Source organism: Anastrepha obliqua, chromosome 6, assembly GCF_027943255.1.
Source record: "Anastrepha obliqua isolate idAnaObli1 chromosome 6, idAnaObli1_1.0, whole genome shotgun sequence".
Taxonomy (NCBI): Eukaryota; Metazoa; Arthropoda; class Insecta; order Diptera; family Tephritidae; genus Anastrepha; species Anastrepha obliqua.
The window spans coordinates 18038198-18110286 of NC_072897.1; the positions used below are offsets into that span (position 1 = coordinate 18038198).

General features: G+C 36.0%; 1 protein-coding gene across 1 annotated transcript; it reads right to left on the reverse strand.

Annotated features, from left to right (window-relative positions):
• Positions 1-24094: 24094 nt before the first annotated feature.
• Positions 24095-24733, reverse strand: LOC129250191 (uncharacterized). The gene has a single exon (XM_054889826.1). The coding sequence runs from the start codon at positions 24731-24733 to the stop codon at positions 24095-24097; it is 639 nt and encodes a 212-aa protein (XP_054745801.1).
• Between the last annotated feature and the right edge of the window lie 47356 nt (positions 24734-72089).

Below are 72089 nucleotides of genomic sequence, written 5' to 3' on the forward strand. Positions count from 1 at the left end.
TTTCGCTAAGCATACATGAATTTTGCACCTCCAAATCCCTTGTGCGTGCTGCCGAATAGGGGGACTCCTTACAACTTGAGAACTTCTTGGAGACAATTTTTCCGTAACGTTTTGTTTCATGCTTGCTACACTAGTATTCATTGGCAATTTCCGTGCGATGGTTATAAGCGCAAAGCAGAAGCTAATAGGATGTACCAACCCTTTCTGAACTAGCAGAGATTTCAAGGCTTAGACGAGCGGCTTGCAGCCGCACCTAAAATAGTGAATAGACGCTGCAATCCTGATAAGCCCTTAAATCGGATATGTGGGCGTGGCCTCATCAGGATTCCCTTCTTACGCCTTCTCACATTACCTCGCTCTCGAACGGATGTTCGGAAGCTACCCAGAGGATACTTGGGAGAAGCCCGGAAGTTGTGAGCTGCATGGACCATAAGCAGAAAAATTGTCCTGGACACTCCTAAGTGAATGGCGATCAGGGACTTTCCCCAAAGTAAAGTAGCTTATCGGAAATTCCTCTGTCTGGCGTTGGAAATTGTTTCGCTTGTCGCTGACCGATAGATTTTCACCAGTGTTCAACGAACTTCTTCACTTCCTGAGAGAAGTGGCATCACAGCCCAGCTCCTGAGAATTTCCTTGATGTGCCCCTTTGTAGGTCCACAGAAAGGCTCAGGACCAATTAGGGGTATGTTTGCCATCTTTTTTGCTAGTTGGTCCGCTATTTTTTCCCCCTCATGTCCTTCGTGTCCAGGAACCCAACCCAACCCAATAATATTGTGTTGAAGCTCCCTAGCATATGAAGCATTAGGTTCAGGCAGTAAATCCACAAAATTAATCTACGCGTTCACATATGGCAGATTACCTGCAAAATTGGCAATCAGCTGTCAATACTGTTGTGAAAGGTTTTTTTTTCATAGAAATTATTTCGGTGTTTTTGGTTAGTTTAATTATTATTAACGATATGAAGGAAAGACAAGCAGAAGGAATAGCTATTTTAATTGCGCAATTGGCTGTTAATAATAAACAGTTGGAGGAAATCCGTAAGCGACGTTTACTGAGGTTTCAAAAAATTATGCCAGCAAATACGCATTCGAAATACGATATCACATTTTATAATAAGTAACTAGCGGACCCTCTGCCTGCTTCGCTAGGCATATCAAAATTAGAAATGAATAATGAACACTCGATTTAGATTCACTCTATGTGTATTTATTCTTTTTTTACAATATAAAATTAATGTTAATTTTAAACTTAAGCTAACACAAAGCCTTTTCGTAAACTACATTTTTTGTTTTGCCCTTAGTTGTGGTATAAATAAACAGAACTGATGGCTTTCCTACACGTGAACATGATACATATAATTGTCCGTGGGAGAAGCATGGATATTCTAAGTCAATTCCGCATAATTCCAGCGATTGTCCTTGTGCTTTGTTTATTGTCATTGCACGTGCAAGACGTATTGGAAATTGCAATCTTTTGAAGTCAAAAGCTAAATCTGGTGGAATCGGCGGAATACGCGGAATCAATACGCCTTCACCTTTGAATTTTCCTTTTAAAATTGTTGCTTCAATAAGATTATTAGTGACCTTTTTGACTGCTAATCTGCTAAGTAAAATAATTGGTGCACCAACTTTCAATTGTAAGCGATGAGCCGGCAGTCCAGGTAAATCCAAGGAATTTAAAAATTCTGTTGAATAATTTACAGCGTCATCTTGATTTATAACTGTATCAATTGATTTAAATGTTACAATCTCACCAGGCATATTCGCATTCAATTGACCAACATCCTTATTTTTCGCAGCCAGTATTGCTCTTTCAGCTAACCAATTGTGATTTTGATAATTTTGCGCAATATTTGGAAAAACACTTGAAACTAATTCTTGTTTTGTGTGGGCGAAATTACAAAAATTATCTGGCAAAGTGATTAAGCCAATAGCAGCATCAATAGAAATTTGTCCATTTCCTATCTTCAGAAGTTGTCTTGAAAATTCGTCAGCCGATGCATAATTTTGCAAATAAACTCGCAGATTTGTTTTCAAAGTCAAAGTTTTTACGTGCCTCCATAAATGGGATGTCTTTAAACATGCTTTTAATTCACCTGCTGGTGTTGAACGGGGAATTACTGGCAAAGTTTGACGAAAATCACCAGACAATAATATTAAAGCACCACCAAATATTTCTTGATTATTACGTAAATCTTTCAAAGTTCTATCCAATGCTTCCACTGATTTTTTATGTGCCATTGCACATTCATCCCACACATTTAATTTGCATTGTTGCAAAACTCTTCCCATTCCAGTAAGTAATATAATTTTCTTTTTTCTATTGTTGAAATTAAATTTCTAATTCTTTTGGCCGCATAAGTTGATTTCCAATAAGTTAAAACAAAATAATTGAAAAGTAATGAATTTAATCAAAAAAACATGAAAAACTTACAATGTGCATTACAATCGCTAACAACAACAACGAAACCACCGTTTTTTTTATTTTCACTGATTATTAAAATTTTACGCACAATATATTTTATTTTTATAAATTTTTTCCCAAAAAAAAAAAAACAACAATGAAAAACACACTCATATTTGCTATTTTAGTTGTTAAATGAAAATGTGTTTCAGGTACTTTTTAATGTTGCAACTACTCTTTGACTTTGAAACTGGTTACACTCACAAAGTAATCCAACTCTTTTAAACACACATACAAATATAATTATTTATTTTGGGTTTTCCACTCGTCAAAGCTGCACATAAGGTTGCATTATTTAATTACATATTACCTAATACAAACTTGTTCTCTTTTAACAATGATAATATTACTATGTGAAATCAAGTAAATATGCATTTTTGTATTATATCCTGAGCATTTGTCTTCAGCGCTATACCAATGCTCGAACACTTGGAGCATGAAATTTACAGAAGTATTGTAACGGAAATGCCTGAGAGCGCTATTTTAGTTATACCTGCTTTTAGGCATTTATCTCGTAAACGTACGTTTGCCCATATAAAATTGTCTACGTAAATGCATGAAAAAAGTGTTAGCATAACTTTTTCGAGTATATGTGTATACATGCAGGAGGATTTATTTTTTACATTTTGCTCGTCGGCTTTCGCGTTTTCTTTTCTTGGTTTTAGACTTTCACCACAAAAAAATTACGCAAGCCCATGAACAAAGTTATACTAATAGAAACCTGATCTTAATACTCGAGCTACCATCAAATTAACACATTTTATTTTTTAAAAGAACATTTATGGCAACTGTCGATCCATATGATGGATTTCAAAAAATGTATGGATTCAACCGCTGAATAATTTCGTATATTTTAAATCCATCTAAACTTTTACATCTGCGCATTTATATATTATATATGTATTTAACATTTAATTTAAGTAAACGTTTGAATATTTGTCCAAAAACTTTGAGCTTCGAAAAATACAGGCTTATGGTTATTAATGGAATCAAATATATTTAACGAATTTTTATTTTATCTAAATCATAAAACGTTCAAATGAAGCTCAAAATATATTAAAAAAAAGCAATGTGCTTTGATGCCGTGTCACGCATGCATAAAAAGGAAAGAAAAGAGAGGACAACTATTGCGTTACGAATAATACAGTCGCATACGTCACCCGACATCGAAACAATGTTATTCGTGACTGTGTATATTCTATTCATTTGCGTGTATTCTCATTCCGTGTACGTAATGTCCGTATAAGGGAAACACGGAAATATTGTATTTTTCACACTTACACAACGCACGCATACTTTTACCGATTTCTTTAAAACTTCACATAAACCATCTATGGACCAATACCAATGATCTGTGAAAGTTTGATTGAAATCAGTGAATGCGTTTAGGCGTGAATCGGCGACTAACGAACATAAAAAACGTCTCCATTTTTATATATAAGATACAATAATATTTATTTATTTTTTTTTTTTTTTTATTATTATTTACACTGTAACTAGTTAATAAATTATAAACTAACGAACAATTTGGATTTAATTTTGTACAATACAACTAAATTTAAAGATACTCTGCATCAGGCTTGCAGGGAAATGGGCTACTGCGTGAGTTGGTGCGGTTTTTTTCGTTTCAGCCTTTCTTTCCATTTAACGGGGTCAATTAGGGCTGAGGCTTCGCTATTTACATGGTGGCGTAGTCTTTCCATATGAGACTTAGCGTTGATGTTGATCGAAGTGGCAACTGATTCGATGCCAAGGTCGCGTTCGATATCGGTGTTACGGACGTACCAAGGTGCATTAACAGCGCATCGTAGTACCTTATTTTGGAATCTTTGTATGGATTTTATGTTGGTTGAGCTTGAGCAGCCCCATAACTGGATCCCATATGTCCAAATTGGTTTAAGCACCTGCTTATATAAAAGAATTTTATTGTATAGGTATAAGGCTGATTGGTTGCCCATAAGCCAGTACATATTTCTAAATCTGATATCTAACTCTTCTCTTTTCTTTTTAACGTGAGCATTCCATCTAAGCTTGGTATCTAGTGTCATACCTAAGTATTTGGCGGTGTTGTGATGCGGGATTTGTACGCCGTTTATATGTAGTGGCAGATATTTGATTTTCTTCTGTGTGAAGTCTAAATGAACCGATTTTGTTTCGTTTAGTTTTATGCGCCATTGAGTGGTCCACTCGGAGATTTTATTTAAATAAATTTGAAGGTTTTTGATTGAGTCAATCTGAGTTTCTCCTACCGATAAGATGGCTGTGTCGTCAGCAAAAGTTGCTGTGGAGCAATTTATGTCAATAGGTAGATCACACGTAAAAAGAATATAAAGAATGGGCCCCAGCACGCTGCCCTGGGGGACGCCAGCTTTAATTTCCTTAAGTTCGGAATATGTGTCTTCGTATTTTATTCGGAAAAAACGATCGGATAAGTACGATTTTAGAACATTAAAATATTGTATTGGTAGAAGCGCATTTATTTTGTTGAGGAGCCCAATGTGGCAAACTTTGTCAAAGGCTTTAGACACGTCGAGAAAGACAGCAGAGCACACCTTTTTTTCCTCAAAGGCGTTTTCAATGATGCGAGTAATTCTGTGCACTTGATCGATGGTAGAATGTTTTGTGCGAAAACCATATTGATGCACTAGTATTATATTTCTTTGCTTAATAATTATGTTGAGACGTTTGGCTAAAAGCTTTTCCATCAGTTTTGATATAATTGGTAGGAGCGAGATAGGCCGATAAGATGTGACATCATGCGCTGGCTTCCCTGGTTTATTAAACATAATTATTTCAGCAGTTTTCCAATATATTGAGATATGGTGCAATTTGAATGTGGCGTTCATTATTTCAGTAAACCTAGATACCGTGCATTGAGGAAGTTGTTTTAAAATTTCAGCAGTTATAAGATCATACCCAGGCGCTTTTTTTGATTTTAGTTTATTTATTTCACCAAGCAATTCGGAATCCGTAGCAAGGGGAATTTCGGCATCAGTTTCATAGGTAAGTGGCTGCATTCCGGCTATCCTCGACGTGTCATATGGCTTAAAGATGCCCTCGAGGTACTCAGCAAAAACTTTAGCTTTTTCTTTACTGCTTTTGGCCCAAGAACTGTCTTCTTTTTTGATTGGTGGGTACTGTGTTACTGGCTGTGAAAAGTTTTTTGTACATTTCCAGAGCGAGTAATCAGTGCTGCGTTCGTTCGATAAGCTCTTTAGATACGTACTCAGAGATCTGTTTTTAAAATCTTTTATTTTCCTGGAAATTTCTTTCGTAATTTTATTTAGTCGTTTTTTGTCGGAGGGAGATCTTGTTTGCTGCCATCGTCTTCGTATTTTGCGTTTTTCTGCGACCATATCTTTAATATCTTTGGTATATTTATGACCTGATGTGACAAACTTTTTTTCCGAAGTGCTCCAGGCTGCCAGTTGTATAAGGTTAGATAATCTTAATATTTCATCATCTAAATCGGAAGTGTTGGTAATTTCTGCATTGTGATTATCCGCGGTTAAAACGTTCCTAAAATATTCCCAATCCGTATATTTATTTGTTAGCGTAAATGGAAATTTCTTAATAAGCGCATTTTCATATAATGTTAATAAAATTGGAGAATGATCCGAGTTCATATCCAACCCGCTTTCTATGCTGATATAATTAGCTGATATTTTTTTGGCAATGAAAAAATCGATTAGGTCGGGTATTTTTTGTGAATCCGTTGGCCAGTATGTTGGAGTCCCAGTAGAAAATGTTATACATCCAGTCTGTTGAAGAGCTTTGCATAATTCTCTACCTTTTGTAGTGGTTAATCTCGAGCCCCAGTGTGTGTGCTTCGCATTGAAGTCACCGCCCATTAAAAATCGGTTGTCGTGACTATTAATTAGCTCTATGTATTGGTCGCATTTGATCTGATGTTTTGGGGGACTATAGACTGCAGTGACTGATAAATTCCTATCACTCTCCACTGTTACGGTTATTGCTTGAAATTCAGGTATAGAGATGCTGCCTTCTTCGTAATGCTTTATATTGTTTCTTATAATAATAGCAGCGCCTCCTCGTGCGGCGTTGTTTGGGTGAATTGAATGGTATGTATTGTAGTTTTTGAATTTGATATATGACTGCTTGGTAAAGTGCGTCTCAGATATTAGGCAGATGTCGATTTTTTCGGTTTCTAAAATCATTTCCAGCTCGCTTTGATGTTTAAACAAGCCGTTTGCAGAGTGAACTTCAATGAACTTGAAAAATAGTGCACTGCCGTGCACGACAGAGCTGTAATACTTGATATTGAAGTACATTGGCACATAACATTTAATTATAAATTCAACCAGAATTCTTAAATTTGCATCTGGATTTTCCGTTGTTACATATAATCGCAATAATCAAGCGGCCTTGGTGAGCCACCGAGAATGTACAATTTTTCCTGGTTTGATGTTAGCCAGATCCACCGGAACCTCGCCGCTAGAAATTGCATGGGCCATGTCGTATAAATACTTCGAATCGGTGGAAAATTCAATTTTTTCTGGAGCAGGGGGCATATTTTGCAACTCAATTTTCTGGAAGTCGTCCACCGCCTGAAAATATATAATAATAAAATAATTAAAAATGGTTGACAATTATAATAAATGAGTGATAGCAATAACTTACCGGAAGAGTTTCACAAGTTTCGATTTGACGGCTCAGTTTTCCGGTTGCCGATCTTGGTCCAGTGCTGGTTGATTTATCCAAAGCTTCAAACAATGCTGAAACGGAAGTTCGTTGAACTGTAGAAGGCAAACGAACCAATGCAATGGTCTTTTTAACAGCAATTCGAATCGTCGTATAATTCCACCGTGTGGGCCAGTGTTTGTTGGCTCACCGTCAGTGCATATTCCAATTAATGCATCCAGTAATATATTTTTATCGTTGAAAAAACCATTTAATTTGGTTGTTTTGTATTCAGCAGTTTCATGTTCCAGTCATACGTAACCAATCAATTCAGAATTGGGTTCTCTCAAAATAACAAGATGAGGTTCTTTTACCATCCTAGTATGATACTTCTCATCAATTTTATCTATCGTTAAAGTATCATCTTTTCTGCCATCGAATGAAAACGCTAACAAATTGGTATCATCTAACCGTTTGCGAAGCACTTCTTGTCTGCATTTCTCTTTTTCTCTATGAACTTTCGATTTATCCATGATGATCCATGTTACTCGTGGATGATGTAGCTTTCGAATGGTGAAAGAATTTTTAAAATCGGTCCAGTAGTTTTTGAGCCTATTCGTAACAAACAAACAAACAAAGTTTTCCTCTTTATAATATTAGTATAGATGAGAGGTTTCCTATGCTTATCTTTAATTTTAAAATCTTGCAAAAGAGCGGTTCCCAATGCTGATGCTACTCTGCCAGGCCAGGAAAGTATTTTTGTTCAGAAATATAATAGTGGTTTAAGATATTTCAACACTTATTTTATGTTGTATTTCAATTTATAGTTTATGTATTCGACAGCATATTACATATGTATGTAGGTATGTACATTTGTATATGAAAAACAATAATGCACAAGGGCAAAAACATATTCTTTTCATATGTATCATACATATGCATGCATACCTAATTATCCTTGACTTATTTATTCACATGTCACAGCACATCACATTCCTACAAGAAATCAAATAAACATACGCACGAGTGAACGAGCTTCTTCCTAACAATTGCAAAAACATTTCTGCTCTAAAGCCTATGCAGGTGTGTATGTATATATACTAGGCGGGTCGATTTAAAAATCGCTCATTGCTCTGTGAAAATCGTATTCTAGGGATCAAAATAAGAAACTTTGCCGAAGGAACCATACCTCTAAAACGATTTCTGATGTCCCCCAATTTGGGTCGAACTTTTGTGTAGGGACAAATTTTGAAAAATCCCACTTTGACCCATTTAGAGTGCTCCAATCGAGTGCAAATGTATGACCGACCCCCACTAACTTTGGACGGCCGAGCCACCCATGCCAGTGGCACACCCCCTGGAACTCCCCTGTGGGGTTCCCCATACAATCATTTCAAAATATCACCATTTTTGGCCTTTACATGAAAAAATCAGCTAAATCGCTATGTTTTTTCTTTATTTTTATTTATAATAAAATAATATTTATTATTTATTTATAATAATATATATTTTTTCTCTTAAGAAATTTATTTAGTCAGAACATATGTAAATGAAAAAATTAATTTAAGTGAGTTATAGAAAAGAAACTAAAAAAAATTATTGTTTGAAGTTTTTTTTACTTTCAAGTCTGGGCAATTTCGCACGGCTCTCTAATGTCGTCGCCATAACAGCCTCTACATTTTCCGGTATAACCCGTTTGGAAACGCTAGCTAGCAATTGAACATGTCGTTCCGTTCCTTGTATGTGTGATGGAATTTTTGGATCATTAAACGGTGGATCATCTTGATTTAAATATTCTTTCAATGTATCGTACGGAATGCTTCGCGTGAATGGTGGTTCAAATACGATATTTATATCATTCAAATTGATCATTTCCGTATAACTTGTGCAATTAAAGTTTATGTCTGGTTTTTTATAAACTTTAAGTTCCATTGGCTCGTCAACATCGGTTCGATAGCGTAGAATTTTCTTGATGGCACAGTCGCGCTTTTCTTTGCTATCATCAAACACCATTGATAACAAGATATTTTCCGAATGTGCATAATATGAATTATCTTTAATTACTTGATTGACAATTTTGCGTAAACGAGGTTCTAGAAATGGTGACCAACCAATGAACTTGAAAAATAATGCACTGTCGTACACGACAGAGCTGTAATACTTGATATTGAAGTACATTGGCACATAACATTTAATTATAAATTCAACCAGAATTCTTAAATTTGCATCTGGATTTTCCGTTGTTACATATAATCGCAATAATCTAGCGGCCTTGGTGAGCCACCGAGAATGTACAATTTTTCCTGGTTTGATGTTAGCCAGATCTACCGGAACCACGCCGCTAGAAATTGCATGGGCCATGTCGTATAAATACTTCGAATCGGTGGAAAATTCAATTTTTTCTGGAGCAGGGGGCATATTTTGCAACTCAATTTTCTGGAAGTCGTCCACCGCCTGAAAATATATAATAATAAAATAATTAAAAATGGTTGACAATTATAATAAATGAGTGATAGCATTAACTTACCGGAAGAGTTTCACAAGTTTCGATTTGACGGCTCAGTTTTCCGGTTGCCGATCTTGGTCCAGTGCTGGTTGATTTATCCAAAGCTTCAAACAATGCTGAAACGGAAGTTCGTTGAACTGTAGAAGGCAAACGAACCAATGCAATGGTCTTTTTAACAGCAATTCGAATCGTCGTATAATTCCACCGTGTGGGCCAGTGTTTGTTGGCTCACCGTCAGTGCATATTCCAATTAATGCATCCAGTAATATATTTTTATCGTTGAAAAAACCATTTAATTTGGTTGTTTTGTATTCAGCAGTTTCATGTTCCAGTCATACGTAACCAATCAATTCAGAATTGGGTTCTCTCAAAATAACAAGATGAGGTTCTTTTACCATCCTAGTATGATACTTCTCATCAATTTTATCTATCGTTAAAGTATCATCTTTTCTGCCATCGAATGAAAACGTTAACAAATTGGTATCATCTAACCGTTTGCGAAGCACTTCTTGTCTGCATTTCTCTTTTTCTCTATGAACTTTCGATTTATCCATGATGAGAGGTTTCCTATGCTTATCTTTAATTTTAAAATCTTGCAAAAGAGCGGTTCCCAATGCTGATGCTACTCTGCCAGGCACACCAAATCTGTCACATACCAAGGCAAAGTTAAAACAATCGTATCTCTCTGTGTATTGTGAACTTGTGCTTCTATCCATATCTTCTTGAACCCGTGGCGGTGCGTATGTTGAATCATCGTGATCTTGGTATGTTGGAATTGATGACATAGACGTTACTCCTTGCTCTTCAGTTTCCATCACAAATGCATCTATTGTTAGTCTTCTCTGACTACGTTGATCGTGCATGAACTCTTTGAGGCGTGCGGGAACCCAGCCGCATGCACATGGAGCTGCCTTCAAATCGCATTTACATATTCCAATGTAAAAAATTGTTTCCAGAGATTTTACATACTCTGTAAATTGTTGGGTGTTGTTTCTTCTCTTGATTTGCTCTTGATACTTGTCAAGCAATTTATTCAATTTATTAAATACAATTTTTTTTAGCATTATTTCCATACCAAGTTTTTCCCAAATTCCAATCAACTTATCTTGTACTTGAATAGTGAATGATTTATGGGAAAACTTTTTTTGTTCTGTTTTAGCACGTTCGCTTAAGTAAAAATAATATCTCAAGATATCCAGATGGGTTGGTAAATTAAGATCAGTCAAATCACTAGACACACCGAAAACAGTAACATCATGCTTGGATATAAGACTCATTGGGTTTTCGATAGTTGTTGATGTAGTTTCTTCATCTTGCGGTGTAGAGGATTCATTGTAAACTTTTTGATTTGGAATGGTCACTTCACTTATTATTTTTTTTAAAATATTTTTTTTATCTGAAATTAGCACTTCACACTTTGAGTTCTTCACAACGACTAAATGCATTCCCAAAAACTGTTGCGTTATACGAGTACATATATGGTATACGAGACGAGGTAATAAGAAGGGAATGGTAATTTCAATTCTACCTGCTGTGTCTTGTGGTTGCTTAAAAAAAACAACACAAGCAATTTTACGATCTGCAATTGTGTCACAGTGATACCTTCATTGTTTAAAAGGGTTGCGGTGCATTCCAGTGATACCTTAATTGTTGAAATGGTTGCAAAAAACGCGCATTTCTTAAGAAGGCCCCTACCCAAAAGTTCGAACCAAATTGGGGGACATCAGAATTCGTTTTAGAGGTATGGTTCCTTCGGCAAAGTTTCTTATTTTGATCCCTAGAATATGATTTTCACAGAGCAATGGGCAAACATACATATACATACAGTTAGTAACAGAAGTAAGTATACACCGGACACGTTTTCAATTTTCCCCCAATCGACTCATTCAAACAACGTAAGTTATAACAAAATTGTGTCTTATTTACATGCATGAAATACAAAAATCAAATTTAATCCAAATACTGTAACTGTATAAATAACTGTGTACCTACTTACCTTCTAAACTTCCCACAAAGTAATTGTATTCATATGTAGCTACATACATGCACGTTCATACAACGTTCATGCATATACATATGCGCTCCTTTCTTGCTTCCCTGTACTTTTGTCTACCGGCAAACGATATTCCCAATATTGTACTTACGAAAACAAAACACCTTGATACGAGTACACGCAAAAGTAGCAGCAAGCGCAACGCGAAGGTCGCTTTGCCTTCACGCATTCCAAAATGTTCTAGAGCACATCAAAAACACATGCCTCAACATGTGTATGTCGTCCAAAGCCAAAATCTAAGACTAGCAACTACAAAAACAAAATACATTCGTATACGCAGTCGCAGCGGCCATGATTCTTTTAGTCGGACGTCGCTCAACAATTTAGAATATTACATACTAGCAACCCGCCCAGTTTCGCACGGGTATAAAATATATACCCTATGTCACTCACTGAAAAAATTATTAAAATCGATCCAGTAGTTGTGGCTTATTCATTACTGCCCGTGGCCCGCACGCGTTAAATTTGGAGTAAAACAATTCCCCTTTCTTTATAGCATGAAGATTTCCTGCTATCTTTGGGATATCTAAATTCATACCCTACATTTTTGCATATTAACTTTTTGCATTTTTACATATGTGTTTATTTTATTTTTACAACAATTACTATATTACAGAATGTCTTTATATACAACGTTCATAGCCTTCTTGTCATTAGACAATACAAACATGTTTTCTCTAGAGGTTACTCTTGAAAGAGCGACATACAGTTGGCCATTTGAAAAACAGTCAACACTCAAATCTAAGCCTGCAACGTTGAAGGTTTGACCCTGAGATTTATTAATGGTCATTGCAAAAGATGTCTTTACGGAAATTGTAAGCGTTTAAATTGGAATGGTAGATCCGATGGTATCAGAGGGATTCGGGGAATCAATACATCTTCTCCGGTACCACATCCTGTGAGTATTGTGCACTCTATTATGAAAGTTTTCAGTGATTTTACCAGCAAACGCGTGCCATTGCAAAGTTTAGGTGGACTTAGGTTTCTTAATAAAATAACAGGACAACCTATTTTCAGCTCCATTTTGTGAGGAGGGAGTCCAGACGGGTTCAAAGAATTTAGAAATTCTGTAGGAAATTGAACAGCTTCTTCCAAATCGAGAACAGTATCGACCGAGTAGTATATTTTCGTCGGCGCATCAATCTTTGAAATAATCAAGTTATTTACTTTATCTACTTGTTCGTTAGTTGGTGACAGAATAGCTCTTTCTTTAAACCAAGATATTGTCTTATAACTTATGTTATCAATGTCTGGATAGACATTGTTGACTAACTCTTGGATGTTGTCTATCAAAACACAAAGGTTTTCTAGGTTAATCCTTCCCTCACTTTGTGTTAATTCTCCATTGCCAACTTTTAGTAGCATCTCTGGAAATAGCCTGTTCTCACGTGAAGATGACGAAACCCTCATATTAGTTTTAAGATCTAATTTATTAACATGCGACCAAAGGTGGGATCTTTTTAGCGAAGCATTTATTTCGTCAGCACGTGTTCCTCGAGTCACAACTGGTAGGATTTGACGGAAATCTCCTGAGAACAGAATTGTACATCCACCCATAGGTGAATTTTTGTTGCGCAAATCGCGCATTGTCCTATCCAGTGCTTCCACAGACGTCTTGTTTGACATGGTAGCTTCGTCCCAGACTATTAATGAGCAGTCACGCATCAATTTTCCTGTATTGCTCTGTCTAGAAACACTACAGACGCTGTTATCATCATCGGTGGCGATTTTCAGCGGGAGCTTGAATGTAGAGTGTGCGGTTCGGCCTCCTTCCAAAAGAGTAGCGGCAATGCCGGATGACGCAACAGCTAACGCAATTTTTCCGGTAGATCTCACTTTTTTTAAAAGCAGATTGATTAAAAATGTTTTTCCTGTGCCTCCTGGGGCATCAAGGAAAAACAATTTCCCTTCATTGTTATCAATTGTTGATAGTAATGCAGTGAATACTTTTTTCTGATCGATGTTTAATCGTGGCTCATCTTGAGCTATATTTTGTAAAAGTCTCGTTTGATCGTATGATGTTTCTCTTGTGTACTCGGCACTATTAGTTAAATCAGAGTTAGTACTATTAGCTGGCATCGGCAGCCCAAAATCCTTGATCGTTTTACCCGAAAGTAATTGCACTATTTTGTTTAATTCAAATAATGCTTCGTCAAATATGTTTTGGTCGTATTGTACATCAACAGAGTTTGACTCTTGCCGTCGCCGAATCAGAATATCACTGGCCATATTTTCTTGAAATTTATTCCATAGACTAACAGAATCAGTTACTTGACAAAACACTACTATGACGGCAAATAAATATCTTAATGATGTAGCTGAACTACAAACAGCTGCTTCTGGTAATGTATTTTCCCAGTGAGAATCGTCTTCCAAGAGCCCCATAGCTTTGCATGCTGCTTGATAAGTATTGTAAACAACACTTTGTAAAGTTCTTAGGTGAGCAAAGGATGTCGGGCCTTTTACAACATGAAGTAATATAACATTCTCAGATAAAAGCATTCGCTGTTGTTGGGATGAATCACATAGACTCTGCCAAGAGCATCCGTTTTTTTTACTCCGGGGAAACCATCAACCGCAGTACCTTTTTTTCGCCGTTGAAAAGCTTTAGAACTCTGGTTCCATGTATAGTAACTTGGAACTCTGTCATATGTCAGTGTTTTCGCGAAATCATCTTGAGCACATAACTTGAAGAATGCTGTCAATGTTGTATCCGGCGGGTTATTAATAACTTCTTGTATATTGTTCTCAGTAAAATACACCCTTTGTCCATTTTCTAAATGAACTGCAAGGTGGACAATTGTGGGAGACCGGTCGTGCACTTCGAATGATAAAATCCTCCATACAGCTTCAGAGCTGCAGATGTAACGTCCAGACTGATATATTTCCACTTCATTTGGTGATTGTATGCTGAAAGTGGCTTGATCACTGCCTTTATTAATGTACTTAGTAACATATTGGATTGACTTTATTGAATTGCACAACTCCACGTTGATGTGGGCATCAAAAATTTTCAAAAGGAGCGGATTATAGGGAACGATCCATCGGTTGTCAATATCAATGTTTCGGACGGTAGCAATTTGCCCACCCCCTTCTGGCGGTCGTCGACGATATTTGGGGTATCCATCATCGCTAGTAATTGTTTGAGTTTGGAACAACTTCGGAAATTTTTTGGTGCATTTAGAATCTCGCATACATGGAGAATTCGGGTTTAAAGTCCCGCAAGGGCCGTGTACCATATGTTTCTTTACGATTTCGTATAGGATAGGATCTTCATCTTTATCCGGTAATTCAGCTGAAATAACCCTGTCAATTTGGTTTGGTCTAATTTTGTTCACTAACCACACCAGCAGGTGTACATGTGGCAAGCCACGCTTCTGCCATTCTATTGTGTACATATGACAGTGCGGCGGACCGAATATATGAGACTTGTTAATGAGGTGCAGAATTTTCTGTACTTTTAAATGGAAGACTCTGTTAACTATATCGTATCTGTCTTGTGGTGAATTGGTGTTAATATTTTCTCTGATTTCCGACCAATTTGGGTTACATGTTGCAGTTATAAATAAATCAGGTTTGCCGTACTTTCTGACGTAAGCCATGGCGTCTTGCGATTTTTCGTATAAATATCGAGGTCCACCTGTGAATGATGAAGGTAATATAACCAACTGCCCAATGCCGTTGTGGTGTTCATTCGCCTGTAAAGCATCCTGAAGATGAACGTAATTTTCGGCTCTCAATTTAGTTTGATTATTACGGATGTAGACCAATCTCTCAGATTCAATTTTAGCATATTGATCTACCAAGTATTGGTTTGTTAACATTCCATATCTAAGCAAAGTGTTGAAATCATTACGTCTTGTCATTATACGGTAGCAATAGTAGTTCATACATGACACTGTTTTACGCAGAGGTGTACCACCGATTGGGTCAACTTGAGAAATATTAATAGTATAACCATTTTCTCCACGATATAGCATCAAAGGATATTGTAAGCTGTCATAAGATCTGTGTAACTCTGAAATTTTTTCAAATTATCATCACGACTATGCAATACAATATCTCTTTTGTCAAATTGCTGTCCGGCTATCACCCTTGCTACTTCACTCGTGGAAAGCGCATTGTATCGTCCTCTGCGTTCTCCAACAGGAACTTTATTTGCATGGATTACGACATTAAAGTCAGGAGTATCTGCTGGAACACTCTCAATCGCAGTTTTGAAAGACTGTATGTAGCAATTATGAGAATGTAACATATCTTGGAGAGATCTAATCAAATCTCTATCAATTGGCCGTGCAACACTTGAACACCTCGTAGATGCTTGTGTATCTGGATCTGCAATAAAATATATTTGCAGGAATTTGTGATCATCGGGTCGAAGTGGTAGCAAGCTCCCAGCTAAGTGATATACTTGCCCTTGAATTTTAAATGTAGGCATGAAGCCACGCTCAACGACTTGCTTACTCTTAAAAGAGGTCATTTGAAATGCGTTATTGTAATGGCGTATATAGCGCATGAAATGATTAGATTTCTGATGATCACCCGTAAGAAGAGAGTGAAGTGGTTCAGGTGGAGGGAGAATTTCTTCTAATTTGACTTTTCCTTGTAAACAACACATATCTTTCGATTCGTCCTTGAATTTCAATGCGAAGCAATGTTCACACACTACTGACATAGTACCTATTGATACTATTCGGTCGTCCTTGTAAGAAATCGAAGGATCATAATTCATGGCCGAATTTTCTTTACTCACCCATGAATTAGTAACTCGTGCTGATGATTCTCTGGCTCTCTTTATTCGATGTCTGTCCTTATCTCGGGTGCGGCGAAGCTCACGCTCTCTTGAAGATTCTCCCTCTCTCTGAGCTCTATATCTATCCCGAAGCTGACTGAGTCGAGCCTCACGCTCTGCTGACGATTCTCTGTCCCTCTGAACCGTATGCCTATCTCGATCCCGGCTGCAACGAACCTGACGCTCTACTGAAGATTCCCTCTCTCTCTCAGCTCTATATCTATCCCGCATCTGACTGCGGCGAGCCTCACGTTCCGTTGACGATTTTTCATCTCTTGCTGAACGTAGTCTTCTGGCATCCACTGTACTACGACCTATGTTCGAACGACGACGTCTTCCAGCCATGACTTTATAATTTTTGTGAAAATTTACTCAGTTCTATGTGTATGATTACCTATCCACAAATTGTCATATTATTAGTATGTGCCGCAGTTAAAAATATGTAAATACTTACCATTTAGAAACAAAAGATAATTACTGATGTAATATCTTGAAAAATATTTTTTTCAATTATATGCTGTAAAGAGTCATATACATAGATCTATATTAAAACAACAATGTATTTAAGGTATTTAATTGGTTAAAGATTAATGATGTACCTATTTGCTGAAATCACTTCGAAAATAAGCTATTAGTTGTCGTAAAAAGTAAATGACAAAAAATGTTATTGTATGGAATCGATAGCAAACTAAACGCGCTCCGAATCAATAAAAACTATTCAAAAACTGTATTTTAACACGTTCCCTGTCCCAATACAAAAATGCAAAATTGACCGACACGTCCAACAGCGTTTTTTGAATAATTAGTTTTTTTGTAGTCATAGCTTTATATAATACTAATAATTAAAAAAAACGGATGTAGGGTATTTCTACCTGAAACACATATGGTCCATGAGCGTAGAGGGACATTTTTGCTTCTGCACGTTCATGAAACACATGTGGTTTATATACCCCCTGACGCACATATGGCTCAGGAACGTATCAGTGCTTATCAGGCGCACGTTTCCTGAACCATATGTGGCTCAGCGGACAGGGAACGTGTTAATTATGTGGGATTTACTAATATAGAACGTAAAAATAGCGTTTTATTTCGCTGTAAAACTAATAATTAAAAAAAACGGATGTAGGGTATTTCTACTTGAAACACATATGGTCCATGAGCGTAGAGGGACATTTTTGCTTCTGCACGTTCATGAAACACATGTGGTTTATATACCCCCTGACGCACATATGGCTCAGGAACGTATCAGTGCTTATCAGGCGCACGTTTCCTGAACCATATGTGGCTCAGCAGACAGGGAACATGTTAATTATGTGGGAATTACTAATATAGAACGTGAAAATAGCGTTTTATTTCGCTGTAAAATTGTATGTGCATATAATTACATGGAATTCAGTACATACATAGATACATATGTACATACGTCCGAAATGAAATAATGCGAGCGATTCGTAAATACATACATACATACGTCACCATACGATGTAATTCAACATTAATGAGGTGTGGTGAGATTATCGCTTAACGCCTGTTGCTTCATTCGGTTGACAGCGAACAAACACACAAACAGCTTTTTTTGGAAAAAGAGCTGCTTTTGTTTAAACAATTTTGGTTAAATAACAAATATATCAATTTTTTTTTTGATGCAGAACGAAAGTAAATATTTCAAAGTTAAACTCTAAGAAAGTTTGATTTTAATTGGTTGATTCGTCTATGATTTATGGCCGTGAAAACAAAAAAATTATGTTTTTTTGCGACATTTTGACCGATTGCCACGCCCCCTTTATATATTTCTTCACATTATATAGATATAAACCTTCCTCTTCAATCAATCTATCTTTAAAAAAAACCGCATCAAAATCCGTTGCGTAGTTTTAAAGATTTAAGCGATTACGTGGACATAGGGACAGAAAAAGCGGCTTTGTTTTATAATATGTAGTGATATTGTACAAAAACATAAAATGCATTCATAGCTTCGAGCTCATATTTCTAAGAGCAAAGTACTTTCATTCATAAAACGAGCCGCCCATATGCCAATCTTCTCGGCCATTCGAATATAGTCAATATTGGAATATTTCGCGTAGAATTATTTGCCAATATTTGGTAAATCTTTAATTTTTGTGATGTCGAGTGGCCGCGGGTCCGTATATATGTATGTAGCGAACGCGAGTGAGCCCTTCGATGTGTCGTCTAAGAAGAATGTTCATACGGTTGCTTTCACATTGTGCCCATCAATAGTTACAATAAATGTCGAGACTCGATAGCGGTAGATCTAATAGAAATATTGAGAAAGCTTTTGCTCTCTGTATCATAAGATAGTGGCAGTGGTTGCCACATGCCTCCCTTTGCCGTTTTTTTTTTAATTTTATTTTACAGGATCAAGTTACGAAGAGAAGAAAAAAAAAATATATAAATGAACTTAATATTAAACATTATCGACGGAGTGTACCCGCCGTGTACTTTTAGTTGTGGTTGAATCTGAGGAAGTTTCTGCTGATGGTTCATTGTGGATTTCATAGACCGGCTTGAGTCGATCTACTGATATCGATGTATGCTGACCTCGAATGTCTACGCAAAAATATTTGTCATGCCGGGATATAACCCGATATGGACCCTGATATGTTGCTGAAAATGATGATCCGATTTGACCTTGACGAATCAAAACGTGTGAACAAGTGTCCAATTCTCTGAAACGAAAAATAGAACGTTTCCCGTGCCTTGACGTATCGGCAGGTGTTAAGCTATGAAAACGATTTCTTAAAAAATCTAGCAAGTCGTGAGTAGGTTGTTGTTTATTTGCTGGATTGATGAATTCTCCAGGAAGACGAACCGGTTCACCATACACCAATTCGGCGGGCGTCGTAGATATGTCGTTTTTCCATGAAGCGCGTAGACATGGGAGTACGATTGGAAGTGCGTCATACCAAGTATTATTGTGGCACAGCAACGCCGACTTCAATTGCCTATGAAGTCGTTCTATAAGGCCATTTGCTTGTGGATGATAAGGTGTCGTTTTTAAGTGACTGATAGCAAAAAACCGTGAAAGCTGGCGAAACAGGTTGGACTCAAACTGCCCTCCGCGGTCTGATGTTATTCTAAGTGGAACGCCATATCTTGCTATCCAGTGATGTATAATTGCGTGCGCGATTGTTTTAGCGCTGAGACGGTAGCTGGAATCTCGCTGGTGTTATAACCACATAACGTTGAATTTTGTTTCGCTGACAATCAATGCAGGATCTCGCCCATTCGCGACAATTCTTATTGATTGATGGCCAGATTTAGCGGCTGGTTAAAAGCTTCTGTGAACATCGTATTCCGGGGTGGGAGAGAGAGTGTAAAGAATCGAATACCGCCCTCCTTCGAGATGCCGCTACGAATGGACGAACTGTTCCTGAGGATACATCACAGTATAAGGTAGTGTTATGCTCCGGAAAATGCAGATTTTTTAATTGAAGCGTCGAATTAGGATTAGCGATAAGCTGTTTAAGCTCTGCGTCACCTTTTTGAGCATCTGCTAACTGTTGAGCTGTCACAGGGGCTGAGATTGTTTCTATTCGTGATAGTGTATCGGCCACTATATTGTTCTGCCCACTGAGATGCTTTATTTCTGTGGTGAATTGGCCTATAAAATCTATCCGGCGGAACTGCCATGGTGTAGCGCGCCCTGATGTTTGCTTAAAAACATATTGCAGCGGTTTATGGTCAGTATATATCACAATATGCCGGCCCTCGAACATATACCGAAAATATTTCACCGCATCGTATATTGCGTGGAGCTCGCGATTGTAAGTTGAAAACTTGCGTATCGATTCTGGTAGCGTCCGGCTAAAGAAAGCAAGTGGTTGCCATGAATTGTGCGAGCGCTGTTGTAACACTGCTCCGATCGCAGTATTTGACGCATCTGTGAAAATGGCCAATTCAGCATTGGTATTCGGGTGTGCTAGCTGGGCGGAGTTGGCTAGGGCCTCTTTGGATTGTTCGAATGAATCTTTAAGTGCTTTTGTCCATGTTACTGGATGTGAGCCCTTAACACTTGGACCAGCTAATGTTTCGTTCAGTGGTCCGAGTAACTCCACCGCGTTTTTAACCTTCATGTGCCCGGGATATAAAACTTACGTACCCGGTCGGCTTACTACATTTGTAGTAACTACGTAATTGCATGCAAAACCAATGTAATGTTAAGAAAAAAAGACTTGTATGGTGTTTAACCTTTTTATTTAAAAATATTGAATTCAGGTGATAATAATAATACAAAACATGTTTTAATTTTCAGGAGTTGCACAGCATTTTCCCAAAATATATGTTTCCGCATGTGCATTACACACTGCTTTTTTGCACCAACTACAGATTTTTCGTGTGTTGTTACGACTTCCTATTTCACAGTATTGACAAGGTACAGGATATTTTGGTTGTTTTTCGTTGGAAATATCAGGTAAAATAGATGAATCAACATTAGATGTAGCAGAAAGGGATCGATCCAGTGCCATTTCGATAGCTTTACGTGTTTGATGGAATCCCAGCACCCGGGGAACTTGAGAGCGCTGTTCAATTGCTGGCATAAAAAGCTGCTTAGACAAGCTCCGCAAGAACGCGTCTGTGCGACGGTTATATGGATTGTTTTCCGAGTAAATGATGAATGATGCAAGTGCACTTATGTCCAGCATGTTATAAAACATGGCCAAGGGCCAACGCAATGTTTTGCGTTTCGTTGAATATGCAGAAAGCATTTTATCCATTGCGCCGACGCCTCCTTTGCTTGCATTGTAATCAAGGATGTATTGCGGCTTGTTTTTCTTTTAAGCTACAATTGAATTTGTCAAAGGTGTGCTGGCAAGTATTATAACTAATCTGCCTCTTTTTGGAACATAAGATACCAAAGAAAACTTTCCATCGAGAAACCCGAAAATGGAAGATTCTTCAGCACGATTGCGGTCAGCCTTCATTTCATATGGTACAAACGTTTTATTTTGACGAACAGTACCAAGAATAGCAAGACCTTTAGACATTAAATACTTGCCTAAGTTTAGCGAAGTAAAAAAATTGTCACAAATAATAGTCCTTCCGGTGTTCTCCTAATGGCATACTAGCTTTTGCACAACACCTTCACCTACGTTATTTGCCCGACCAGCATTTGAGTTTTTTCCACTATATATTTCACTTTTGAGTGGATAGAACGACTTAGCATCGCATGCAAACCAAACCTTTATCCCATACTTGGCAGGCTTAGAGGGTATGTACTGAGTAAACCTAGATAAGCAAATAATTGTTCATCCACAGTAATTTCTCCAGATGGTTGGTAATATTTGCGCAGATTTGCGTTCATTTGTGCCCACAATTCAGATATTGGAGCAGCCTTATCGGCTTCTAGCCTAACTGCTCTTGTACGCTCGCTGTCAAATCTAATGAATCGAACAATTTCTTTGAAGCGTGACTTAGGCATTACTGCTCGATAAAAGCAAATGCATTCTTGGCTCCATAGCACATCCATATCTTCGTCATTTGATTTATTTACGCCTGCTAGTAACACAAGACCTATAAATGCTCTTAGTTCAATTAAGGTTAATTTCTCCCAGATTCTTTTATCTCCAGTGCAGTTTTTCTCGTTCCAAGTCTCATAGGCTTTTCGTGCTTTTTCATTCATATCTTCTAGAATTTGTTGAAGCATTGATGGAGTGAAGGTCAACTCCAAGACGTCAGACTCAATTAGACCCTGGGTAGCCCGAGTTGGGCCCACAACAGTGCTCCGAAATACATTATGGCTACTTACGCGAACAGCTTGGCTAGGAAAGTTCTTAAGCCATGCAGTTTGATCTTTAGCGATCAACGCATCATGTCGTTGGGTAATGGGCGGTTCGCCTGAATCCAAATCATCCTCGAAATCTGCTTCGAATATTGCACCCTCTTCTTGCTCATCATTGCGAATGTCATCCTCTTCGTGATGCGACAAGCTGAAGTCAACTATAAAATACTATTTTGCATACATTTTATATGGTTACTACAAATGTAGTAAGCTGGCCGCAAGATGATGTTTTTTTCAAGTAGGATCTAGAGGTCAGGCAAATAATAGTTCGAGTGTTATTATACTCTTAATTGACTTTGATTTGATAATCAGGAAGCTACTAAAAAATTCGGGCATTGTTGTTTCGGAAATTTTTTTTTTATCTCACTTTTTTTCACAATTTACTACAAATGTAGTAAACCGGGCACATGAAGGTTAATAAATTTCCGATAGAAATTAACCATGCCAATAAAACCTCGCAGTTTTTTTACTGTTATTGGTGGCGTTAGTTGCCGAATCGCACTGAACTTTTCGGGCAGCGGTTTTATACCATCACTTGAAATGTGATGGCTCAGAAATTTAGCCTCGGATTGGCCGAAAAACGACTTTGCGTTATAAATTACCAGTCCGTAGTGTTCAAGACGTTGAAACAAAGTTTTGAAGTGTGTGAGATGTTGCGGCTCATCATCTGAAGCGACAAGTAGATCGTCAATATACGGGAATACAAACGGTAGATCGCGAGTGATTTCGTCCATGAATCTTTGGAACGTTTGCGCCGCATTTCTCAGTCCAAAAGTCATGAAAGGGAATTCAAACAACCCGAAAGGTGCTGTTTTTTCAATGTCTTGTTCGGCGACTGGAATTTGATTAAACGCTCTGACGAGCTCTATGGTAGAAAATATTGTTTTCTTGTATAAATTAACACCAAAGTCTTATAAATATCGCACAGGATAACTGTCGGGCACTGTGCGGTCGTTGAGGCGTCGATAATCCCCGCACGGCCGCGATTCGCCGTTCTTTTTAGGCGCTAAATGCAATGGAGAGGACCACGGACTTTGAGATGAACGAGCAATTCCCAATTTCAACATTTTGGCAAATTCCTCTTTAGCTACTTTAAGCTTATGTGGTGCAAGACGACGTGCTTTGCTTGACACTGGTGGGCCTTCGGTGGTTTTTATGTGATGCACCGCTGTGTGCTTGACAAATTGGAATGCACCGTTAGGTTTGATGATGGCTGGAAATTCTCTTAGAAGAGCGCTGTAGGGCGATTGATTGGGAATCACCTTGATTGACATAATGTGAGATACGTTTCGCACTAGCCCTTGAGATGTTATACCCGAATTTTCATCGCAAATTTGTTTGTTTTTTAAGTCGACTAACAAACCAAAATGGCTTATAAAGTCGGCTCCAATAAGTGGCTTCGTTACGTCGGCGATGACAAAGCACCAGCTGAATTCGCGTCGCAAGCCGAAATCAAGCGTAAGCATATGACGCCCATACGCTTCAATTGTTGCGTTTGTAGCTGTGTACAACTGGTACCCAACGGGAGTTACGTTTGTCTTGATTCGCGAACGAGGGAAAACGGATAAATCAGCGCCTGTGTCCACGAGAAATTGTGTCTCAGAAGCGCGGTCTGTCAAAAAGAGGCGGTGCGATGTTGTAATTAGAGAGTCTTTTACCGCCTTTATAGACCCTCTTTCGCGTTTTTTGCAAATTTGCAACCTGGTAGGCATCGTCGAGCATTAGCGCCAAATTTTTTGTGATAAAAACATTGGCCGTCTGTCGACAAACGCACGCGACTGTGTGACGAGCTACGTCTGCCACGAGGTTGTGGACTATGTTGCCTACTACGTGAGTTGCTTAACGGAACGTTTGTAATTGCTTACGTATTTCTGATATATCGGAGCATAGTGACTGCTCTTCGGAAATGTAGGAAATGGAGCGTGCGACGTTTGGAATTACCTCGTGAATTTTGTCAGCTAGGCGACTGAGATCTTCTAGTGAGGCGTCGGGCTGTGCTGCCAAGCAAGCGCGTGTTTGCGGTGAAAGTTGGGACTGCCATCTTGCTTTAATAACGTTGTCTGAAACGTCCGGACAAAGACTACGAAGGTGACGAAAAAATTGTGACGGGGTGCGGTCACCAATTTCCTCACCATCTAAAAGTTGTGGGAGCTTTGCGTCTTTTGACTTCGTAAGGCGCTCGATTAGGGCCGTCTTCAACGAGGTGTACGGTGTTGATGTAGAAGGACGTAGTATTATATCTTCTACCTCCGCTGCTGATTGCGTATCGATCAATGATACTGCATGGTGGAACATGTCGTCTTCATTGCAAACAGATCGAATTCTGAATTGCGATTCCAGCTGGGCGAACCACAGCGCAGGCCGCTTTGCAGAGAACGGTGGCGCGCGAACAGTCGTGCCCGTTATAGGATACATTGGTGGATTCCGTGTTGATGAGCCTGCCTCGTTGTTTGTTAGTGGAGTTGCTTCGTTCGTCATGGCCCTTTAGATGCTTGCGTGTTCAATTCGGCGGAAATTTACAAAAATATACTCCTTGGTTCCTAGGTATTTTTGGAGACTGTCGCACAAATCCAGTCTTATGACTATACCTTACCAATAATCGCCGATGTTAGTGGATGAAAGGGCCCACTTTTAATTAAAGTCGTATATGCTAATTGAAAAAAATTATTTATATATAACCGGTTGCTTTCACATTGCTTTGCCTATCAATAGTTACAATAAATGTCGAGACTCGATAGCGGTAGATCTAATGGAAATATTGAGAGAGCTTTTGCTCTCTGCATCATAAGATAGTGGCAGTGGTTGCCTATATTCTCTTACAAAACTATCTGGCGCGGGGATTAGACTAATCCTGCGCTTCATAAGAGCCTCAAAATGGTTTCATGATAGTAAATAAACAAGGTTCCCGTGTCGCACAGTGGTATCACAACGGACCTGTGAGGCCTAAGTGAGTTGGTCATATGGACTGACTACCACCATAACCTAACCTAACTTATATGTATGTAAATATGTCTTCTAACTGTGCGACAGCCGCGAGTTAGATTCCTTGAACAATTCCAGCGAATCACATACGTATACCCTATGATCAGAAAGTACCGGGAATGTTTAAATAAAACAAAACAAAGTTAAATTTCAGGCAAATTTATTTTATCTCCTTCAATTGACACACGTGTGCCCTCCATGCACCCTGGTAAGCCGACGAAGGGACGGCCTTCAGCTCCTTCGTCGCATTCCATTTGATCACCTCTATCGACTGAAATCTCCTTCCACGAAGTGGTAACTTTAACTTGTGAAACAAAAAGAAGTCGCATGGGACCATATCAGGTATCAGGCACGATGGTATTTACTTGGTGTGTGGTCAAATAATCCAGTATAATTTGGGCTCGGTGCGGTGGCACGTTATCATCATGCAAAATCCAAGAATTGTTTGCCGACATTTCCGGCCGTTTGCGACGTACAGCATCTCTCAATGAGTTTTACTTTGGTTTCTGTTGAATTTTAGAGAATTTCAATGTATATAAGTAGTTCAGATTTGACTGAAGAGATTAAATATACGAGTATGAATGCATATTCATATATATTGCCTTTATGGCTGTTTTACATATAAATCAGTTGAATATTTTTATATAGAAAATAAATTTCTAACTAACAGGTATTAGAAAAATCTGAATACACTATTTTAAATCAGTTCTAATTAATCCAAATATAAAAAATTAAATAAAAATATCGAACAAAGAAAAATGTTTACAGGACTTGAACCTGAGTCAAACACAAAACAAAAACTGTGCTCACGATATGCCTCTCATGTTTGTGCTAATTTTTAATTGTTAATGGACTAAATTGGTAATTTATTCGTTTCACTGTTTTACATGCATACATTCTGCGTTCGTTGAAAGTTTGTATGCATATTTATATACAAACATATGTATGTGTATATGCGCGTTTGGCTTTCTAGACGGATATTAGAATGATATTTTCTCATCAATATAGCTTGGATTTAATTAAAGAGATTAAATACATATACCTATGCATGTTTATATGTACATACATTAGGGTGGTCCAAAAATGCATGGGAAATAATTTATATTAAAATTTTTATGCTGCCGCCCCCCATAATGGTAAAGAATGAAAAATAAAAAGACCCGTATTTTTTTTTTTTAATCAGACCATATTTAATGGTGCCGCTGGGGCTTTGAAATATCCCATGTATTTTGCATGGGAAAAAAATACTTTTTCGTAGATTTCATGTAAAAACCTGGAAAATGAATATATTTTAACCGGAGACCTCAGTTTCGCTTCATAATTGGTCAGGGAATAACAACCAATTATGAAATAATTAATTTTTTTGTATTAACTATTTTTTATAGAACCCCAAAAAGCCCCCCTAAAACGAAAATCTAAGAAAAAATCGAAAAACAATATTTTATATTACTTTTATGAAAAAAAATAAAATTAATTATTTCATAATTGGTTGTTATTCCCTGACCAATTATGAAGAGAAACTGAGTTATCCGGTTAAAATATATTCATTTTCCAGGTTTTTACATGAAATCTACGAAAAAGTATTTTTTTCCCATGCAAAATACATGGGATATTTCAAAGCCCCGGCGGCACCATTAAATATGGTCTGATTAAAAAAAAAAAAATACGGGTCTTTTTATTTTTCATTCTTTACTATTTTGGGGGGCGGCAGCATACCAATTTTTTTTGGACCACCCTAACATACATATTTCCTTTTTGATTGATTTATATAAAAATCAGTTCATATCCAGTCTGAACTATTTTATACCGAAAAGAAATTTCTACTTATAAAATACAAAAAAACCTAAAACACTACTTTAAAGCAATTATATTTAAAATAAACTCAGCAATTTTACCAAACTTTCCAGGACTTTAACCTTAATTAAATACGCGCCACTAAAACCACATGAATCATCACGTCGACTTTAGCATTTGCGCCACAAATTAACTGCCCTCGCAGCTTTGTTAATCGCAAATTCATTCACTTTGCTGTGGGCATGAAACAAGTCGAATCCCTTACTACTGTGGTGAAAAATAATCTGAAATACTTTACTGGCGTGGTAGAAACAGAAAATAATCTGAAATTCTCTACTAGCGTGGTAAAAATCTAAAATCCTCTACTAGTGTGGTAAGTGAAAATCTGAAATCCCTAATGTTATTAGACATTTGCGCCTTCTCATTCTATTAACATTCTCTGACCAAATCGTGGCATTTTACATTTCAATGCAAACGCTTTATTTAATTCTGTTGTCTACGCTCCGCTATGTTAACTCTTGCACGTTAACTTTTCCCCAGTCGTGTTAAAATAATAAAAATCTCTTAACCGCGTTTTGTTAGCATTTGACATTTGACCTGACCATTCGTTCCTGAGCCTTCCAGAGAAGGAAAGTACATAGGGAAGTCTTAATGACGGGAACGGAATTTCGAGGGGTGCTTGTTTTGCGCGCGTGGTTCACCACAGATATATTTTTCACCAAAAGTTAACAGAAATATACTCAACCGATCAATTTAAACGGTAGTTGAGTAAAATTCGTTCGGCTGCGTGCACTGGCCACAGCCTAAAATATTACGGTGCGGTTAAACTTTTCAAGAAATCCAGCGCCCATTTATAGGCACAGCATTGTGCCAAAAATTATGAAGTATGAAGCGTCAACAATATTGTTTCATAATTTTCTTAAACATGTATTCAGGTCTATACTATGAAGTAGTAAATTATTAGTTGGTAAGTCAATTTTAATGTTCAAAAGAAAAAGTATGTAATAAATTTGAGAAAAAAAATGCATATAAACTAAATAACATTAGTTCAACCATTTGTGGCTTTGGTCCCTGTTGTTATGAACAGCGCTGCAGCGCTGCTCACAGACGCTTCCCTTAGTTTTACGTATAATGCTGCAAACAGTCACCGACGTAAACGCAGTCCCCTGTCAGCTGTTACAATCAAACAAATGAGAACCCCATGTAAATGAAAAATGACTTCCCTTCCGTATGGTAGAGTCGAAGACTTTATCGCAGGATTTTTGAAAATTCCTCTCAGGATTGCTCTCTAAACACACAGTGTTGCCAAACAGTATATTTCGAAATCATTTACAAAATAAACTTGGAAAAATTTTAATTTTTGTTAAAATAACTTAAAAACAATATTGAATAATGTTAAGTATATAAGTTAGCCGATTTAAAACACACTGTGTTTTTGTTTCGACTTCCTTTATTGAGTGCTACTTGAGGACTAACTTACAATTTTTAAATTTTGACAAAAGTAAATTTGCTTACAATTAATATGAGCTTGTCACGTAGATGGGCCGCGTGACTGCAGTGAGGTGTAGTAGAGCGATGTCAGCAAATTCCACCAGGTATCTTTCTCACGGTTCGATGTCTGTTTGCCCGTGAGCGTTGTTGTTGTTTACGAGTCCCGCGGAAGCGGTGTTTGGTTACTTTTATTGCGCGTGTGGACAACAAAGCGGGCACTAAATTTGTGTGAAGTTAACTCTTCCACCCTCAATTTCGAGCGTCCACGTTCGATGACGTTGGTTGAAATTGACTTGGTAAATCTTCTATTCCTATGGTAAGCGATGATGAGTTTTTATCTCTAGATTGTAGGATTGGTGGCTGATCCTGATTTCTACGGTTTTGGTATGTTTTGTATCCAATGTACGCAAGTATCATTATCAACGATAAGATAAGTATAGCGTTAATAAAAAAATTTATTTTATTTCCCATATTCAAAGTGTCGATGTAATTACTGTCGTTCACACGTAGCTGTTTTAACATTTCCAAAGAAAGCACTTCTTCAATTACTTCCGAGCTTGCCATAGGTTGGAGAATCGCTGGCATTGGATGCTGATTCGCTATTTCATCTGTTGCAATTAGTTTGTTGTTTACTTGGATAGTGGCATTGTGATGCCGTATTATAAAGGTGCCCTTTAGTGGTATCAGGTCGCCGTTCACATGAATGCTTCCCTCATACTGATTAAGGAACAATATTCCGGGTGATATTTCTTCGACTGTAGGAATGTGTTGATTATTCACTACACTGCAGTTAGCGGCGCGGCTGTTCAACAAGTTTGGTATGCATGATGTGTTGCTTATATTTATAATTTTAGCGTTAGAACATATTATTAGATTATTATAAGATTTACAATTATTTGAAATTCCAAATATTTTATTTTCGCTACATTTCAAAATGGATTTAAACAATATTTTGTTAATTTTTTCTCTTATTTTTACCGCTCGTATAATTAAATTTCTACAATTATCCTTTTGAGTGGTTGGCAAATCTACAATATAAACGATGTTACTTCCGTTAGAAGCAATACGAACTTCTGCAAATTCTAAAGCCTCATCAATATTTATGTAAGGGAAATCTTCTTTTTGCAATACAGTTTCTGTGACATTGATTTCTGAGTTTGACAGGATGTAAGAGTTCACAATATGGGCCTTTGCCCAATGAATGGCATACTCTATATTTACTACAATACTTCTTCCTTTAGAACTTGCATTTTAAATTTTAATTCTAGTATTAATTCAGTGACAATGTTTGATTCATTTTTAATACTCTTAAGGATCTCATTAGCAACATTGGATAATTCGTTGATTTTTTTAACAGCTAATTTATTTATAATCAATTGATTGTTATTGTTCTCGAGTACATTATTGAGTTTGTTTGTCACTATTTCGAAATCATGATGGTCTGGATTACCAGCTAACCATTTCCATGCGGTGCCAATCGCATCTATTGATCGTTTATTTCTTTTATTCGTTCTTAATCTATTTAAATGACTTTTTATATTTTCTGTTTCGAAGGATAAGAAGGAATACAAAGGATGGGTAGGATTCAAAACTGATTGTATGGTTTTCTCGATTTTTCCTATGAGTTTTTCGTATTCATTTAAATCTATCCAGTGAATAATTTTGAATGATCCTTTTTGTAGTTTTTCGATTCCCGCATCTATTGTAACTAGCTGTGAATTGGAGTAGTCCAGAATTTGTGTTTCTGCGCGGCACAGTGGGATGATTAACCTATTGGGGTAGATAGAATTAATTCTTTATTAGGCTTTTGTGAACTACTCTTCCTGTTTCTGTCTCGATTGTGCTATTTCTGTTTTCTTTCACTATTTCTTTTCGGTATCTGGGTGATAGCTTATTGCCTAATCTTTTATTTATTTTAACATAGATTATTTCTCCTATTGAGTATGATTTGAATGGGGATTTCTCTTTATTATGATAAGAAATGCCTGCTTCCTGTTTCTGTTTTAATTTTTTTATGATGTCCTTCCTCTCAATTTCCTGTTTTGCAGAGTCGTTTTCTGAATTTTTCCCGAAAAACGCTTGTACTGGTTTCTTCCCTATTGTGGAATGGATAGAATGGTTATATTTATAGAGCGAAATGTCCAATAATTCTGAGAAAGATTTGTAAGTATTTTCTGCTTTCAAGCATCTCATGACTTCTGTTAGTGTAGAATGCAATCGTTCGATTTGACCATTTGCAGAGCTGGTATAAGGTGGTGTTTTATGGATTTTAATATTAAATTGATTTTCCAACATAAACGTAATAGAGCTCGAATTCAGGGATTTCTCATTATCTACTACTACTATCTCGGGAACACGAAAAGCTAAAAGTATCTGCCTCAATGGTTCTTTAATATCCTCTGAAGCCCTTGAATTAAGAATCCGGGCCTGCGCATATTTGGAGAACTTATCGATCGCGGTGAGCACAACCTTTTTGTCGGTGATAAAAATATCCAAGTGAATAATTTGTCCAGCGAGTTTTGGTATAGGAGTTTCTTGAATAACGATCTTATTTGGATGGCGGTCATATTTACTTTCTTTGCAGATTTTACACTGTGAGGTGATTCTTTTAATTTTGGCTGCCATCTGTGGAAAATAGAATTTTTCCAACAATTGCAGTTTGTTTTCTTTATCATTTCTGTGAGCTCTGAAATGTTCTTTTATTATCTCATTTTCTTGGTCACTTTCGTTAGTAAGATCTGTTACTATTTCCCGGACTCTGTATCGACTGAACTGAATGGAAAATATTTCTTGAAGTTTGCCTAAAATTTTTCATCGGTTTTAATACAATTAGTAACAGAAGGATTTAGGTAACGTTTGAAAATATCCAAGATTTTATCTTCATTGAACTCCTTTTCTCTAATTATGTGTCTATGGTAGGTCGGGTGAATTATTTGAAATTTATAATAAGACTTTTCTCCGTATGAGAGGAATATCTGGTTTTTAAAAGCATTTACGGGAGCTTCGGTAAATTGGATTGTATTTTGTGATGAACTCTCATCGCTGTGTTGAGTAGCAGACATTGAATTAATTTGGAAGTTATCCGGTGGCTTTGACAAAGCATCGGCAACTTTATTTGTTGTACCTGGTTTGAATTTCAGTTCATAATTATACTCTTCCATCATTGAATTCCACCTCTTCAATTTGCAATTTGTGTTTTTGTTGCTTAAGGCATATGTTAGGGGCTGATGGTCTGTAAATATTTTGACTTTTGCGGAACCATATAAAAAATTTCTTAATGATTTAAGAGCCCATACAATAGCGAGCATCTCTTTTTCATTTGTTGCGTAGTGCTCTTCGCTCTTACTAAGGGTACAAGAAATGAACATAATCGGTTTTCCGTCTTGTGCAAGGACAGCAAAGACAGCATAGTCTGATGCATCTGTTGTCAGTTGAAATTCTTTAGAGAAATCTGGATAGGATAACATGACATCTTGTGATGTCAAAGAACATTTAAGTTTGTTAAAAGCATCGATTGCTTTAGCGTCAAGTTGTACTATTTTTTTCTTGGACATATTTTTGGACAGTCGTCCCTCTTCCCCTCTGAGAATCGCTGTTAAGGGTTTCGCAATCTTTGCATAGTCCTTTATGAAGCGTCTATAAAACCCAGACATGCCAAGGAAAGATCGCAAATCTTTTAGAGTGTTTGGAGCAGGTAATTTATTAATTGCATCCACTTTAGCCGGGTTTGTTCTTATTCCATGGGAAGATATTAAAAAACGCAAAAATTCAACTTCTTGTTTCAAAAATTCACTTTTATCGAGCTGAACTTTCATGTTTGCTGCTTCTAATGTCTGCAAAATTGTCTCTATGTTTTTGATATGAGATTCTTCATATTCGCCAAAAATTTCTATATCGTCAATGTAGACGTAGCAAATTTTTCCTATATGCTCCCGCAGGATGTCATCGAGTGCCCTCTGAAATATCGAGGGAGCATTTTTTAAACCGAATGGGAGTCGTGTAAACTCATATTTTCCGTTATTCACGGAGAAAGCGGTTTTTTCTATATCGGATTCCTTTAGAAGTATTTGGTGGAATCCACTTTTCAAATCTATTACAGTAAAATATGTGTTTCTCCCCAATTGCGCTAATACGTCATTTATTTGCGGAATGGGGTACCGATCTGGAATGGTAACAGAATTTAATTTTCTGTAGTCGACTACCATTCTATACTTTTTTTTCTTTGAAGCGTCCAATTTTTTTGGAACGATCCAAACGGGCGAATTATATGCAGACCGTGAAGGTCGTATTATGCCATGATCCAATAACTTTTTGATTTGTTTTTCAATTTCATCTTTTAGTGTTACTGGAAATGCATAGAATCTGGAATAAACTGGGTCATTTGTGGTCGTTCTTATCTCTCCTTTGACAGCAGTGGTGAAAGTTAACTTTTCGTCAGGTTCGACGAAAAGTTGGGGATATTTTTTTACTAAACTATTAATTTTCTGTTTTTGATCGCTTGTCATATGCGACGTTCTAATGTTTATGTTATTTACTGCTTGAGAGGCTTGCTGTTTAATATGGACTTTAACGCTGTTGTTGATTATCATGTAGTTGTCTTTGGTGTGAATTATGGCAGATAATTCTTTCAAGGAATCATTTCCCAAAATTCCATGAAATGATGTCAATGTTGGTAATAAAAATACTTTAACTTTGACTGATTTAATATTGAACAGATTTATGTAAGAATAATGAGTAATTCTCGTTTTCCCACCTACAGAAGTAACGTGAAAGATATTGTCGTTAGGTATTGGGTTTTTGATAAGAGCCGGTTGAATATAATTTTTATTTGACCCGGTGTCAATTAAAAATTTAAGAATTTTATTGTCGCTCGTCTTACATTCAAAATACGGCAAGGACGAGCATGTTATTCTAAAAAATGGATTTCTATATGATCAGTATCGTTCATATCGGTATTATCGTCAGTGGGTTCATTGACGTTATTTCCGTATTCGGGGTATTCGTTTAAATATTCTTCCCAGGATTGGTCATATTCATAATTTTCTGTTGTCGCGATTTGCGCGTTGTCATAGTCTTCGTTGCTGTCATTACTTTGAAGAGTGTCAATGTGATAATTTCTTTGCCATTTATGTGGTTGCTGTGTTTGTAAAGATGTCGGCAGAGGTCGTTTACCTATATTTTTGTTATTATTTCTAGGGTTATTTAGATAATTAACGTCTTTAGTTTTGAAGGTTTGATCGATTTCCATGGGGACTGGAGCCGGAAGTGGTTTATGCGCAACTGGTCTCGGTGGTGGTCTACTTTCATAATTGTTATATTGTGGAAGATAAGGTCGAACCATATTCTGATTGTTAAACTGTTGAAAGTTTGTTGGATTTTTTTGTGGCCAGGTTGGGATGTTCGCTTGTCGTAACTGTGGTAAGTAAGTTGCTTGAGGGTAAAAATTGTTTGGGCAACATGTGATTATTTGATTATTTATTTCTACGGGGTGGGATTAAAGGCTTTTTATCCGCAATATTATTATGAGTGTAGGCCGAAAGTTGTGCTCTAAATTGTTGGTTCTCAAGCTTAAGGCATAACTGAAGGGCCTGTGGAAGATCTACCAGTTCACGAATACCTAATAGGCGAGGTAAGTCTCCTTTAAGCCCTCTGATGAATGTGTCTAGAGCCTTATTTCTGTATGTCCTAGTTAATATTTGCATGGCTTCCGCTCCGATTTCCATGCAGGAAATTTTATTAATTATTAATGAAAGGTGCATGTAAACCTCTTAATAGAAATCTTGTATTGTTTTACTGCCTTGTACCATTGCTGTTAACTGATACTCTAAAGTGTTAATGTCTCTTTTGTCTGCATAGTGCAGGTTTAGGCATTTCACAATACAATCCCATTTCAAAGGTGTGTTATATGATTCTAAAATGTTGTCTGCTCCTCCAATTATTTTGTTTCTTACAACACTTAAAATTCCATAGTACCTAGGAGTGCCTTTGATTGGGTCATAAAGAGCAAGGATGCGCTCAACACTTTTCCGCCAGGAGCTATATTCAATAGGGTTTCCAGAAAAGTCCCTGAGGCAACGTACTACATCTGGCACCTTATCTAATTCGCTAAGGTTAATTGAATTACTTTCGTCTATAGTTTGGTCAATTCCCGACAAATCGTTATTTGGATTAATTATTGATTCCACTGTACTTCTACATTCACTGGCGACAATTCTCCTGACAATGGTTGAAATTAATGCCTCTAATTCCGGCGTTGCATTAATTCTAGGTGTGCTAGGATTATCGGATTGGGGAATAGCATTACTAGAGCCGGGCTGATTATGATTAAGGACCGGTGGTCTTATAATATTAGGATTCATTTTCACTCAACTTAAAAGTATTAAAATTTACACGATACCACCAATTATTTTATTTATAAGTTTTCTTATTACACTTTCTTATTTCTATTTAAATTTTATTAATCTTCCATTAAAACTTATTTTTAATTTTAACTTTCACTTCTGAGATTAACTTTTATTTTGTTTAATGAACTCTTTATTTTTAATTTTAACTTTAAATTTTAGTTCATCAATTTTCTTGCTTTTTATAAAACTTTAAAAAATTCTTTCACAATTTTCATTTGCTTATCCTTATGTTAGACTTAACTTACAATGAAATCACCAGTCTCCACTGAGCCATTTGGTTGTATCCTGTTTGTCCGTTCATATTCGGTCTACTAAGGTCCTCCTGGACTTCTTCTTCGTGAAGGTTCCTGCGAACTGATACTACAGGTTGTTGGTGTGCGCGTGGATTCGTACTGCTTAACCCTTTCGGTACGGAAAGCCGTTAAGGAAATACAAATTATTTTATATGTTTAATAGTTGCAATGGGTGAAATAAAAGTATTTTGTCCCATCAAAATTGTAGGTATCTTCAAACATTGCCGGGACATATAAGTCCCGTTCGGACCGAAAGGGTTAAGCACGATTTTAATATTCGCGTAAAACACGTAAATTGAAATATACGATTCGCGTTGGCACGTAAATTGAAATATACGAATCGCGTTGGGCGCCAGTTAGCCGATTTAAAACACACTGTGTTTGTGTTTCGACTTCCTTTATTGAGTGCTACTTGAGGACTAACTTACAATTTTTAAATTTTGACAAAAGTAAATTTGCTTACAATTAATATGAGCTTGTCACGTAGATGGGCCGCGTGACTGCAGTGAGGTGTAGTAGAGCGATGTCAGCAAATTCCACCAGGTATCTTTCTCACGGTTCGATGTCTGTTTGCCCGTGAGCGTTGTTGTTGTTTACGAGTCCCGCGGAAGCGGTGTTTGGTTACTTTTATTGCGCGTGTGGACAACAAAGCGGGCACTAAATTTGTGTGAAGTTAACTTATATAAATGAACTATCTATTTGCATTTGTTGATTTTTGGCTTTGGCTTATTAAACATAAAAAATTGTAACTGATAATGCGGATGAGTGAAAAAGTGTGTAAGCAAAAATATCAATGGCAACATTGTATAGATACAACCAAACACATACACACACAAACCGATTTATTGTGTAAATATCTAACTAAAAGAACGCTGTTGTTCTCTACGGGATGAGTTTTGCTCAATTTTGTGCTCTCTTGGGGCTGCGGTAAGGAACTAAGATACGTCGGTGACTGTTTGCAGCATAGGTTTTAATTAAGTTTGTCTTTCCTTCATATCCGTATCAGAGAGCCGAAGGCCCTGGCAGCCAGTGCTCCTTACTTCGTGTAAAAATAATTTATTGTGTTTCCTCGTTATAAATAAGTAAATTAATAAATAAAAAATAACTGCACACACAGATCATTCACTTTATTCCTCTAAATGCGCATGTCGTCTAAAACAAAAATTGAGGGTTATAATCCTGTTCGTAATAAGTATTCTGATATTTTTAATAAGTGATATATTCAAAGGTTATAAGGGGTTGCTTTGAGGCAAGTTTTGCTCTTTCGTCCGCCAGTTCATTTCCTTTGGTGGGCGCATGTTCTGGTACGCACATAAGTTTCACACGATTGCAGCTACCGATCAGTTTGCTTCGTATGCAGGAGATTAAGTAAGATTTGTTCTTTCTGTTCATTAGGGAGTGTACGGTTGATTTACTATCGGCGCAAATTACGGCTTTTAATTGTTGCTTTCTACGAAGATGATTGCGTTGAAGATTGCTGCAGCTTCAGCTGTGTAGACGGAAGCATAGCTGGGGAGTATACCTGCTGTGATTGTTGCTCCATAAGAATCAAACGAAGTACTTGAGTCTGTTTCTGAACCATCCGCAAAAATCAAGCACCATTCGGGAGGCAGAGCATTTGTGTGCTCCGTAAAAAGTTGTGGTACACTGTTGAACTTGTACTGCTCTTCGTGTGCTTCTCTAAATTTAATAGGAATTGAGATTTTGTTATCTTCCAGGGTGGAGTCAATTCCTTTTGGCGAAGGGAAGGATAAAGAATACCGAGTTCTCTGGCGTATTCGATGCAGATTAAAACTGCCGACTTGCGTCTGGGAGGTTTTTTCGGATGCAGCTCGGATAATACATTCTCGTAAAGTTTGTTGTTATGGCAAAGCAAAAGCTTGGGTATAAGTCTCTTTACGTTACGTTCATACCGTTCCTCGATCGTGAGTAGGCCGGCTTCCACTAGTATATTTTATTGGTGATGTGTGGAAGGCGCGAATGCTTCTTCATACATCCATGTGGTATGGGAAGTAAAGCAGTTTGATGGAACTTTTAGCGCAGTTACCATAGATGGGGAGTCCATAATCTATCTTGTATATCACTAGTCCTTTCGTTGTGTTAACTAACTCAGAATAGTTGATTAAACAATGTTTGGATGATAGATATTTAACATTGTTTAACGTGGCAGCCAGTTGTTTTCTTAGATATGAACAGTGTTCTCTGAAAGTTAATTTTTCGTCGAAAATTACACCCAAAAACTTTAGGCTATCTGTATTTAATATTTGAGTATTATTGTAAACTAGTGTAAAGTAGTTACATTTGTGTTTACGGCAAATATGGAAATTCTTGCATTTATTTAGTCTTGCTTAACAACGTTTAAGTTACTTGTTTTGGAATACAACAATAGATTATCTGCGTAGCATATACACGAAACATTACTGTACTTATCAATGATGTTTTTAACCGCTGAAAGCAATCGTCATCATTCTTTGGAATGAATTAGGGGCTATTTTTAGACCATACGGTAATCTAGTGAATCTATATGAACCATTGTTGGTTGAAAAAGATGTCCGGTCATTAAGTCTAAACAGGAAAAGTATTTAGCTCTTCCGAGTTGATCCAAAATATCATCCATTCTTGGTAATGGGAATTTATCTGCTATTAACTTTTTGTTTATTTGTCTATAGTCGATTACTAGTCTCCACCTTTTTTCAACTGAATTTGGTAGTGACTTTTTTGGTACTAGTAGGATTGGACTATTGTACTCAGAAAATGATGGTTCAACTATTTTGTCTTCTATGAGTTTCACAGACATTTTCTTTCGTTCTGTTTTAAAGAGATTGTGTTGTGAGTGGTATTCATTATACGGATATAGGCATTGTTTGTTTTTACCAGGGTATTTGTTATAAAGATACCCGGTTGTGGTTCTTGGTTTGGGACTAGAGAATATGGTAGATTAATTTTGCGTATTACTTCTGACCGTGGTGGTATGGTTATTTCATCGTTATACGTTTTTGATATCGGTATTTCTATGTTATGTGACAAATTATCCGGTCTTAATATTAGGATATCATGGTTCTGTGTAAAGTTCAATATGCAATTGTATTTTTTTTTATAAATTCCATGCCTATTATGCCATCGCAAGGTATTGGAAAATTGTTATGTATAACGTGAAATTCATGAGGTATTAGGTAGTTTCAGAATTCTAAATCGAAAAATGAAGGGTTTTTCAATAAGGGCGGGTAGATGTTGAAATGGAATAAAACAAGCTGTGTGTGAGTTATTGACAAAACTATTTTTTTATTTGAAAGGCGCATATATGCCATTAAGTGTGGAGTATGACATCATTCAAATGGCCGCCTCGGCTTCTTACGGTGGAACGGATCAGAGTGGTCCAATTTTCAATGACTCTTCCGCATAGATCCGCATGAATTTGAGCGATGGCCTGTGTTATGTTCATCTTTAGGGCATCGGTCGATTGTGGTTTATTTGCATAGGCCTGAGACTTCAAGAAACCCCACAGGAAAAAGTCTAGCGGGGTCAAATCGCATGACCTTGGTGGCCAATTCACTTCACCCCTGCGAGAGATAACCTTACCCTCAAATCGTTCATGCAGAATGTCAATCGTGGCGTTTGCTGTGTGGCATGTAGCGCTGTCCTGCTGGAACCACATGTCGTCTAGGTTCATATGGTTCAATATGGGCCATAAGAAATTGGTTATCATCGTTGTGTAGCGCTCGCTGTTGACGGTACCGGCTCACCAACGTCGTTTTCAAAAAAGTACGGACCAATGACGCCGCCGGCCCAAAATCCACACCAAACGGTAACTTTTTGAGGATGCATTATCACCTGGTGAACCTCGTGTGGATTGGCGTCGTCCCATATACTTCAATTTTGTTTGTTAACACAGCCATTCATCCAAAAATGCACCTCGTCACTAACGATGATTTTTCGCCCAAAACTGGGGTTCTCTTCCAAACGATTCGAAGCCCAGTCAGCGAACAAACGGCGTTGTCTATGGTCATCAACTTTGAGCTGCTGGGTCAGTTGGATCTTGTACGGGTGTAGGCCCACGTCCCGACGCAAAATTTGCCAAGTTGAAGTCTGCGAAAGGCCAAGTTCTTGCCAAAACTGTTATTGCTGTAGTTGCCATTATATTTTGCTCTATTTTGATTATTTGAGAAATTGTTTCTTCTCTGAAATCTGGCGTTTCTTGAAAATCGATTGTTAGAATTATTAAATGTTCTTTGGCCAAAATGTAATATTGTATTTTGTTGACCAGTAGTTTCGGTACAACTTCCTATAAATTTACTTATCGCCTCATTCATGTTATTGAATTGACCTGTTTTAATAATCAATTTCAGTTTTTCAAGGCTGCAATTTTTGGTCATTGCTTTTACGGCTATTTGAGTAGAATATCTGCTGGCTAATTCAGTAGATAATCCATCCGTAATATAAGCATTTTCTAAAAATTTTGTAAGTCTCGATCTCGTTACAGTAATTGTTAGCTGGCTTACTGGTTTGCCTTATATTCATTATTTTGGCCAATATTACTTCAACAGATTCACCTTTTACTGTCCTTTGAAGTTTGGCAGTAACTGCTGCAATAGTGGTTTCCGCTGTAATAAGGTTTCTCGCGTTTCCTTTTAACTTTGTTTTAATAAGTGATATAGCTGTGGTTTCGTGTTCACCTTTTATTGTATCTAGAAGTGCTAGGGCATCTAGAAATGAACGTAAATTTTCTGGCTTAGCGTCGAAATCAGTCACTAGCCTTGCGGCTGTGTTTAGAAATTCTACTATGTTTTGTGTCATTTCGACTTCTTGATCAGAATCTATGTCTGTATCGGAATGTGTTGTTTCTTCTAAACTGCTTCTAATGTGGTCGTTAACAAAATTTCGTTGAAGTTAAGAGTTATTGGTTCCCTTAGTGAATGAGATACACTTGTTTAATGTTATACTTGGCTATTATTTTTACCAATAAGTCTCTTAATTGCCAAAATAAGTCACGTGTTTCTTTTTGATGTATATTAGTAAATTTGCTATAATTCTCTTGGATCATTTTTCTAATTGATTCTAATGTACTAACTAGATTTTCTAAATGTTTTCTAACTGTATCTGGCTTAATATATCTATTCTGACTCATGCATTTAAATGCTTTTTTAAAGTTGTTTCTTTCTAAATGTATTTTTTTTTTATAATTAACCATTTGTCCATCTGTTAAGATTTTTTTTTTTTTCTAAAAAAATATTATAGTTTTTAGACTTGTTCTAAGTTGTTTGCTATGCTATTACTGTATTTTTTCTTTAAGCACTTGTTGTGCATTCTATAAATTTTTATGCAAATGTTTGCACACACTAAAGCTACCATTATAATTAATAAAATTGTGATTATTTCTAAGTCCAGTGAAGTATCGTCTAGCTTGTTAATAACGTTTGCTGTTGAGTCTACCGTCTTTACATCCAAAAGTCCCATATTTGGATATGTCTTTAAAATTAGTATTGGAATGTTCAGAATAAAAAAATTTTGCTATAGTGTCAACTACTATTTAGAAATGTTTAGTCAAATTTTACCCATATATGAATTATTATGGGGAGCCTTATATAAACAATTTAATTAAAAATAATTTTTATTCATTATTTTATATTTAATTTATTTTAAAAACATTTTGGGTAATTCTTTCAGAGAAAAAAAAAATTTGGATGTATTTATTATTAGCTTTGCCAAATGTCGAAAGTTTTAATTTTATATAAACAATTTTTTTTTTCTAAATTGTTTCCATATACAATTTGTTGGAAAATTATTTTTGCCTCGAGCGGTTAACGCTTACAGACTCTAACTATCTGCATTCAATCATGCACAGTGTTTTATTTAAAAGATATGCATTTACTTGGTTTGTTTTCTCTGCTGGAGCAGGAATTCTAGTTGGGTTATGCGCTCCCAGATTGCGCTAGATTTCTCCCAGGATGGTGGTGGTTGCTGGTATACCTCCCTGATGAGTAAGCTTATTTTCCTCTTTAGTTTGGTGGTGTATCCTCCTCTTTTTTTTTTGGTTTGCTCACATTTGGGATGAAACTTCTGTTGGTTTTTTGTTAAGGCCGTTCCGTCTTCTGTATTCCACCAAGGAGATTGGTTGCGGCCCTTGAGCTTGGTTGGACATCTATTTTTCTTCTGGTTGTATTGGCTTAACCAGGTTCTTCCTTCAGCAGCTGACGGATCGTTTTGACTGATCACGTCAGGACTTAATAGTTTGTGAATTTTTGGTGCTTTTTAGGGCACTTGCAAATATATTGCAATTTTGGTGCAGATATGGTAAGCACTCATGCAACGTTTTGCACTTTGGTTGTACAAGAAACTTGCATTTAGCAGCTTAGCAAAATCAATGCTCAAGCTGGTAGGATCGCCATGTAATAAATAAAAGACGATTTTCTGTTTGATAACCAATGCTGGATAACCGGCAGGTTGTATTGTCAAATATTTATTGATTGGTCATTAAGATATGGTCGAGTTTTTATACTTATTTTACTTATTTCTACATATTCTATATTCATGTTTACTTAACTCTTATTTAGCAAATTTTAGCAACAAAGAGAAATGTAATTTGATTCCACTGAGTGTGCGGACAAACAATTTAGGCACATGCCGAAAAATGCTTGTTGTCAGCTTATGCAGCTCATGCAATGAACCTTTGAAATATGAAGCATGCATTAATTAAATTAATAACAACTGAGTATACTACATCAGGCATGTTCAACTTATAATCATACTACACTATTCTTTTTTCAAAAATTTTACCTAAACAGCTGAGTAGTGAAATGGGTCTGAAGGTGTTGCAACATCCTACCCCATATTCTGTCGGCCCTCGGAAGTTTGCCAGATAGAGAGGACAGAATAAGTTCTAATTCTATCTTGTAATCTGTGACGTTTAGATATGGATCAGGATCGTTAAAGTTGTAGTTCAGGTACTTGTTTTTTTCTGAAATGAAGGTGGTGTAAAAATTTGAATCCTGCGAGTATTCAGACCAATAGGCTGAGAAAGGGAATGGCTGCTTAAGGAGATTGATGGTCGTTGGGGGTAAATACCAGACAATTTTTTAACTTCAGTCCATACTTTTTTGGGGTTTGTCTCATGATTAATTGACTCAGAGTACTTATTTAGGTTTTCCCTTTTAGCTTGTTTCGAGTTTTTACGGAACAAGGCGTTAGCTTTTTTGTATATTACATTATTAAATTGGTGAGGGATCTTGTCCGTTTATATTCCGTCCAGTAGGAGCGCTTTTCATTTCTTAATTGGGATAACTCTGTACACCAGTACGGCACGGATTTCTTATAAGTTTTGCGGCCAGATAGTGGAACGAATTGTTTTTGCTATTATGGCGGTTTCTTTATTTATACTTTCAGAACAAGCGTATTTAGAACAGACGTTACTAGCAACAGTTTGAAACTTTTCCCAATCGGCTTTCTCAGTTAAAAATTTAGGGCTTGGGTTACAGTAGAAGAAAAGGAAGTGAGTATGGGATACCGGTCGCTGCCGTAGAGGTGCAGTAGGGTATTGGTGTTTAATTTGGGGCAATATTGGATGAACAGATTGTGAGATCACCGCTAGTGAAAGTTTTGAGTTGGCTTTTTATCGTTTAGCAAGGTGAGATTTTCTGATAGTATGAGAACTTCTATGATAGCGCCTCTGCTATTGGAGTGAGCTGAACCCCAAAGAAGGCTCCAGGCGTTAAAAGGAGTGGAGACTGACCGTAAGGTGTTTCTGAGTTCAACGCAACTAAAGTTTTTTATAGGTGGGATATAAAGGGACACAATAGTGAATTTAAAGAGAGTGAAAAATATTCACTAATTTGTGAAGATATCTAATTTGAAAAACTTACTTAGGAAGGCGCGAACTAAACTGAATATTACCTGTGGATGTGAAAGTAAAAAATATCACCAAAATAGAGTCAATGATCGAAAGTAAATAGCGCAAGGTAAGAAAGCGAGAAACACTAATGCATATACTTATGTATAGAAAAATAACTTAATATTAAATTTAAATATAATTTACATTAATTTATTAAAAACTAGTGTCATAATTCGAAAATTTCAATTTAGTGAACAACAGCAAATATATTATAATTTACCTATAGGTACTTTAATTTTTACCAGAATCTGGCTTGGCAGAGAGTGATATTTCTATTGAAATTGTGGCTATGTTTGAATTTATGGGGATTTGTCTATGGGGTATAGATTTTTTTATTAGGACTGCAATGCCCTGTTTATTGGTTTTGTTGTGAAGAAAGTTGTAAAAGTAACTTTTGTACTGATTAGGGGAGGCTGCAGATTTATCGGCGGCAATGTTTGTCTCTTGCAGAGAGATGGCACTTGGGAAATATTCTTTTATCAGAAGTTCTAATTGGGTATTGTTTTTCTAGTACTCGTGAATGTTCCACTGTAAAATTTTAAACATAGAAAAGGAAAGAGGGGATATCAAAAATTAGTTTAAAGTGATGAGTTTTATGTACTTACTTAATAACCCTTGTCGATTAACATGGGTCTTCTTTGGTATTGTTTTCGGTATCTTCTGTAGTGTTTGGAGTTAAACAGAGATTGCTACCTGAGGTAGCAGTTGTCTTTTTCATTTGGGTGACTTGTTTTATATGGTTGTTTTAAGAGGTAGCTTGCGCCGTAATGATCTTCAAGGTGGTTTCTGAATTTAAATGTGTGTTTTGGTGTAGATCGGTAGTAAGTGGTAAAGCAGCAAGCTCAATATTGGTTGTTGTTGCTTTGTTGTGAATTTGAGGGTATAGCAGAGATAATTTGAGGTGAGTTCCTAGATGGAATAGGAAATGAAGGATTAATCGGCGGTTTACTTGATGAGACGATTGGGGATGGAAGGGAAGGCTTAGAGATTGGTTGAGTTGTGCTTCTTTGGCTACCTCAGCGAAAAGGATTTTGAGTACTGATGGCTGAGCGACATACATATATAGAGATTTAGTGCTTCGCGCATGGAGCATTTGTTTTGGCACTTTATTTTTAATATATCCTTCATTTCAGATGCCGGGTGATAACCTGAGCAGTTTGCACAAAATATGCGAGAGCATGGGGTAGAGTGGCTTGGAAGATTGCATGAATCACATGCGGTGGCTTTGTTGCAGCGTTTGGCGGTATGTCCAAGCCGATGGTGAATTTTGCATCTCATTGGATTTGGGTAGTAGGGTTTTACTCTTGCACTTTGCCAAAACACCTCAATTTTGTCGGGAAGCTCGTAGAGGCCAAAAGTAAGTAATACAATTCCAGTGAACTGTGATACTCCTTTCTTTCCTTTATCTTTTCTTGAATGGGGCAATTCCGGGAAATTAAGTGGAGTGTACAATGTTTTTTTTCTTTTAGGAAGGGCGTCTGAGGCAAGCGAAGCAAACCTGTTCCGAAATCTGGTGGCCCTGGGGCCATATTAGAAGCACTTATTTCTCTGAATTCACTTTTTTTTCAAAAACTTCAAAGAAACGAAAAAACAACAGAAAAAGGTACAGTAACGCGATTTGTTGGCAAACACAGGTAAACACGTGCACGAATGTCGTGTGGGAAAATCAAGAGTACGGCAAAAAAAACCGTGTGCCCAGAACGAGAGCTAGTCGGAGACTGTGTGCAGTTATATTATATTTACATGCATATGAGTATACTAATAAGCATTGTTTTGCTGGGAATTCAAAATACAAATATGTACGTACATAGGCTAGGGCATCAAATGTGCATACGCACATACAAATATATACGTACATGCATATGCAAAAGATAATTGTTTTAGCATTTGTTAGGCAGGAACGCGATCATTCGGGAATTTATTCCCTAATTATTGTATGCAGATAATGATAAGGCGATGCGTCGTGAGATAGGTCATGGTTGCTGCAGTACATATGTAACACTATAAGAATTCACTCATATTTATGGTGTGCGTCTTGATGTTGTTCCACAAATGGAGGGACCTACAGTTTCAAGCCGACTCCGAACGGCAGATATTTTTATGAGGAGCTTTTCCATGGCAGAAATAGACTCGGAGGTTTGCCATGGCCTGCCGAGGGACGACCGCTATTAGAAAAATGCTTTTATTATTTTTGGTGTTTTCACCGAGTTTCGAACCGACGTTCTCTCTGTGAATTCAGAATGGTAGCCGCGCACCAACCCATTCGGCTACGGCGGCTATAAATAAAGCAAAAGGAAATTAAAAACTTCAACTAAAAATAAAAGTGAAAGAAATACACGGCATAGTTATGTTAGAGCAATTGTAAATATCGGAAAATACGTAAAACCAAACATTTTAATTAAAACAAAAGGCAGAAGCAATAAAGTGTAGAAGAGAAAAGTAATAGCAAATTAGTGAATGTTAGTTGAACTGCTTACGCTCTGTATTACCATGTAAAAACGAATGCGAGCCGGTATCTGGGTACAACCGCTAGTTTTTACACATTCTGAGTTTTGATTTGATCGGGATTACCCCAAACATATGGGAAAGAGTGGAGATTCTCCGAACAATAAACGAAAAACTTGAGGTCTCTATGATGCCAGCATTCACCGACGTTTTCGGAGTTCTTTTCCGTTGCCCGTAGGATACACAAAATTGAGCATAACTTTAGCCCGAGAAAATAACTGCAGTCTTTTAGTTGCACATTTACACAATACATCGGTTTGCGTGTGTTTGTATTGACACAATGTTCCCATTGATATTTATACATGCACATTTTCGCACACATCCGCATTATCAGCTACAATTTTTAATTGTATAATAAGCCAAAGCCAAAAACCACCAAATGTAAATAGTTTATTTATCTATAATTAACATTATTCAACATTGCTTTTAAGTCATTATAATAAAATTTAAATTGTTATAAGTTTATTTTGTAAATGATTTCGAAATGTACTGTTTGCAACACTGTGTGGTGAGTTGCTACGGAAAAAATCCAAAATCCAACGTCAACGATCTAGGACACTACGGAACGGTGGCGATTTTTCATTTATATGGGCCTCTCATTAGATTTTTGTGTCAGCTGACACGGGCGGACTTTTACGTCTGTCAGTGTGAGCACCATTATACGGATTAAAAAGTAAGCGTAAAGGTTGTGTTTTAAGCTATTTAGTGCGAAGTGCGAGAGGGACCGTATCAGAAGCACAGGTAGCACAACACAACATACCGAAAATACAACCACGGCAACGTCTACGAAGCACTACCAACAAAACTTATCCTCATCGTGCACTAGTGTTTCGGCGGCTGCCACAACATTTGTTTCTGCACAGATTGAGGTGAACACGAACGTTATAGTAAAGCGACATTAAAAATGCAAAAAAAAAGAAACCTCATCGGCGTACAAAACATGAAGCGTACACTCCCTTGAAGCGCAAAAAGATCACTAATAGAAACGTCTTCAGATTTCGTGCCAATGGCAAACCCCAAACTGGTTGTCAATTTAGATGTTTCCTTATTAAGGGGGGTGCCTGGCTTATAAGGTCAAAAAAATCAATTTTTTTTTTCGTTTTAAGCGATTCCTAATATATTTCAGAATATTCACACAAAGTTACAGAGCCTAATTCTCAATATTTCCGTAGATACAAAGTCAAAAGTAGGCGAGCGTTAGGTAGTTACGCTGTGACCGGACATCTATAGTACAAACTTTATCTTCTGAATGAAAAAAAAACTAATGAACCTTTTGAAATGAATCATAGCTTGTTCTCTTCAGTATTAAATTCTCTTCTATTTGAACTAACAAAATATATTAAAAAAAAAATTTCAAGATTTTTATACCAAGTTGAAGTGAATTTTTTTTTTTATAGAAAGGCATTTTTTTCTTTAAAACCTCCAAAAAGGTGAAATTTAGGAACTTCTCTCAGTTTTCTTAGTTCATCTAGAATAAAAAATCATGATAATTAGAAATCCATTTGAATTTTTTGCTTTAGATAATTATTACGAGCTGTATCTTGTACGCCAGTTGGAAACTCCAGCGTTGCAGCGCTCTACTAATTTCTATGTTAAACATTTTTTTCAACTTATTTTAACCAGTACAAAAATTCTTTATACATTTTAAATGTTCATTAAAAGATAGAAAAAACTTTGCAGTGCTAAATTAATGTTTTCCTTAAAAAAAAAATCGCAAAGAGATGCATTTTTTAGACCTCATAAACCAGGCTCCCCCCTTAATGTAATGGCTGCAAACAGGGTACAATTCCCATCAGTTTGTTATATTTAGAAGAAAATCCTTCGGGTATGGCGAAGTTCGGGCAAAAATCCAAAGTATTTGAAAATTTTCTTTTACCTGGGATTTGTTGCTAGTTTGTGGATTTTCTCATTTTTTACTGACCGCCTTCGAGATATATTAAAAGTAAGCAAAAAAATAACAAGTGCTAATAAAGAAATTTTAGAAGAATTTATAGAGTGTTTTAAAAATGAGTAATTATTATGGCAAATAAAAAGTGAATTATTCAAAAAGAGAATGGAAAAAAAAATAAATCGTGGGAGAATTTTCTGACAAAATACAAAGAGGTAGACATTCAGGTGCGAAATGCGAAAAATACGGAAAAGTGAAAGATCTGATACCGGCATTCAGGGCATTTACGTGCCAAATTTATGGTATTTCAAAAATATAGAATTTTTACATGACCAGGAAATTCTAAATGCTTCCACAACACTATTTGAAGAACCAATTGTAATGGAAAGAGTAAGTAAATATGTTTCATAAAAAAAAAATTAAGTATTTTTATTAACCAATGTATGAATATGCATTTATGTATAAAATTAACACAAATTTATTTTGCCAAGTTACGGCGCCGACGGTATTGTTAGAGTACCCGCGTTATCCGCTTTTTGGTTTCATATATTTACATTACGATGAACGCAGCGAAATGATGGTTTATGGATTTGTGTACAGTGTGTGTGAGTTAACGTCACACAAGTAAAACGTCACACTTACTCACACACACACATTAAATATTTTTAGGAAATAAGATAATAATGCACCTATGTAAACAAATACATTAAGAATGGAATAGTTAAATCGTAAACATGACCATAAATGTAAAATGTGTACTGTAATCAATGTCATAAAAATATAGATTAAAAAAACAACAAAATGTATTGCAAACAATAAACAACCAAAACCAATCAGGCAACGATAAACAACATGAACCTACTAATCCCTTGCTGCATCATAATAAAACAGCAAACCTAATTATGTCAGGGCAGTTAAGAAAATATCTTATATATAAAAATGGAGACGTTTTTTTGTCTTCGTTAGTCGCCGATTCACGCCTAAACGCATTCACCGATTTCAATCAAACTTTCACAGATCATTGGTATTGGTCCATAGATTGTTTATGTGAAGTTTTAAAGAAATCGGTAAAAGTATGCGTGCGTTGTGTAAGTGTGAAAAATACAATATTTCCGTGTTTCCCTTATACGGACATTACGTATACGGAATGAGAATACACGCAAATGAATAGAATATACACAGTCATGAATAACATTGTTTCGATGTCGGGTGACGTATGCGACTGTATTATTCGTAACGCAATAGTTGTCCTCTCTTTTCTTTCCTTTTTATGCATGCGTGACACGGCATCAAAGCACATTGCTTTTTTTTAACTGGAAAAATATTTTGAGCTTCATTTGAACGTTTTATGATTTACATAAAATAAAAATTCGTTAAATATATTTGATTCCATTAATAACCATAAGCCTGTATTTTTCGAAGCTCAAAGTTTTTGGACAAATATTCAAACGTTTACTTAAATTAAATGTTAAATACATATATAATATATAAATGCGCAGATGTAAAAGTTTAGATGAATTTAAAATATACGAAATTATTCAGCGGTTGAATCCATACATTTTTTGAAATCCATCATATGGATCGACAGTCGCCATAAATGTTCTTTTAAAAAATAAAATGTGTTAATTTGATGGTAGCTCGAGTATTAAGATCAGGTTTCTATTAGTATAACTTTGTTCATGGGCTTGCGTAATTTTTTTGTGGTGAAAGTCTAAAACCAAGAAAAGAAAACGCGAAAGCCGACGAGCAAAATGTAAAAAATAAATCCTCCTACATGTATACACATATACTCGAAAAAGTTATGCTAACACTTTTTTCATGCATTTACGTAGACAATTTTATATGGGCAAACGTACGTTTACGAGATAAATGCCTAAAAGCAGGTATAACTAAAATAGCGCTCTCAGGCATTTCCGTTACAATACTTCTGTAAATTTCATGCTCCAAGTGTTCGAGCATTGGTATAGCGCTGAAGACAAATGCTCAGGATATAATACAAAAATGCATATTTACCTGATTTCACATAGTAATATTATCATTGTTAAAAGAGAACAAGTTTGTATTAGGTAATATGTAATTAAATAATGCAACCTTATGTGCAGCTTTGACGAGTGGAAAACCCAAAATAAATAATTATATTTGTATGTGTGTTTAAAAGAGTTGGATTACTTTGTGAGTGTAACCAGTTTCAAAGTCAAAGAGTAGTTGCAACATTAAAAAGTACCTGAAACACATTTTCATTTAACAACTAAAATAGCAAATATGAGTGTGTTTTTCATTGTTGTTTTTTTTTGGGAAAAAATTTATAAAAATAAAATATATTGTGCGTAAAATTTTAATAATCAGTGAAAATAAAAAAAACGGTGGTTTCGTTGTTGTTGTTAGCGATTGTAATGCACATTGTAAGTTTTTCATGTTTTTTTGATTAAATTCATTACTTTTCAATTATTTTGTTTTAACTTATTGGAAATCAACTTATGCGGCCAAAAGAATTAGAAATTTAATTTCAACAATAGAAAAAAGAAAATTATATTACTTACTGGTATGGGAAGAGTTTTGCAACAATGCAAATTAAATGTGTGGGATGAATGTGCAATGGCACATACAAACTCAGTGGAAGCATTGAATAAAACTTGGAAAGATTTACGTAATAATCAAGAAATATTTGGTGGTGCTTTAATATTATTGTCTGGTGATTTTCGTCAAACTTTGCCACTAATTCCCCGTTCAACACCAGTAGGTGAATTAAAAGCATGTTTAAAGACATCCCATTTATGGAGGCACGTAAAAACTTTGACTTTGAAAACAAATCTGCGAGTTTATTTGCAAAATTATGCGTCGGCTGACGAATTTTCAAGACAACTTCTGAAGATAGGAAATGGACAAATTTCTATTGATGCTGCTATTGGCTTAATCACTTTGCCAGATAATTTTTGTAATTTCGCCCACACAAAACAAGAATTAGTTTCAAGTGTTTTTCCAAATATTGCGCAAAATTATCAAAATCACAATTGGTTAGCTGAAAGAGCAATACTGGCTGCGAAAAATAAGGATGTTGGTCAATTGAATGCGAATATTTTAAATGATATGCCTGGTGAGATTGTAACATTTAAATCAATTGATACAGTTATAAATCAAGATGACGCTGTAAATTATTCAACAGAATTTTTAAATTCCTTGGATTTACCTGGACTGCCGGCTCATCGCTTACAATTGAAAGTTGGTGCACCAATTATTTTACTTAGCAGATTAGCAGTCAAAAAGGTCATTAATAATCTTATTGAAGCAACAATTTTAAAAGGAAAATTCAAAGGTGAAGGCGTATTGATTCCGCGTATTCCGCCGATTCCACCAGATTTAGCTTTTGACTTCAAAAGATTGCAATTTCCAATACGTCTTGCACGTGCAATGACAATAAACAAAGCACAAGGACAATCGCTGGAATTATGCGGAATTGACTTAGAATATCCATGCTTCTCCCACGGACAATTATATGTATCATGTTCACGTGTAGGAAAGCCATCAGTTCTGTTTATTTATACCACAACTAAGGGCAAAACAAAAAATGTAGTTTACGAAAAGGCTTTGTGTTAGTTTAAGTTTAAAATTAACATTAATTTTATATTGTAAAAAAAGAATAAATACACATAGAGTGAATCTAAATCGAGTGTTCATTATTCATTTCTAATTTTGATATGCCTAGCGAAGCAGGCAGAGGGTCCACTAGTAGTTGAATAAGAAGCATAGTCTTCATATATTTAAGTTTATTTTAAATAAAAGTAAACGCATACGCGTTGAAAACAGAATATATTTGTTTTCTCACCAAAGTGAAAACTTTTAACTAGCGATCCTGCCAGGAGTAACATATATTTTGTTCCTTTAGAAGCAGACCGATATACCCTTGTCGCATTCAACACATTTTTTTCATAAGAAAAAAAGTACAAAAAATTAAATCAATTCTTTATATACAATAAAAAAGGAAAACCTTTTATATTTAAAAAGGTGAAAAGTGAAGTAGCACAACAACGACATAATAGCAGGCAAGGAAAATTTAAGAGCAACAGAGAAATGGCCCAAATCAACATGGAACAGCTCATGAATTAAGGGCTGAACAGATACCGATAAATCCTGTAGTAAGCCCCCAAGTGGTAAGTCTAGAGGAAAAAGTTGCGGTATATAACAGTCCAAATGAAATAAATTTGAAAATTTTTAAATCACTCCCCACATTTCATGGAGTAAAAAATAATTACAGACTTTGGCGAGAAGACGCCACTGGGTTAATGAATAGCATAAGTCAACACTCAAATACAAATAAATATGTTGAAGTCCTTACTATTGCAAAAACGAAAATAACTGGTGCCGCAGCTAATATAATGTTAAACCATAACACAATATTCGATTTCGAGGCTATCCCTAATCGACTGGATTACACTTACTGTTTACCCAACAGAGCTATATAAATCAACGTACTAGAATACCATTATACTATCAAAATCAACATACTAAAAGACCATCATACTATCAAAATCAACATCAAAAACAAAACCATTTCCCAAAGCCAGAGCCAATGGACACCTCTTCATGGAACACCAGAAATTTCAACAACGCTAGGCAACAATACAACCCACAGAGATTTCACAGTCAACCCTGGAAAAGAATTCGTGACCAAAGAGGAAACTTTCACAGGCACACAATCTCCAGAAAAACAACCAAATAAAAACTCAACAAGAAGATAACATGAACACTACAACAGAAAATAATAGTAATGAGTTTTATAGAAATAAGTATATTAATAAGAATTTAAACTGATAGGCGGGTTGTACTACATTTTTATGATAGATGAAGAAGAAAAATAATATTATATAAAATAATCAAAGATTGTGGTGCAACCCACAATTACATAAACAAGAATTTAGTAATGGGTATGAGAATTAAGACAAGACCTTTGAGAATGATTTCCATCCATGGTGAATAAAAATTAAATTTCAAACAGAGGATCTGTCTTAGACATTAAAGGGAAATTGTTTACAAAAGATAAACTATTCTATAGGTGACAGAAAATTTGCATCGGAAATAGATCAATTAATGAATAAGAATAATAAAATAGGCCGATTATCATTTACAACAACCATAGAAGCTAGTATTAGGACTACGACAAAGGAACCAATCTGGACAAAACAATATTCAGGTAATTTAAATGATGTAGAATATGGAGATAAAAAAAATTACTGGAACAGCATATTTTACAGAAAAGTTATAGTCCTTATAATTCCTCAATGCTAACAGTACACAAAAAAGCATGGGATGAAAATGGGAAACCAAAATGATGTATGGTCATAGACTTTAGAAAGCTTAATGAACACACTATAACACATAAGTACATAATACCTGATATCAACATTACACTACTGAATTTAGGAAAAGCAAAATACTTCACAACATTAGATTTAGAATCTGGATTTCACCAGATAAGGATGAAAAGGGAAGATAGAGAGAAAACCGTATTTTGTATTAACGTATGTCTTTTGGACTAAAAAATGTCCCATCAATCTTTCAAAGAAGTGTAGAGGATATACATACTTCGGAAATTCATAGGCAAATTCGTATACATCTACATAGATGATGATTTAATTTTTTCATCTTCTCCTGAAGAACATTTGAAACATATTATATACACATAGTGTTTAAAGCTTTAAACAAAGCAACATGAAAGTTTCGGATGAAAAGTCCAAATTTTTTATGACCGAAGTTGAGTACCTAGGTCATATTATTAAACATAATAAAATAACAACAGACCCAGAAAAAATAAAGGCTATTGAGAATTTTCCAATTCCTACCACACTCAAAGATTTGCGCGGTTTTCTGGGATTAACTGGTTATTACAGACGTTTCGTACCATACAGACTTTATGCCCAAATCACGAAATCATTAACATTTAAAGGGGAAAAATGCTCATATAGAAAAAAACAAGAGTAGTAACACAAAAATTAACTTAGACAAAGCTGTCTTAGAAGTTGTAAACCTATTAAAATTTAAATTAAAAGAACAGGTTGAATTATTTCAACCCAATTTAGACAAACCTTTTGAACTTACCACAGATGCATCCAACATAGCTATTGGTGCAGTGTTAAGTCAAAATAAAAAGCCAATTTACTTCCTATCCCGCACACTTAGTACTACTGAGCAAAACTGCAGCACGAATGAAAAAGAGCTGTTAGCTATAATTTGGTCTCTACAAAAGCTCCGAAACTATATATGTATGTATATGGAATAGTAGATCTTAAGATTTATACAGATGATCAATCACTAACAAATGCTATCTCCGAAAAAAAAATCCCAACCCTAAATTGAAACGTTGGAAAGCCATAACAGAGGATTATGGTGCAAAAATTAAATACAAACCCGGTTCTGAAAATTTTGTAGCAGACGCACTGTCACAACAAATTATTAATACATCTTCCATAGACACGGAACACTCAGCCGACAGTTCCGCAAGTAATATAATAAAAACTTTTACACAGCCACTTAATGCATATGGCATACAATTAGATCTCGTACCTACTCCAAATTTTACCGAAACACGAACACGCACGATTTTTCCTAATAAGGTACGCCACACTATTACTTTTTCAAATAACAATGACCTGATAGCTGAATTAAAAAAGATATTGGTCCCGAATCGAACCGTAGCTATACATATGTATGAATATAGAAGATTTGTACCAATACGCAGTGCTAATTAAGGAAACATTTATAGCTACTAGTTTTGTACATACACCAAGAAAATTAAAAGATGTAATTGATAGAAATAATCAACTTCAAATTGTAGAAGAAACACATTTAAGAGCTCATAGAAGCTACATTAATACAACACAGGAAATTTTAGAAAAATATTATTGACCAACTATAAAAAAGGACAGCAAGCAATTCAATAATCACTTACGCATGTCTATTTGGACGTTATGAGAGAAACCCAACTAATGAGCCTCTCCGAGAATCATACATACCAACACAGCCAAGAGAATATATACATGCGGATATTTATTTTAATGATACCCACACGTATCTTGTGACTATAGATACATTTTCCAAATACATAGTCACCAAAGAAACAATTTCAAAAGCAAAAATAGAAGATAAAATGGAAAAAATAATATCAGTAATTTTCCCGAATGCAAACGGACAAGTAAAGAGAGTTCATAACTCTATTAGTGAATTAACACGCATTTTTAAAAAACTCCTCTACAGTAAAAAAAGAAGTACTTAGAGCTATTAAAGAATTAAACAAAGTAATACATACTGTAACAGGACACAGGCCAAGGCAAATACATTTCGGTACAATAAATTACAGTAAAGAAGCAGTTACAGAAAAACTGCGTAAAGCATCAACCAAGGTATTGGAAAGGTTAAACACACACGCAAAACACCGAATATTCGAAAAGGGTACTCAAATTTTAGTAAGAAAGAAAAGGTGTTAGTCAAAAATTAACCGATTTTAATGACTTTGAGTTCAAAATTATCGCCATTACTTACACGAGAGACTTCATGTAGAAACAATTGCAAAACAGGAGTTGAAATTTTTTTATTTTTCAAAAAACAAAAAGTGCGAAACAGGTGTTTTACTCAAAAATTCATTACTCAAATACAATTCGTTTTAGCTACTGGGCATTCAGCTCAATTGAAGTTTGAGGTGTCCTCTTGATTTGAAAAAAGTTAAAAAAAAAATACACTTTTTGAAATATTGAATTTCGAAAAAATTTCGTTTTTTTTTTACAAAATAAAAAATGTTCAATTATTTTTTTGCAATTTTTTCTACATGAAGTCGGTCGTGCAAGTAATTACGATCATTTTGAACCCAGAATCATTAAAATCGTTTCGTTTTTGACTAAGTCATGAGCATTTAAACAAAAAATTTTCTTATATAATTAAAAACAATCGATTTTGAGGCGAAAAACAAAATTGCCGATAAATCTTGAAAAAAAAAAAATTTCGGGCGAACAAAAAAATACGTGTCTCATTATTTTGACCAGAGAGCAACTGAAAATACTTTTTAACAAGAACAGATGATGTATTTTTATTTAATGAATATGAATTCTTGTTTCATTTCGCAAATTAAAAAAAAAAAATTAGATACCATATAGATAGATTTTATAATTATTACAACGCAACTGCAGAAGAATTAATTCTGATGAAAAGGATTAAAACACTACTAGAACAACTCACAGAACATCTACCTAAACGAGGACTAAATTTCCTAGGATCGGCACTAAAATGTATCACTGGTATACCCGATCATGATGAAGTAACTCGAATTGAATCTACAATAAATAAATTAATCAGAAATAATGAAAAACAAAAAATAATGAACTCAAGATTCGAAAAACTCCACAAACAGAAATACATGATCAATTGCTACTTTTAGTTAGGACAAAAAATGCAGGGTAGAATAATGAATACCTAACGGAATCGATAGATCTAGATGATGTTAGAGAAATAGTTTGTCATGAAATAAACTCTGTACCAATTATTAATGTATTAGAATATTCCATAATCTAAACTGCAATATCTAACGAACTATTCATAACAATTTACAAATACCGAGTTATAAATAAATAAATAAAAATAAAAAAATGTTGCAAGTTATTTAAACTCACGTCTCTTAACATTGGACATAATTAGATTTCAACAGACGAAAACATTGCACTCTGCGACAAAGAATATATCAGAATAAAAAATTGCAAAAATTACTTAAGCAAAAATATATGTATAACAAACAATGAACAAGATAATTGTATTAAATCAGTATTGGAAAATAGAAAAGCCGAATGTAAAATAATGCAGGACTATAACCCTCAACTAATGAAAATAGAAGAAGGTTTTATCCTCCTGGATGGAATAAATGTTATAGATAGTCAAACAGTATCAGGAACTAAACTAGTTAGTTATAGTGATAAGATATATATAAATAATGTTACTTTCAGAAATATACACGATAGAATACTAAGAGCCATTCATCATAAACATTTTAGCATCCACATCAAATTTATTATTTAATAACTTGGACTCACAGAAGAAGTTCATGATTCCTATTAAGGAACACCCAGTTGAATCTTTTATCTACTCATTCTTCACAATTATTTTTATAATATTAATAGCATTGGAATTTTTAAATTTAAAAAAGCATTACGTAGCACTAAGGTAAATCAGAGGCGGAGAATATTTTCAAGTTATTTATAATAGGGAACTGACAAAGTTAACCACTCCTTGAATCGGGACGATTCATTTTAACGAAGGGGAGAGTTAACGTCACACAAGTAAAACGTCACACTTACTCAGACACACACATTAAATATTTTTAGAAAATAAGTTAATAATGAGCCTATATAAACAAATACATTAAGATTGGAATAGTTAAATCGTAAACATGACCATAAATGTAAAATGTATACTCGTACTGTAAGCAATATCATAAAAATATAGATTAAGCATTAGAACAATCATGCAACGATAAACAACATGAACATACTAATCCCTTGTTGGATCATAATAAAACAGCAAACCTAATTATGTGACCTATAAATCTAAAAACATGTTGTTTATGATTACCCTACCTAAATATTAAGAACAAAGATAATATTCTATTACTTAAGAGAACAAAATAGTATCGGACAGGCAGTTAAGAAAATAAAGTTGAATAAGAAGCATAGCCTTCATATATGTATGTAAGTTTATTTTAAATAAAAGTAATCGCATACGCGTTGAAAAAAAAAATATTTATTATTATTTTTTTTTTCTCACCAAAGTGAAATCTTTTAACTTGTGCTATGGTCTAGGCTGGGAATTGTGCCTTGTTTGTGGCCAGCTTTATGCGCGGCCTATTGGAAGAAAAATTGCAAGAACTTGCTTGCTGGTAATAGCTAAAGCCAGTGATCTGCGCGTATTGAAAGGCTGGCTGATAAATATAAGGCCCTCAAGAAAGAACTAACAAGCTGCAAATTGAATAATAAAATGAATATGCTGAAATGTCCAGATTCATGGGTGATACCAGAAGCAAAAACCTCAAATTTAGAGGCATCGAAAATCAAAAATCGCCAGTGAAAGCTGTGATACAGATTTGTGCTGCAAATTTTGATGTATATTAAGCGGACACTAAAATGAATGTCAAAGCGGAATTCACATCTGAAGACGCTATACCCGAAATGAGGAAACTGTCTGGCACAGCTGGAAAACGATCTAAGCGATAACAAGAGAGCGGAAAAACGAGTGCTTTTACATTTTAAGAAATTATTTTTTGACATAATTCAAACTATAAAAGTAATGTCCTGAAAAACAAAATGAAAATTGATGAAAAATGGTTGAAATACTATAAAAATAAGATTTTAATGTGTGAGAAAGAGAAGGTCTCTATATTATTGCAAATACCTCTATAGTGGTAAACTAAGATACATCAGTTTTGATATTGATTATTTATTGACTAAGCTAAAAAACAACAATGTTAACACCAACAACCAATGATAAGTAAGGGAAATGTATCAAACTATTGTAATCCCTTGACTGAAACAAATAATATTTGTCGTATCCTATCATACAGTGTAGCTCATCTTAATAGTAAACTAAAGTTTCATGACTAAATATGTTAACACATTTATCTTTAACATATTTATCTTTAAAAGATCCATGGAACGAATTTGTGAGCTAAAGTTTGTTACCATTATGAATATCGTTGTTTTATCAGCAAAACTAGTAGGTACTTCATTTTATTTCATACCACAATACATTAATTGTACGAACTGGCAAAGCGACTTAAAAGAATAAGGAGAAATGTTTTCAAATCTGCATTAAATGCTCGAATGGGAAGTGAACAATCGCTAGATACGCACCTCTTATGTGGGCAGGCATACTTTGGGGAAAGTAGACACAGCAAATATTCGATATTAAATAGATGAAAAAGGTAAGCAGTTTTTAAATTTTATTGACGAAGTTGGTGGTGTTGTCATGAGTGGTAGACCACCCGGTGATGCTAATGGAGAGTTCACGTTTTAGTGTTTTAGTCATAAATTATGACATATCTTCATTTGATATGATGCATTTTGTAAAATAATTCCATATTGGTTCTAAAGTATTCTCTGATCATATGTCACTTGTCTTTAAACTTTTTAGCAAGGTCAAGTTGCTTTCTTATGCTCTAAATACATTCCCTCCAAAGTTGGTTTGGCTCGAAAAAGAGCGCAAGACTTATTGTAGAGTTGGAGTAGTCTATGTTTAACAGACATGGGTATATGGCATAACATATCGTAATTTATTTGATTAAAGCCTGGGCTCTTACCTTTACATAGTTTTAAAGCAGAATCTATTTCATCAATGCTGATATTATTTTCAAGGGAAAGAGCAAGGTGGTCCGTGGCGTCGGTCGCACGCATGTAAGGCATATTGTTGGAAGAGGCTATGAATTGGGGCGGAAAGTTGGATGTTTCCGAAGATTTTGAAATTTTCTGTGGAAATTCTAATGAAATGGAGTGTGGATTTGTGATTACAGTTTATCTACAGTTATCGAATTAATAAAATTAGGCTGATATGCCCCCGTGAGAGTTTGTATACCCCTCGATATATATCGTGTAGGGGAGCTAGGGTTTCGGTTTTTCGTAAATTCTTCAAAGCTTATGGACAGGGAGAAGAGAAACCCTGTTAAAATGGGCGTTTAGCTTTTTGTAAATTATCAATGAATCGAGAGTTAGGCACCTTTGATAATCCCGCTAGGCTACCATTTTCTCAAGTCGTAGTTTACCTAGTTCTGGCGACCACCAGGACACATTTCTTGAGGCTTTACGGGGATGACTCCGTGGTATTGCTAGGTTCGCTGCTATCCTTATAGCCTTGTAAATTGTAGCTGCTTCTTTACTAAGGTTGGTGTTGTCGAAGTAAGGAAAATGCTTGGCATTTAATATATTGTATTATTAAATTTCTCCCAGTTAGCTTTGGCAGAGGTGTACCTAGAAGTAATTTTAATGCTGGGGGTATTTGGGCGCAGAAGGAAAAAGAGCAAGCTATCGGAAAATGGTCACTGTTATGCAGGTCCTCAGGCCTGTGCCAGGATGCAATGGGGAATAGTTGTGGTGAACAAATGGTCAGGTCAACATGTGTGAATGATTGATGGGTGGAAATGTGTGTTGGGTTATTATTGTTGAGGACACAAAAGTTGGAAGCAAGAATGAAATCTTCAATTATAGTGCCCCTGCGATTAGCGTAGTTGAAAATTTTTGTGGATTAATATTCCACAGCCTTGTTAGAATAGATTATGTTAGAGAAGTTATGAAAATACGGCGAATATTGTTTGGGGCAATATGGTGAGTAATGGGTTTAATATGGGTTTCTTGTAAACAAATTATATGTGGCTTGCGATCTTTGATTAGAGTTTCTAGTTCCAAGTAATTATTTTGGTTTTGGTTAATATTCCACTGAAGAATATTAACCATCAATATTGTACCTTTTTATGCTTGCTATTAGTGTTATTTTCAAGAAAAAACCTATAACTCTGGTTCTTGAAGCTCCCAAGGTGTAGTAGTGTTGTGCATCTCAGATATTGTTGTTAATAAGGTTGTGCAAAAATATTAAATGCCCCTCTCTCAACTCTTCTTAAGATTGAAAACCTTTTTACACATTTTAAAAAGCCTTTGAATTTATTGAATGCGAATTAAAACCATAGAGGTGTAATCGTTTCTTCCGGTCCCCAATCCTTAATGGGACATAGGGCATCAAGAGGTGTATTCATTGTAAAAATAAGCAAGAAAATACCAGAAAATAGTAAAGAAACCATGCTGACATTTTTACAAAAAGAGTACCTTATCTAGTTACATAACTTCAAATCAGGCAAAAAAGTTGTTTCCTTAACAAAAGAGTCTCGCTTAACAAAAAAACCTCATAAATTAAATTGTACATAAGCATAACACATTTATTTAAAAAAACGCACATTTTAAAGACAATTTGTCACGCATACAAAGTTCTTTAAGTGATTCAATAAAAATTTGTTGGGTTATTTTCTTTGAATAGGCATTTTAGTGCGTTTTTATATCCAAAGCTAGGCAACACTGCAGTAGCGAGAGAGAGATTTGACTGCCGAAAGCAGAAGAACACCAACAACACCTGCAATCGCGGGCAACGCCACCAGATGTTAAAAAAGAGTAAAGCTAAATAAAACTGAGTGAATTATTTAAAGAATTATTAAAACATGTATATTTTACAAAATTATAAACATGACATTTTAATTAGAACAGCTAGAAAAATGTCTAAAACTCCGAGACTAAATAACAAAAAAAAAAGAAGCTAAATCAAGTGACGAAAATGGCAATCTGGCCATACTGGAGCTAAAATCACGTAACTAGTTGTGAAATTCGCTGAGCGCAAAGTAACGGGACCACGATAGGCGCCATCTCATTATTCTTTCCATCATGGATAGGACTATTCTGCCTGTAGGAGCTTTTACATTATTAATAGTTTTAGTAAGTTTGAATAAACCCGCAACTTCTTGTGAATTTAAAGCCTCCAGGATTTCTTTTTCATCCGTATTTTCCAAATTCTTGTCGAAAATTGTACCTTTACAAGTGTTAAGCGCTTCGTGAAGAGTAATAGAGACGATACATAGGCCGTCAAATTTTTTGCATTTTATAAATTTCTGAGCAACCTTGAGAGATTTTGTTAGAATCAGCAGGCTGTCATCGCGTAGTAAGCTTACTGATAAGTATTCGGTACTAATGCCTTCAATAGCCTTCTTTTTAGCAAAACCGCTGTATTTTGATAAAGAGTTGGACACATCGGCAGATTTAATGATATTGAATTTTGGATCATTGCATTTATGATTTTGAGTCACGTCTGATAGAGGTGGAAAAGATGCTTATTTATTCACCTTTTTACATTTTGGCTTCGGGAAAATTAGCATACCATCGGTAAGTATGCTAAATCGATGCCCCGAACGAATCGTGGGGCTTTTACCCATATAAGGCACTCAGTGATATTCTTTTAGATATTTTACAAACCAGGTAATTTGTATAACAATAAGAATGTGAAAAAATGGAAATGCTCGCGGAGTTTACCCAACTTCGATAATCACTTGATGCGCACAACCGTACGGTAAGAGAATTAGTCAGTGACTGATGAACAAGATTAAATGATCCTTTTTGAAACTTCGCATGTTCAGTGTTAACTGCTATAAGCGGTGAATGTGAATAGTACAGTATTTCTACCTCACCTGCATACATGGTGCTGAAGAAACGGTAAAAAAATAATTCCTGATAAGACTTTTATGTACTATTTTTCCATTTGTTGTTATAATGACGTCTGTTTTATTTTCTTTTACAACTACTCTCTTATATCTTAAATAAAAAATAATAAATAATTGGCGCGTACACTTCTGTTAGGTGTTTGGCCGAGCTCCTCCTCCTATTTGTGGTGTGCGTCTTGATGTTGTTCCACAAATGGAGGGACCTACAGTTTCAAGCCGACTCCGAACGGCATATATTTTTATGAGGAGCTTTTTCATGGCAGAAATACACTCGGAGGTTTGCCATTGCCTGCCGAGGGGCTACCGCTATTAGAAAAATGTTTTTATTAATTTTGCTTTCACCGAGATTCGAACCAACGACCTCTCTGTGAATTCCGAATGGTAATCACGCACCAAGCCATTCGGCTACGGCGGCCGCTTATATCTTATATCTTAGAGAACTTTTATTTCTAGAGTGTTTACTGATAGTTACCAAAATTGTTTCTCCTATTGAATAATGCTTATATGGCTTTTTATTTTTATTATGGTGTTTTAGATCTGATTCCTGCTTTTCTTCCAACTTCTTAATATTTTTGATTCTGATTTCTTCTAACTTCGAAGGGTCTGTGGTTATTCTATTACTAAAAAATGCTTCCACGGCTTTCCGATTAATTGTAGAGTGAACCGAATTATTATTTTTATAAAGTTTTTCTCCGCTTTTGTACAACGCATAATTTCCATTCAGTGCGGTTACGTACGGTGGAGCTTTATATATTTCTTTGTATATCATACTGATGCTCTAGCATAAATCTTATTCAAGCGGCTTCTAAGGACTTTTCATTATCTACATTTTTTTTTTTGGAGTAACCAAGAGAAGCTATTATTTCTCGAAGGGTTCTTTTATGTCTACCACTGCACGGGATTTAACTATTGGTGTTGCTTTCGGTATTGGGTATTTCTTTCTTTGTAAATAAATACTACACTGTTTCACTATGTTATTGATTTTAGCTTGCATACCAGGGAAATAAAAATTTTTTTAAAGTTGGATTTTGTTTTCTTGGCTATTTCTATATGCTCTTTTGTGTTCTTTTTATAAAATCGTTACAATTTCTCTTGCAAATATTACCTTGTAATTTTTAAGATGAATGGGGTATATTCTCTACAATATTCCCAGTGTTTCCTCATTAGTTCTGATACCATTCACGACTGATCGATTAAGATATATTTTAAGTATAGCTATAAGATCTCTTTCACTGTAGACTCTTTCTATAATATTTAGTATGACGATGATATGTTGGAAATACGATTTCAAATTTATATGTTGAAGTGTCATCAAAACGAAGAAGGATTTGATTCTTAAAAACGTTGATTGGGGGATCAGCAAATGGAATGAGATCTTCTGGTGAGCTTTCGTCACTGTGTTGTGTGGAAGTTAATGAATTTATTCCAGGTGGCCTTGAAAGTGCACCGGCAATTACATTTGTTTTTCCTGGCTTGTACTTCAAGTCTTGATGATGTTCCACAAATGGAGGGACCTACAGTTTCAAGCCTACTTCGAACGGCAGATATTTTTTATGAAGAGCTTTTCATTCATAATTAAATTTTTCAATAAACGCTTACCATCGTCTTAGCATACTGTTGCTGTTTTTATTATTTAAGGCGTATGTTATTGGCTGATGGTCAGTTAAAATTTTAACTTGTGTTGATCCATAAAGATAATTTCTTAAATTTTCTAATGCGCAAGCAATCGCTAGCATTTCGCGTTCAATTGTGGCACTCTTCTTGTTTTCTGAGTGTTCGAGATATGAATGATATTGGTCGGCCTTCCTGCGATAGCAGAGCTCCGAGCGCATAATTGGATGCATCTGTATTAAGTTTCTCAAATTTGGATAAGATAAATTAACGTTTCTGCTAGTCAACGTACTTTTTATTTATTAGCATTTTACTTGATTTGTTCTTTGGCACGTGGCCATCCTCCCCTCTTAAAAGGGCTGCCAGAGGCTTTGCGATATTTGCATAATCCTTGACAAATCTGCGATAATGGCCCGAAAGAATTAAAAGTGATCCCAGATTCTTTACTGTCTTTGACTGGGGAAAATTCTTTACCGCTTCTTATTTTTTGGGTTAGTTTTTATTCCATCTTTTGAGATAATAAATCCTAGCGATTCGACTTCCTCTTTCCTGTACCTTCACCTTCATATTCGATTCCTGCAATATAGCGAATACCTTTTCCACGTTTTTTAAGTGTGCTTCCTCATTTTCGCCAAAAATTAATACATCGTCTATATTCATATATAAAGCATATTCTTTCGATATGTTGTCGAAGAATATCATTCAAAGTACGTTGAAAAATTGCTGGAGAGTTCTTTAAGCCACATGGAAATCTTAGAAACTCGTCTTTCCATTATTGACGGAAAAAGCCGTCTTTTCTATGTCCCTACTCTTTGACGGAATTCGATGAAAACCGCTTTTTAAATCAATGACAGAAAACCATTTTTTATTGCCTAATTGTGTCAACATATCGTTTATTTCTGGGATTGGGTTTAATTTGTGATAATCTATTACCATCCTAAACTTTTTTTTCCGTGAGGCATCCGATTTTTTTGGTACTATGCATACCGGTGCGTTATATGGTGAACGAGATGGTCTTATTTTACCGTTTGAAATTAACTCGTTTAGTTGTTTTTCAACTTCGTCCTTTAGATACGTTGGATAAGGATAAATTTTAGCATAAATGGGCTGTTCTGTAGTTATGTCTGATTTCAGCTTCTATCTTCGATGTGTATGTTAATTTCTCTTCTGGTTCTAAAAAAAATTTGTGATATTTAGATATAAAAACAGGCATACCTGCTTTTGTGTTTCCGTCATATTTTTTGTTCTAATATGTATGTTGTTTACATCACGAGATACATATTTGTTGCTTGATTCTTATTCTTTTATTTCCTTTTATGGTCATAAATCACGGCAGACAGTTGTTTAAGGCTGTCATTACCTATAATGGCGTCAAAAGACTTTAGAACTGGTAGCAGGAAAAATTTAATTGGGATCTCTTTATTTCCGAAAAGTTTTGCATGAATATGATGTGTAATTTTAACGGGTCCTTTTACTGAGTTTGCATAGAATATTTCCTGGTTTTTTTCTGTGTTTTTTATTAAATTTGGCTGTACATAGCTCTGGTTAAATTCATTATCTATCAGAACCTTCATAGTTTTACCATTATCTAACCTACAGCTAATATAGGGAAGCGATGATTGGCTTAATCTAAAAAAATTAATATCAGTACACACCTCCACAAGATGATAATTTTGTTAATAATTGGGAGGGTTGTTAACGTATTTCTCTAAGCTCGGTTCTTGGTTTTTATTCTGCTCTTCAATGTTAACAAAATATTGTTCCTGTTTGGCTAGGTGAGGTTAGGTTAGGTTACCCTGGTTGGCAACAAGCCGCGCATAGACCTTTTGGTCGCTAGCGATACCAGAGGGAGACCAACCTTTATGAATACCGAAAGTAGACATCATGTAGGGTGTCAGCGCTTTTGGCGAATCTAAGCAGCGCTTGGAGATCCGCATTTGAGACGTCCTCCAGACCCTCAAACAATGGGACTCCCAGGCCTTTTAAACGCGTTTTTGATAAACCGGACAAACGCACAGAAGGTGTTTTAAAGTTTCCTCAACATCCTCTCTGTATTTCCTGCATTTGTCCGTTAGTCTGATTAGATTAGTCCACCCAACTTCCCCTCGCCCTTTCATGTAGTCGTCCATTTCATTGTATATTGTATTTAGCGGTTTTGGTATGCCGTTCTCTTGTTCAAAAGGTAGTCTAACAGGACTTTTTGCTATCTCATCTACTATTTCGTTCCCCATAATGCCTTTGTGACCAGGCACCCAATAGATACGCAGCTTACTGTTTGCGGCTAGCCTTTCTGTGGCCTCCTTGCTCCGTCGAGCAGTTCTGGACTTAATACAGTGCTTATTGCTTTTATTGCTGCTTGACTGCCCACGCACATACTAATTGTTGAGTTCTTTCTTGTTCTAGTGTAGGCTAGCTCCACGGCTTTCCCCACAGCAAAAACTTCCGTATAGAAAATACTGCTGTGGTCTGGCAGCTTGATAGGCTGCCTTATCCCTAATTTTGAGCAGTAAATACCCGCTCCCACTCCGTCTGGAGTTTTCGAGCCGTCTGTATAGATGTGAAAGGTTCTATGGCCAGGCTTCATGCCTTTGTGCCATCCCTCCTTTTTAATTGTAGTGCAGAACCTTCTCTCCCAATTAAAGTATGGAGTCATGTAGTCTGTGCCACCTGAGCTCCACTTTCCTATTGAGGTGTGACCGAAGGTTCTGCAGATGAATACCCCCGCAGCCATTAGCCTCCTCGCGGATTTCGCTGCCAGGTTTTCTGCCATGAGGTCAATAGGTGGCATGCTGAGTATCATTTCCAGCGCCGCCGTTGGAGTGGTCTTCATCGCTCCTGTTATGCACAGACCAGCGAGTCGTTGAATCCTTTCCAGCGGCATTAAGTATGTCAGCTTTTTTGTCGCAGTCCACCATACTAAGGTTCCGTACAGCAATATCGGTCTGACTACTGCTGTGTAGCACCAATGCATCAAGGAGGGTGACAGACCCCAAGTAACGCCCAGCATTCTTTTACATGCGTACAATGCATTACTGGCCTTTTTCACCCTCTCCTCAACGTTGTGCTTCCACAGCAATTTGCTGTCCAATATTACTCCGAGGTACCTTGCATAATCTTTGAGAAGTAGTTCGTTGTTGCCTAGCTTCAGGAGGTTCCACGCCGGAACTTTGTACTTCCTGGTAAAAAGTACCATGTTCGTTTCTCCCTAGCTCTGCGCGAGATGTCCATTGATGTACCGTTTTAAGTGTGTTATTCATCACATTACTGATGGTGTCCAGGTACTCTCCCGTAACTACTATAGCTATGTCATCTGCATATGCCACTAGTTTTAAAATATCTAGAAATACTCCTAGGAGTATGCTCCTTATATTGTAACGCTTTTTCTATGTTTAGTACAAGTGAGTGAAGTGCAATTTCAGAAGTTCTGCCTTTAGAGTAAGCGTGCTGCGCCTTGGATAATACGTGCGGCGCAATTGTGTCTCTAATGTATGTGTCTAGAATCTTCTCTAACGTTTTCAGGAGAAATGTGGTCAGACTAATGGGCCTGTATTCCTTCGAGTAGAGACGGTTGCTTTTTCCAGCTTTTGGAATAAACACAACTCTCGCTTCTCTCCACAATACAGGAACATAGCCGAACCTCAAGCATCCCCTGAATATCGTTTCTAACCATGGTAGCAGAAGATGGCTTACCTTTTGGAGCATGGCTGGGAAGATTCCATCTAGTCCTGGCGATTTATATGGGTCGAAACTTTGTATAGCCCATTCTATCTTATTGGTCGTAATTACGTTCGTCGGGATGTTGTGCACAATATCTCCCCTTGGTTCGAGATCTGTAGTGTCCGCACACCCTGGAAAATGTGTGCTCACCAGGTCTTCTAGAGAGTCCTCACAGCTGTCAGCCCACTCCCCGTTAATTTTTCGAATTGTTCTTGGCATAGACGGATTCTTGGATAACAGTTTCCTATGTCTAGCCACTTCGTTAGTGTCTTCCATACTGCTACAGAAGTCTTTCCAAGATTCTCTCTTGGCTTTACGTATCTCTTTCTTGTATACTTTTAGTAGATCCTTATACTCCTTCAAACAGAACTCAATGTCAGCAACTGTGGCTAACCTATAGAATTCATGGCGAATTCACCCTACGCCTTTGTGCTCCACCAAGGAGGCTTCACCTTGCGTCTATTACGTGTTGGGGGAAAGGATCTTTTGAAGGCTTTGATGAGAGTAGTTACAAACAATTCAACCCCTTTCTCAAGTGCAACGCGTGACCTATATTTCCGGGGTATCATTGGTGTCTTTAATAGTATATCCCTATACAAGTCCCAGTTCATATTCTTAGGATTTCTAAAGGATATAAGTTTATTTTTGGAGCGAAATATAACCTGAAAGCTTATGTATCTGTGATCAGAGAATGAGGGCCTACTCAGCACTTTCCATTCCTGTACCATAACATGCTTGCTTGTGTAAAGTGTTAGATCAAGTACATTCTTCGATGTTGGTCCAACATATGTTGGTTCTTCACCTCTATTAGCTATTTCTAGGCTACTCTGCAGAATATAGTTGAATAGTCGGTCGTTTATGTCTGCACTACCCCAGTGTGGTGTGCGTTTGCGTCCGTTCCTACCACCAAAGCGTGATTCTTTCTGTCTTCTCTCCGAAGTTCTGTCTGTGGTGCTTCTTCATCGTGTGGCATATAACTAGACCCAAAGAGTAACGCGGAAATTTCTTTGGAGTTTTTGAGGTTGATGTGACTGAAATGACGGTTGCATTGGGCTTTCTCCTTGAAATTGGTGTGCTGGTCTGGGCTTATTCATGCAATTTATATTGTTTGTCCTTACGCTTTGGTCTACAACCATTGGTTGGGGTCTTATATCTCTGATGTGATTGTTGAAAGTTCTGGGGTGAAAGGGAAGTTGGCAAACTTTGTTGAGTTTGAAAAGCTAAATGTGGATAGAATGGTTTTCGTTTGTTCGCTTCATTACTATGCTTCGGTGGCAGTGGAGGTTGCTGTCCACTATTGAATTTCCTTTGCTGTGCACTAGCTGCAATTCCTTAGGCAAATCGATCGGTTCGCTCATTGCTAAGAGCCTTGGAATATCTCCTTTTAATCCCCGAATGAAAGTATCCAATGCCTTGTCTCTGTATGCTTGGGTTAAACGATTTAATGACTCCTGCCCAATACGAGTATCTATAAAACTTATCTTATTTAAAATCATTGACAGATGGTTATAAATTCTTCGGTAGAATTCCTGAACAGATTCTGTACCCTGAATCAAGCAGGTCAGCTGATATTCTAACGTACTGACTTCTCTTTTGTCCGCATAATGAAGGGTGAGACAGCGGGTAATACTCTCCCAATTTAGTGGAGTATTATAAGACTCCAGGATATCGTCAGCATGTTCTACGATTTTGTTTCTAATAACACTCAAGATTCCAAAATACCTTGCAGTCCCTACCAAGTGCTGATAAATGCTTAATATCCCCTCTACTAATTTCCTTCAGGAACTATACTCTCCTGCCTGTCCAGAAAATTCTCGCAAACATCTAACAACATCTGGTAATCAATCTAATTCACCTAATTGAGCCCTGTGTTGTAGTTCGATTACTTGGTCCTGTTCGTTGGGAATTAGGGGGTTTTTTTATTATTTTTTGAAAATGCTTCTTTAATTAAAATCTCCTTCCCTTTGTTATCTTAGGATTTTTTCAATTACTTTACGAATTTCTACTTCTATAAAAGTGTAATTTTAAGATTTCAATTATTTGATTACCTCAATAATTATTCTAATTATTCAAATTTACTCATTATTATAAATTCAGAAGTTTAGTTTCAAATTAGTTATAAATTAATTATATCTTTTCACTACTTCAGCTTATTGAAGATTTCAATTAATTATTTTTATTTTCCTTAATTAAACACTTTAATAATTTAAAATTGCATTAATTTTTGTATTTCAAAATTATTTACTTTTATACTTTCTCCCTTTTTTATGCAGAATTACTTTTATTAAATTTAAAACTTACATTATTAACAATATACATGACCCGCATCCAGTTTGGAGTTCTACCTCTTATTTACAGCTTCTTGGAATCCTTACTCGGCTTCCTCATGAAGATGTCCCTGGGTTGAAAAACTCCGGGCAAGTTAAAGCGTTGATGATTAGGTGGAGACGGCACACAGAGTTTTCACAATAAAGTTTACGGTTCCAGTTTGTTTGTTCTTTTTTTTGTTTCTAAAAGTCTAATAGCTTTGCAATAATCTTGATTTTTGGTGTTCTGTCTTTATTAAACAAAAATTTCCAAAATTTTTCAGTTAATTTCTCCTTTATTATTTATAAAGAAAATAATGATTTTTTGTAGGTATTTTGTATTTCTGTTATTTCACTTATTTTGTCCTTTATTATTATTTTTTCTGTTGCTTTTTTATTTTTTTATTCATCTAAGGCCCTTTGTGTTGGGCACCAATTAAACTAATTTTTATTTATATTAGTTATTTATATTAGTTTTTAAAAACTACTTGAAGCAAATTGCCTGAAGTGTTCTTTATTTATTTGTGGTCTTATTCGAACTGAACTTTTACAAAATGCGTAACTATAACTTAAACTAACTTAATTGCCATTCTTAGGAAATCACCTGTTTTTTGTAGACATCTCGTCAGCGGTTTTTATGGGAACGGATATTGTTGAAATAAGAGTATTTTGTAAACAAGTGCATTAACATGTTTTACGTACCTATTTATTTGATGAATTGAATTTAAACAAATTTCGTATTAACTTATGCTCTATGCATTCTCGTCTACAATTAGTTTCAACACAAAAAATTAGCAACAGTTTTCATCAAATTTGTATAAAGTTTTCATTTACTAAAACGCACGCTCCATATCGTGAGGTCATCTTATAATGTATCTTGCTTGCAGAGAACATTAAAGTTACTTTGATTTTAAAGGTTCGTGCTTGTAATTTAAATAAGGGGTTTTCCAATAACAGGTGCTATCTATCGCTACCGAGAGATGATTAACGATTTTTGGCCGGAATTGGATTTAGAACTCAAAGATGGAATTCGTCAGGCTATCGAGGACATAGGACAGCCACTTTGAAATTCGGTTATGGAAGATTTCATGGAAAGGATATTGTCCTGTAAGCATGGTCGTGGTGGTCATTTGCCTGATGTTATTTTCCATTCTTAACGGCATACCTTCCTCTTTATAATGAAATAAACCTCCGAACTGAAATGTACATTCAAAGATACAAATAAAGGGGTTTCCAATAAGAGGTGTTATTTTGATATTCAAAGAGAATGTTATAATTAAATTAAAAAATAGTATTTCTCTTTGAATATCAAAATAACACCTCTTATTGGAAACCCCTTTGTTTGTATCTTTGAATGTACATTTCAGTTTTTTGAAAATATATAATGAATAAAATTTCGTTTGTTAAGAGAAGATAGATACAATCTCATTCAAATGCCTTGCAAAATGCCGTCGGCCATTTGTCAATTTGACTTCCTACAGAAGCGAAAAACTGTGCAGAGCCAGTATATTATATATATATAATTGGCGCGAACACCCTTTTTGGGTGTTTGGCCGAGCTCCTCCTCCCATTTGTGGTGTGCGTGTTGATGTTGTTCCACAAATGGAGGGATCTACCGTTTCAAGCCGACTCCGAACGGCATATATTTTTATGAGGAGCTTTTTCATGGCAGAAATACACTCGGAGGTTTGCCATTGCCTGCCGAGGGGCGACCGCTATTAGAAATATGTTTTTCTTAATTTTGGTGTTTCAGCGTGATTCGAACCAACGTTCTCTCTATGAATTTCTATTGGTAATCACACACCAACCCATTCGGCTACGGCCATTCTTTCTTGTACATTTTTAGTAAATCCCTGTACTCATTCCAACAGAACTTATTGTCAGCTACTTTGGCCAACTTATGGAATTCATATACTCTACTTGTGCTTCTAGTTCCTTGTTCCACCAAGGAGGCTTGACATTGTGCTTAGTACGTGTTAGGGGACAGGATCTTTTATAGGTTATAACGAGAGATGTTGCGAACAATTTAACCTATTTTTGAAGTGCATCATTTGACTTGTACTTCCGGGGTCTAGTTAGTTTTCTTGTTAATATCTTTTTATAAAGGTCCCAGTTTGTATTTATGGGAATCGTGAAAGTGATATTTTAATTTTTTGAGGAGGATATAACCTAAAAGCACATGTATCTATGGTCAAAAAGAAAAAGTTTCCTAAGCACTTTCCATTCCTGTACCATAATATACTCCATTCCTCGGACCATAATATACCTCCATACACCATAACACTCGGGAAGAGTGTTAGATCTAGTATGTTCTTCGAAGTAGCTCCAATGTAGGTTAGTTCGTGCCCTCTGCTAGCTACATCTACACTACTTTAAAAAATATAATTGAGTAATGACTCACCTTTGTCCTTTATATCCGCACAACCCCAAACCAGTGTATGCTTCCTTCTGTCAGCTGCTTCTACCACCTTTAGCAGCTCACTCGGCTCGTGAGGCTTGCAGCAAGACCCGAAGAGTAATGTCTCATCTTTGCAGCCATTCACGCCACAATAGTTAGACCATCTGTGGAGAGATTATAGTCAACATCAGACATCGGTATCCCCTTGGCCGTCGTTAAAGGGAAACTACACAACTTCTTTCTAAGAAAAGCGCAAGACAGATGGAGGTCTGTCTCATCGTGTGC

What these genes read in the sequence shown, in the direction of transcription:
- LOC129250191 (XM_054889826.1), bottom strand. Translation starts at nt 24,733, where the DNA reads ATGACGAACGAAGCAACTCCACTAACAAACAACGAGGCAGGCTCATCA.